At 42.2% G+C, this 72,089-nt stretch overlaps 2 protein-coding genes and 1 pseudogene across 2 annotated transcripts; all 3 read left to right on the top strand.

Moving 5' to 3' along the window:
* The first annotated feature begins 37,657 nt into the window (after positions 1 to 37,657).
* LOC123258154 lies at positions 37,658 to 51,570 on the top strand. Its single transcript, XM_044718031.1, has 3 exons — positions 37,658 to 37,845; positions 50,156 to 50,315; positions 50,404 to 51,570. The coding sequence occupies exons 1-3, from the start codon at positions 37,658 to 37,660 to the stop codon at positions 51,568 to 51,570; spliced, it is 1,515 nt and encodes a 504-aa protein (XP_044573966.1).
* A 122-nt stretch (positions 51,571 to 51,692) lies between these two features.
* On the top strand, positions 51,693 to 53,769 carry LOC123258153. Its single transcript, XM_044718030.1, has 2 exons — positions 51,693 to 52,486; positions 52,674 to 53,769. Exons 1-2 carry the CDS (start codon positions 51,693 to 51,695, stop codon positions 53,767 to 53,769), a joined length of 1,890 nt encoding a protein of 629 aa, XP_044573965.1.
* A 27-nt stretch (positions 53,770 to 53,796) lies between these two features.
* LOC123258152 lies at positions 53,797 to 55,030 on the top strand (annotated as a pseudogene).
* The last annotated feature ends 17,059 nt before the right edge of the window (positions 55,031 to 72,089 follow it).

Here is a 72,089-nt window from a genome sequence, read left to right as displayed (position 1 = left end):
TCCTAACTCTGTCTACAAATTTTTATTGTGTGGCGGTGATGCTGATTAGGAAGTAACCGACCCCCTTGCCTCTTCCCTGAGCTAGGCCGTTCCCGTAGGCAGAGTATGCAACCAGTCGGTATCCACTACACCGTGTTCGTCACAGAATAAAATGGCGCCCAACGTGGGGCTAGCAAAACATCTAGCTAAGCAACAAACAAAACACCAAATATAAATCGCAGCCCCTGCTCTCACGAGCTGTCCTCCAACCTATCCTAACAGTCAGCCTTCCAAACAAGTTTCTTTAGTTTCAGAAAACCCTTCTTTTTGATTCCACTAGGACTGCTGTGTTTTGGGAAATCCTCAGAACCAGACCAGGGAACAAATTAAGGATTAGGAAAGATGTTTCTCTTGAATATCCTTTTGTTTATATATGTATTTAAGGAAGTCGAGACTCTATTGGCTGGAATATTTCAGCATATTCATAAATTCGAGAATTGTAATTGTTGGAAAATTCAGCTATTGGGTCAAGCAGCCGACGGAAAGAAGTTTGGCCGGCAATAATTTATTGAGTTCGTGACGTCACTTTCTTTTATACTTATGTTCGCGTCGCCTGCTCTCGTGCATTCGATCGACCACTTGCATCTGCCGTCATGCACTAGCGTTTGTCTGGCTCTCTCCCGGGCTCTCTCGATCGCTCCGTAGCATCAAGCGTTGAGCCGCGCTCCCGCGTTTGTATTCTAATTCGGTCTTCACCCCCTCGCAGTCACATCTATACATATATCATTTGTATAAACCCAAAAATTTCAAGTAAATTGTATGAAATTGAACTTTGCTTGTTTTTACTAAAACCAAGATTTAGAACATTGAATATAGCTCCCGAAAACGCTCGGTAACTGAACACCAGCAATACCTCATTTTTCAATATTTTGGCTTCAATTTTCACCCTTTATTATTGACAGTAAGTTGCCTAAATGAAATTGAGAATTATATTGGTTGGAATATTCAGCAGTATACTCTTTCATTTATCGCAACGAGCACATCAGGTTGTTTTAGATTCAATAGAAATATGAAGAGACAGACAGAAACCCTTGTAATATATTAAATGAAATCGATACAGCAAAGGATAAGCCCCAGATATCCCATAAAATTCAGGTTTCCGAAATTAAATAGGGAAAATAATAGAAATATTATCAATCAGCTTTCGTTATCTTTCAGTTGTTGTTGAATATCGAAATAGAAATAATGTCCGTATGCAATGATACCAACGCCGAGATAGAATTTGTCGAAACTCCGTGTCAACACCGCTTTCATCGAACGTGCGTAACTGCATGGTTACTGCAAAATGAAACTTGTCCAAATTGTCGACAACCATGCTTATCTTCGCAGCTCAATAATAGCACGCGAGGATCACAAGACACTACCTTAGAAGTTCCGAGGGGTCAAAACGGATCCAATTTAAACTCGCGAACAGGTGCCGTTCCTAGAACTCGTCCGAATACCAGACCTGCCACAAGGTCAACCACAACCGTATCCAATAATCGTCCGAGCACCGCCTCACAAGCTCAGCGTTCACCACGTGCTGGAGGTTCGCAAAGAGCGACTAGCATTTCAGAAGGTAGAATTCAGGAACTCATAACAAATGCTTTAGAAGCATACCAAACCCAACTCTCTTCGACATTATCAGAACAAATAAGTCTGGCAATGCAAAACCTTAACATACCTACTTCTCAAAGACAATCACTTGAGTGGGATTCGGAATTACCGACAGCCGACCCATTGCAAAGTCAGCTTTTCGATAATCATGTGTCAGGTAACCATAACATCTCCGACAATCCTTCCCTGGAGAATCGTAGAGAGAACCACACCATCCGACCCGACCAAATTTCAAGTCTAATTGTTCACTGGAAGCTACAATTTTCCGGCTCACCAAAAGACATTTCCGTAGAAGATTTTATATATCGAGTGAATACGTTAACACGTCGCTCATGTAGGCCCAGCTCTAACCTTCTTTTGGCGATGCCATAGGAGTTCAGAGGAGATGAATTGGCGATTACTCTGTTCTCGGTTAAGGGAACGATATAAAGACCAACGATCAGATCAGGACATTCGAGTGAATGTTTCGACGATTTTCTTGACTCCATCAGACAATAAGAAACAACCTAAGATCTGACCTAGGACACGTATAGAAACCCCAACTATAGCTGCTTTACGCAAGCACTGTCACCGTCATGAAGAGTTCTTCAACAATCTCAGAGCTAAAAATAGTTCACGTTACCCACCGATAAGGCGGAATCCTTGCCCGAAGAATCCTTGCAAGGGAACCAACCACAGATTTTGGCGATTCGAAATGAGAATCGGACGAAATGCTGGAATTGTGACACGTTAGGTCATCGATTCAAAGATTGCCCTAAGCCTCATCGAGTATTTTGCTACGGGTGTGGCGCGATAAATATTTATAAGCCCACTTGCCCAAACTGCTCCCAAAAATCGGAAAACTCCCAGGCGGACAACCGTGCCAATCCGAGACCGGATGCCCGACTGTAGACTCGGACGAGGAGAAGTATCAATCAAATGTAAGCATAACAATTCCTGACCGCCCAAAACAGACACCGGACAATTTCCATGACCGACATATCAAGCCATATCATATTCGGTTAAGAGAATACAATGAAATCAGATGAAGAATATTTACACGCGATAGTTGTAGGACAAACAAAAGTCGCGCAGCAGTATGACTTCGAGAATTCTGGAGATCAAAACATGGCTACAATAGTTGCGTAATATCAGCAATTAGCAAAGTAAGCAATGACATCCGTCCGTTCGCAAATCTAGTCGTGTTCAATCAACCGTACTTAGCATTGCTAGATAGTGGTGCGAATAAGAGTGTAGTCGACGAAGCGTTACCTAAAAATATTGTTTCAGGAAACCATAAATAAAATAAGGCTCACGGCCACGTACGAACCGCAGATGGAACGAAACAACCCACCCTCGGCACTATCACAATTAAGATTAAATATAACAACATTGAGGCCGAAGTTGAGATCTTAGACTTCTGGGAAGTTTTTGGGATCTCTGTTTCTTTAGGAAACCAAGTAAATGAATTGAACTTTGAGGAAGATTCTTCCAAACTTAAGTTATCACCTGTGGATCGATCCAGACTTAAAGGTGTAATAGATTTCTTTCCGTCATCTGACAGAGATAGTCTTGGCAAACAGAGGCAATACCCGTTATCACCAGCGCATGAAAAACTTCTGAGCGCTGAGATCGACAGGATGATTAAATTAGGAGTAATTGAAGAAGCCCCTGCATCATCATGGTCATCTCCGATTGTAATAATATTCAAGCCAGATAAAGTCAGGTTTTGTCTTGATTCTAGAAAGTTGAGTGAGATCATGATAAAAGACTCATACCCGACTCCAAATCTAGAGGGATTGTTAAGCCGTCTTTCCCCAGTTCACTGCATTTCAAAAATTGATTTGAAAGATGCCTTTTGGCAAATCAATATAGACCCTCAGTACCGCCCTAAAACGGCATTCACCGTTCCGAATAGGCCATTATATCAATTTAGACGTATGCCTTTCGGACTGTGCAACGCCCCTCAGACAATGTGTCGTTTGATAGACCAAGTAATACCGTATCAAATGAAATCTCACGTGTTCGTCTATTTGGACGACCTCCTTATCATGTCACCAAGCTTCGACGAGCATTTAAAGCACCTATCAGAGGTGGCAACGCGATTACGCTACGCAGGCCTTACAATCAATATTAAGAAGAGCCAATTTTGCCTTCGAAAAGTAGAATATCTAGGTTATGTAGTGGGTGAAGAACACTGCAAGTGAACCCAGAAAAGGTCAGTGCGGTATCTCAGTTTCCTATCCCCAAAAACCCAACAGCAACTGAGACGTTTTCTTGGTATGTCGTGTGTACCGTCGATTCATATCCCAGTATTCAACAATAACAGCCCCACTTACTGATTTACTTCGCGGAAAGCTTTTGACGAAGTCAAATCTAAGCTGTGTGCTGCACCTTTCCTAATTCATCCTGATTACGACGAGCCATTTATAATTCAATGCGATGCGTCAATGTGCCGAGTTGGAGGAATATTAGCGCAATGCGATGAATAAGCAACGAACGTTCAATCGCATACATGTCCCAAAAATTGAATGGAGTTCAACGTAACTATACGGTTACTGAATTAGAGTGTCTGGCCGTGGTGTTTGCCATCAAGAAGTTTCGCATGTATATAGAAGGGCATAATTTTACAGTTGTTACCGATCATTCAGCCCTGCGATGGCTGATGACTAATACCGACCTCAGCGGGAGACTTGCCCGGTGGGCGATTAAGCTCCAAGGCTTTGTGTTTAAAATCGAACATCGAAAGGGAAGTCAAAACGTCGTACCGGACGCCCTATCACGATCGTTCGAGGAACCAACCGAGATACTGGCGATAGAAGTAGACATATTTCCAGAGATTGACTTGCAGTCAGATGCATTCGAATCGGAGGAATACCGTCAGCTAAGGGACCGTGTCCAAAAATTCAGTGTACCTGGATTTTGAGCAGGCTTTGCTAGCGGAAATCAAGAAGTTGACGATGCGAATTACAAACTTCTAGTTCCACGCGAATTGAGAGCAAGCGTAATTCAGTCTGCCCATGACCAACCAACATCGTCGCATGGTGGGGGGGCTAAATGTCTCGAGCGAATTCGGAGAAACTTCTATTGGCCAAATATGGTAATAGATGTGAGCAATTATATAGCGCAGTGCGATATTTGCAAAACCTGTAAACATCCAACGCAACGTCTTCGACCGCCGATGGGTGTGCAAGCCAAAAGTGAAAGACCATCTCAGCGGATCTATATTGACATCATTGGTCCATTTCCAAGAACCCGGAACGGAAATATAGGCATATTAATACTCCTAGATCATTTTTCAAAATTTACTTGGCTAAGGCCAGTAAAAAAGTTCACATCCAAGGTAGTGATGGATTATTTAGAAGATGAGATTTTTGTATGTTTTGGAACTCCGGAGGTTTTGGTTTGCGATAATGGCACTCAGTTTAAAAGCCAGGGCTTCGCCGCCTTTACATCCAAGCACGGAATCCAACATATTTTACTGGTGCTTACTCTCCGCAATCTAACGCGGTGGAGCGGGTCAACCGGTCGATCAATGCAGCCGTACGATCATATATATTCGGTTAGATCAAAGGTTGTGGGACTTGTATATGGAAAAATTAATTCTGCCTTGAGAAATAATATTCACCAATCAATTGGAGAATCCCCCTACTATGTAATCTTTGGCCAGCACATGCTAACTTATGGAAAAGATTATAAGTTGTTAAGAAATATCCAGATGTTGTCAGAAAATTTCACTACGAAACATAAACGAAGACCAATTCTAATAATGTAAAAAACTTTAGTCGATAGTTAGTAGACGATTAGTCGAATAAAATAAGTCGATAACCTATTGCTGTTACAGCCCTTTAAAGCTGTTAAAGCGAACTATCTGGCAACTCCGTATTCTGACAACCGAATTTCCGCTCAATTTAATTGTTCATTTGCGATCAAATCTCACAAGTGAACAGTTGTCCATATCACAATAATACAGTGAATAATATCACCAAACGTGGGCCTCGGAGTAGCAGCGCAACATTGGCCGTGAATGTGCACAGCCGTTCGCATCTGCACGTGTGTTTGTGGTTGTGGCGAAAAAACTCTAGGTAGTGTTCAAAACCCCACAATCGTTTGCGTAGCGCCCAACAAAAGCCTACGGCAAGCAACGTATCCCGTTTCGACCCAGAGGTCTACGGCAGAGCCACCGCGTCTATCATCGGCCAGAGAAACGTGCGCGAAACCGGCCTAGACTCGAACCACGATAGGTGAGGGCCGGCGACGTGTGCGTGATTGGGGCCGTAGTGGATCAGGAGCGGTTCTGGAACTTGGCCAACCAGAAGCGTGGAGGTGAACATGACCTCACTTACTGACGCTGAACCTCATATTCGTGTAACTCGACCTCGGCCATGTGATGGGCTAGCTCGACGATCGCTGCGGCAATATTACATACATTTTACATTACTTACATTTTATACAATTAGGAGTAATGGCTTAAGTTCAACCACGACATACGTGATCGACAAGCGAAGTGTGTCAGGATATATAAACGCAATATTTGGCATATAAACGTAAAATTATCACTTTTGGGAATTAAGGCCAGAATAAAAGAGAAGAGAGACAGTCGATATATATCTGCTCCAAGACAAAAATGGAAAGGAGTCGGGAGTTTTTTATGTCAAAATCCTTTTGTGATGTACCCTTTTTCAGCTCTTATCTTCTTTTACTATCAGGTCGATAAAACCTGAGGTGTGAGGGTACGAATTAAAGTTCACTCAACAAACTTTAGTCGATAGTTAGTACTCGATGAACATTAGTCGAATACAATAAGTCGATAACAGACCGCTGTTACAGCGCTTTTAATGCTGTTAAGGCGAACTATCTGGCAACTTCATATTCTGACAACCGAATTTCCGCTTAATCCAATTGTTCTTTTGTTATCAAAATTCACGTGTGAACAGTTGTCCATATCCCAATAGTGATTAATATCACCAAACGTGGAAATTGGTATAGTACCTAATACGGTACACGAGTGGGACTTGGAGAAGCAGTGGAACATTGGCCGTGAATGTGCACAGCCGTTCGCCTTTGCACGTGTTTGTGGTTGTTGCGGAAAAACTTCCAGGTGAGCCGATCGATATGTCGCCAAATAGGATAATAATGAAAGTGTTCTAGGTAGTGTTACAAACCCCAGAGCATTGATCAATTGTTGGCAACATGAACATCAAAACCCCATAATTTAATTCGCATTTAACAAAACATACAGCGTTCTCGTCTACAGGCCTGCGGACTTCGAGGGATGGTTGCGTGAGTATTGTGACTTGATCATGTAACAGTGCCTCTAGAGGAAAACATATGAATAGTCAGTCCATATCCAAATGATTGGTTAGACGTTATTCTACCTTAACTCCTACTTTACTACATACATATCTATATATTTCTTTATCTACCCATTTTTACATTACATTCCAATTTGTTAATTAAGCTATATTAAACTCATTTTGTAGGATTAGGACCAATTAGGAGTAAGGGTTTAGGTTAAGCATGTAGTCTGAAGAAGAAGCAATTATGTTTTTGTGATAAGTTTGGATATTTGAAATGAAGTAAATTTATAATTTTATGGGCACCTGAGCTGATCGATTTCAATGTATATGGGTAAGGGCAGCAGCAATTCGTGTTGATTCTTTACAGGTAGGGCGGGCAAAGCAGAAGAACCTCACCACCTTGGTTCTTCAACAGCAAGGTTTCCTGTCTCGACTTCGTATCCTTCCAGATGACTGTATCCCCTTTCCTAACTCTGTCTACAAATTTTTATTGTGTGGCGGTGATGCTGATTAGGAAGTAACCGACCCCCTTGCCTCTTCCCTGAGCTAGGCCGTTCCCGTAGGCAGAGTATGCAACCAGTCGGTATCCACTACACCGTGTTCGTCACAATATTTAATTATTATTATTATTTTTTTTTTTTAATTATATATATATATATATATATATTTATATATTTATTATATATTTATATATAATTTGATTACTATAGTGCGAGCAATAAAAAGTACTACATCTAAGCATATCTTGGATATGCTGCAAGAGGTGAAAAGCTAATTTGGAATGCCATGATGAATCATCAGCAGTCGCGTCATCATCATTATTTACAAATCATTATTTATTTTTCAATTTAATTCAAAGTACACATACGTAAGTTTTTATTTTAAAGATACATCAACTTTATCTTAAAGGAAAGTCTCAAGCTGTAACTTTCTACCCGATTAGGGGGTGGGGTTTATATAGGATATATTAGAGCTGCTTAGGGATCTGGCCGATCAATGATTCTCTTTATCTAATTACTCTTAAAAGACAAGTGCGTTCTTTCTCTTGAATGTATTTGTTTTAATGACTTTTGAAATTTGATTTTTTGTCTGGCATCCAAAATTGTTTATTGATTTTGGACGTGGGTACGTGCCTGAATTTGAGGTTGGTATTCACTTGTATAGTCAAGTAGTCAGTTTCATGTTTCGTGTTTTATGATTTCTTCTAGTCTCCTATTTTCGTTTTAATTGCTAAGCTTACATGTTTCTAAAGGTGTCTCAGATGAGAGTAAGATCGAATGATCTACAAATCTTTATTGGAAACTGGCTTCTAGTAAACGTTCTTATTTAAGTGTGTGAGTGATGTGCATGTAGGAAAATACATAGGCGAGTGGTTATACCCTTGCAGAGGGTATTATAATTATAATATATAATTAAAGGTATAAAGGTATAATTGGTCAAAAGTGTGCAACGCAGTAAAGGAGACATCTCCGACCCTTTAAAGTGTATAGTGTTTATATAGTGGTAAAATACATAGTGGTTTTAAAGTTACAGAGGAACTCTCCACACAGGTTAAATACAAAATATCTTATGTACAAAATTTCATAAGGATTGGTCGACTATATCCTATAGCCGCAATATAATTGAACAATCGGAAATAACTGCAAGAGACAATCAAACTTAAATACTACTCAACAAATTCCTAACCAGTAAGCCGCTTAAAGCATGTTTTTCTGAGCTCCACTTACTTGGGAGGCTGGGCGGTAACGAATTAAAGAGAGATAATGCTCGATCTTTGGGCTCATGTAAATGATCTCTAGGGCACATTAAAGTTAATAAGCCCCAATAATATAGGGCATTCAATATTGTTAAAGGCAATATTATTGACAAACATATATGCTGCCACAGTGCGTCGATCCTCCAGTGTGCAGATATGGAGGAAAAGGCACCGGCTATGGTAAGAGGGTAGAGGGTACACATACCTTAAAGGGACCAGTGCAAATTTTAAAAATTTCTTCTGCAGCCGCCCAACTCTATTGGAGCTTATTTTATAAGCGGAGCTCAAAATAACAGAGGCAGAGACTTAATAATAGCATAATAAAATATAAATATCGGGAAAATTTTAATTTTTTGTCAAAAAGGACGCCAAGATCAATCATCTCCTCTTTTAGTTGCAAGTTGTGGTTGCCGATTGCATAGGCACTACAAATATCAAGCCCCTTCTTACTGTATCGAATAAAATGACATTTTAATAAATTTAGAGGAAGAAGGTTGAGGGTGCACCAAGAGAATTCTCGGCGCAAGTCCCCCTGCAGCAGATGGCTATCTCTAATGCAACTAATAGCTTTATAGACTTTGAGATCATCCGCGGACAACAGGAAGTTAAAATAAAGCAAGCAAGATGAGATTCCGTTAATGAATATGACGAATAGGAGCAGACCCAAAGAGCTACCTTACGGAAGGCCAGACGAGGCAATAAAAGGACTAAAGGTGGCATCTCGAATAGGAACATGGCATGGTCTGCCAATTAAGACCCCAAAGAGCTTAACAAGGAGAAATGAAAGGCTAATCTTAACAATTTAGCAAGTAGGGCTGCGTGGCAAACTTTATCAAAGGCTTTAGAGAATGCCATGACCTGAAATCGCTTATAAAATGTGTCCCATCTATTCTTAAGGTTTTTTCGACCCTCTGTACCCTCGACCCTCGACAAGCTGCTGTACCAAGGCAGCTTGTGCTACCTTCGAACCCTAACGGAGGCATTATTGTCGATAATATTGAAAAGAGCAATCAAAAACATAGTATAACACTCATCAATCTTGCCATCCGAAAAAAGGGAAACCCAATCAAAACTTACAATAGCGTTATTAATAATTGAAAGGTTAGACTCATTAAAGTGATAATATGAAATAGGTGAGGGTGAAGGTAGAAAACTATAAAAATCAATGTGTATCAACAATGGCTTATGGTGCATATCACAAGGACTTAATGGTACATTACAAATTTCTACTTTACTATGTACGACATTATTTAAAAATATTAGATCCAGAATTTTCGAAAAATCATTATAAATATTATTTACTTGGGAGAGGCCCATGCTAAAAATATCGTCCAAGACAACGATTTCATGCGATTGGTGAACATTGCTGGGTAACATGCCTAGGGACTCCGGGTCCCAAGACCAAACAATAGGGCTCAAGTTGAAGTCGCCAGCAACCATCAGAGCGGTAGGGTCCTCCATACTAGCACAGACACTGGGGTTATTTTCCATATGCGCTTGATAAGAACTAAATGCGTTGTTTGGTGGGATATACGATGCAATGATGATGAAAGGGCCCTGAATGCCCTGGATTGAGACGGCTAGCTGATCCAGTATAGGGTCGCCATTAAGGCTAACCACCGTGGCACAACCTCCTCGCGCACAATGGGTGCTGGATGAATCTTCTTTTCTAAATACTTAAAACAAGTTGGGTTCAAAGAACTCGGAGGAACTAAAGTTGCTATTAAGCCATGTTTCCAAGAGAACGATTACTTCAAAATCACAGACTGAAGAATTCAAAAGCACCATGCGGGATTTGGTCCGCATTCCAGATATAATCGCCTTTTAAGCTCTAAGGCGACAATGTGGTGTATGTGAAGGCACTGGCAGGGTCCTGATGCAGGATCCTGGCAGGGTCCATAGCTTCCAAGATAGCCAACTTGGACACACATAAATTTTCCTTATGACCCATGAACGTCCAGTCGCCCTGCGAATCCAGTGACAAGTAAAGATAAAGATATAGAGCTAATATAGTTTTGATCATCCACGCGTAGCGATGCTCTACGCTTAAGACCAAGATGTAAACAAACATTTCCTCCTGATGCCGAAAAGTGAGCACGAGTGGTCAGTCTCACAGTGGACAACCCATCAAAGAAAGATAAGATAAACAGAGAGGGGCTCACAATAAGACGATAACGAACCATTTGTTGTTGCTGGAGGTCCACAAGAGAAGATAATATGCAAACAGCCCACCTTGGAATCAGCTGCTGTTGTTGGAGCAAATAGTGCAGAATATCGAAGGAAGTGAAATAGACATCAACAGTTTCCATAACTGCCAGCGCCGGATGTTGTTGGCGGCTCAGGAGAGGGAAAAAATGATGACCAGTCGAAGAATATGAAGAGGGAAAACTAACGCCTCCAGTGGCGCCGCTTACTGGGGGTTTTTTGACGCTCCAGGGTTTCATCGAGGGAGTCTCGCAGGGAGATCAATAATCTTAGCAGGCTCTTTATGAAGAAAACGAGTGACTTTTACCGACATGGGCCAAAAATCATCATTGAAGACATCGGGGAAATGCTGCTCGGGAACTCCCAATTTAAAACTCAATAACAATTTAAAACAATTATAAATATTATCTACTTGGGAGAGGCCCATGCTAAAAATATCATCCAAAACAACGATTTCATGCGATTGGTGAACATTGCTGGGTAACATGCCAAGGGACTCCGGGTCCCAAGTCCAAACAATAGAGCTCAAGTTGAAATCGCCAGCAACCATCAGAGCCGTAGGGTCCTCCATGCTACCACAGACACTGGCGATATTTTCCATATGCGCTTGATAAGTACTGAATGCGCTGTTTGGCGGGATATACGATGCAATGATGACGACAGGGCCCTGAATGCCCTGGATTGAGACGGCTAGCTGGTCCAGTATAGGGTCGCCAACCTTAAGGCTAACCACCGTGGCCAACATGGATCGGCGGATAGCAATAATCACACCACCTCCTCGCTCACAATGGGTGCTGGATGAATCATGGTCTTTTCTAAATACTTGAAACAGTTTGGGTTCAAAGAACTCGGAGGAACTAAAGTTGCTATTGAGCCATGTTTCAACGAGAACGATTACATCAAAATCACAGACTGAAGAATTCAAAAGCACCATGCGGGATTTGGTCCGCATTCCAGATATATTTTGGAAGAAAACTCTTAGGCTCTTATTAGAGCCCAAGGCAACACGATCCATGCAGTCCACTGACGGAATTGGGCGGGAGTGTGGTATATGTGAAGGCACTGGCAGGGTCCTGATGCTAGAGGCCACATATCCCAAACGCATAGCTTCCAAGATAGCCAACGTGGACACACATAAATTTTCATTAATCTCCAGATTGGACCTATGAATGTCCAGTCGCCCAACGAATCCAGTGGCAGGTACAGCTAAAGATATAGAGCTCATAGAGTTTTGAGTATCCACGCGTAGCAATGCTCTACGCTCCAGACCATGATGTAAACAAACATTTTCTCCAGACGCCGTAAAGTGAGCACGAGTGGTCAGTCTCACAGTGGACAACACATCCAGGAGAGATAAGATAAACAGAGAGGGGCTCACAATAAGACGATAACGAACCATTTGTTAACGAACCAAACAGCCCACCTTGGGATCAGCTGCTGTTGTTGGAGCAAATAGTGCATTGACGGGAGCAGAATAACGTAGGAAGTAACATCAGCAGTATCCATAACTGCCAGCGCCGAATGTTGTTGGCGGCTCAGGAGAGGGAGAATATGATGACCGGTCGAGGAATATGAAGAGGGAAAAATAGCGGCTCCAGTGGCGCCGCTTACTGGGGGTTTTTTGACGCTCCAGGGTTTGATCGAGGGAGTCTCGCAGGGAGGTCAATAACCTTAGCAGGCTCTCTATGAAGAAATCGAGAGACTTTTACCGACATGGGCCAGAAATCAACCTTGAAGACAGCGGGGAAATGTTGCTCGGGAACTCCCAATTTAAAGTTGACGAATTTTAGAGCGTTGATATCAGTATCTTTTTTAACCAATCTAGCACAGTCTATATCACTGGGGTCCAGGTGCAACTTATCAGCGACAAATTTGCACAGTGCCTCCGGTTGGGTAGCCGTTGCAAATTTACCAATGTGCAGGTATTTTAAGGTGGGGAGAACTTGGAGCTGCGCACAACTGGGTGCATGTCCAACAATGCGCCTGTTATTCCTCTTATTTCTTGGGACAGCCACTTTTGACCCAGTGGGGATCTGCGCCAATGAAGACTTTTTATTTTCAGCATTAGTAGAATTAGTAGGCTGCTGCTCTGAAGCAGCCATGGGTCCAGAACTTGGAAGAGCAAGATCCAATTTTGCATTATTGCTCATGTAAAGGGATTCCAGATCCAAAACCTTAGTATTAAGCTCATCAATTTTTGAATGAGAGTCGTTTCCAATGACGCAACTATCACATTGCCACAGTAAGTTTGGAATGTTTATTAGAAGTTTTATAGCCTGAAAGGGGTAAATCAACACAAGCGGTATGATAGGCACGGCGGCAAATCGATGAGCACCGAACGGCCTCACACCCACGAAGCTGCGTAGCAGTAACTTCCCCACTGCACTCCGAACAAACGAGCGGCGACATAAGCAGAAAATAAACGTCCCAACGCAAAGAAAACTAGATTGAGACTGATTCACACTGATTGGGACTTTTCAGACCACCGCTACATTGAGATAGCGGTAAATTTTGAAAACTTCACCAAGCAAGCAGTTCGAAATCCTAGGGAGGCAAACTGGGAGCTCTATAAAAAGATGCTAGATAGATCCTTAGGTAAACCACCTTCAGAGATTATCGATTCAGTCATCAAAATCATCATCCCCTCGAGGGAAGAATGGGATGCCCGGACACCGGGACCGGAGGGCTCCCTTCATATCTACACAGATGGATCAAAAATAAACGGCCAAATGGGAGGAGGTTACTTTTGTGAGCATTTGAGCCTAAAGGAGTCCTTCAGACTCCCTGACCACTACAGTGTTTCCCAGGCTGAAGTAGTAGCCATTAGGGAAGCACTGGAATCCCCAGCACTAAGGGGCAATCGGGGTACAATATGAATCTTCTCAGATAGTCAGGCAGCGCTCAAGGCACTTAACTGGCTCAAGGCCAGTCAATGATTGACGCAGATCTCTTAACGAGATGGCTGAACAGCATGACATCTACCTCATTTGGGTTCCCGGTCACAGGGATCACGAGGGAAACTGCACAGCAGATGAACTAGCTAGGGCAGGGACTACCAACCCTCTCAAACCGGAGAAAGAACTTGTAGGCATTCCCTTGGCTACTTGCAGGCTAAAGTGAAGGGAAATGGAGTAATCCCCAGACCTGTAGAGCCAGACCTGATCTGGCCGACACGCTCTCAGAAAAGATCGGCGAGACTTATTGCTCTCACCAGACCAGACTGCAGCCTAGCGATTGGGGCAATTTCTGGGCACTGGCTGATAGGCGAACACGCGGCCAGGCTTGCAGTCCCCCCCAATGATTATTGCAGGAGCTGCACTGATGAAGAGGAGGAGGAATCGGTCACGCACCTCCTATTCCACTGCCCGGCACTCGGTCGCAGCAGACTCAAACACTTCGGGCCCGCAGAACTCTCGGACCTCAACGATCTCTCAGAGATTTCTCCACGCGGACTGGTTGCCTTCATAAAAAAAGCAGGTTGGGACCACGGGCCGCCACAGGAAATCCAGGCATATATGCACCCTGGCAGACAGGAAACCCTTGCCCTAGCGGTAGCACCAGGAGCCCTAGCGGCTCAAGTGGAAGCGGGGGGTCTTCTATGTCCCCCTAGCATCACCGCCCTAACCTTACCTACCTAACGCTCTAACCTTTATTTCTTTGAACGTTTTTTTGTGTATTTTTTCTTTCATAATATATATGTATAATATTTCTTTTAATTTTTATATTTTTTTGTTTTTATTTTTTTTATATTTTTATTTAAATTTTTATTTCAGTCTGTGGTTTTGTCATTTCAACCCTTTTTTTTTTTGTTTATGTTTATTAATTATTGTTTATGCCTACGCCGACTCGTCTGCTTCGTGCCAGCGTGCCATAGCAATCACTGACGTTACGAAGCTCACCACTGTATACACTAAGTTGGCTCTAACTTCACCTCGAAAAGTTGGCGTGGCTGGTGTTGCTCCCGTTCCCAATGCCTCTTTATCATATAACGCTTTCGGGATTCTCGGCTCTCTGCCTTGGGTTCGAAGCATGGCGAGTATGCCGTGGAGTCGGACACGCCTGAGTTAACTGCCAGCATAACCTCTGGCCAGCGCTCGTCCCATGTCCTCTGATATTCTCCTGCAAACTGTCGATCCGTCCACTTTGAAAACCAATCAATCATAACCAACAGCATGGTGTTACTTACTTGGACCTCGGCAAAGGTCCTACGAAACCAGGCCCGCTTCTTCTATGTACTCTGGACGTTTCTGTGGGTTTTCTCGTAATTTCTTCTTCAGTGCGCTTATCCATATGCATTCAACGTCTTCGCTTGCTGTGGCACTCTTAACTTTTCTATTACCGGCCAGCGGGAAAATACATCTGCAACCACCTTTCCTGTAGCTGATTACATAGACATATTGACCCACCTCGCAATCCTTCCCAGTGGGCTCGGTGTATTATTCAGACATATGATGCCATATGATCCGTGATCACGTCTAACTGGTACCCCTCCAGGTATGGTCTCATCTGTCTCATCTCTCAGTCGTCGTGTAACTTTTCTCTACTCCTATCAGAGTTCATCTCGCGTAAGCGACCACTCGCTCGCCCTCTTTAGTGTCCTGCGTCAGAGCTGCACCCACGCCGTAGACGCTGGCGTGCCCGCGACTTTGGATTATCAAACGCCTCTTGGGGTCTGACCGGGCACTCCCACTTTGTCCCTTTTCGTAAGAGATCGTTTAATGGTTTTGCGACCCCTGCGAAGTCTGGCCACGACGGCATCCCAATGAACTGACCTACCCCACCCCTGAGTTGGGGTTTCAACACAGTAATCGCCACAACTTTTCCGGGATCCATGCCAATTCCCTGACTCGTTATCCGGTGGCCCAGGCTACACAATGCTCTTCCCTGAAGAAATGACACTTTTTGATTTCAACCCGTTTTTTTTTGCTTATGTTTATTAATTGTTGTTTATGCCTGCGCCGACTCGTCTGCTTTGTGCCAGCGAGCAATAGCAATCACTGACGTTACGAAGCTCACCACTGTGTACGCTAAGTTGGCTCTAACTTCACCTCGAAAAGTTCGGCCGCTTTGGACAAATGGGGCAATTTCGCCAATTTTTGGGCTCCATTCTTTCGCACTAGCTTTAACACTTCTTGTAGCTTTGCTACATTCCACGATACCGTGGCTGGTGATGCTCCCGTTCCCAATGCTTCTGTATCATATAACGCTTTCGGCATTCTCTGCTCTCTGCCTTGGGTTACGAAGCATGGCGAGTATGCCGTGGAGTCGGACACGCCCGAGTCCTTTGATATTCTCCTGCAAACTGGGCGATCATTGTGTTGACCGTCCGGTTTGCCCTTTCCGTAGGGTTCGAGAAATTTTTTGAAGCTCCTACTGGTGAACTGGGCACCAATATCTGTCATCATACCTTTGGCACTCCATATCTCGCGTCGATCCTTTCGCGAATTTCCTTCTGCAGCGTCTCAGTTGTGGCTTTCCGCATTGGGACCATTTCTGACCATTTTGAAAACCGATCGATCAATACCAACAGCCTGGTGTTTCCATGCTTGGACCTAGGCAAAGGTCCCACGAAGTCCGCACATACCGTCGCCCATGGCTCCTCTGGGATCTGCGTCAACATTTTCCCTGCGGCCTACATCTGACTTGATTTAGACCGCATGCATGTTTCGCACTTTCTGACATACTTCCTTATGTCCCTTTTCATCCCTGGCCAGAAGTACCTTGTTACTATTTTTGCAAGGTTCTTCTTCTATTTTTGGTTCTCCTTCTCCTATTCTGCCTCATATCCATCGCACACACAGCTTCCATAATGCTACTTCTTCGCTTCCGGCTCTATGTGGAAAATGTCGGTAAACCAGGCCAACGTACTCTGGATATTTCTGTGGGTTTTCCCGTATTTTTCTTTTGAGTGCGCTTATCCATACTCCATGTCTTTACTTGCTGTGGCTCTACACAACTTTTCTATTATCGGCTGGCGGGAAAGTGCATCTGCAACTACATTCAGCATAACTTTTCTGTAGCTGATAACATATCACTGTCCTGCGTCAGGACTGCACCCACGCCGTAGTCGCTGGCGTCGGTTTGCAGTACAAATTTCTTCGAGAATTCCGGGCATGCCAGCACTGGATCCTCTGCTAACCGGTACTTTAAATTCTCAAACTCCTCTTGGTGTCTCGCTGTCCATTCCCACATTGTTCCCTTTCGAAGGATATCGATTAATGGATTTGCGTTCCCTGCGAAGTCTGGGTCGAATCGCCGATACCACGACGCCATCCCTATGAACTGTCGTACCCCCTTCACGTTTTTGCGGGTTCAAATTCCGTAATCGCTGCAACCATTCCGGGATCCGTGCCAATCCGTGTTTATTCTCAAGTTTGCCGCCTTCAGTCTACGGAATACTAACTTTAAATTTGCCATATGCTCCCCCTTTGTGCGTCCGATCACAATGATGCCATCTTGATGCCGAAAATTGCAGATCATCTCCTGATAAGCCTCCAACTAATTTTGAGAGGCAGCACCTCTCGATCTCTGCCTTCCTCTCTACGGCTAAGATCACTGCGCGTTTTCCGCTCTTTGGTAGCACTCTGTGCTCCTTACCCCTGTTGCGCCGCATATCCTGCAGAACAAAATTCTGGGGTTCCTGCACCCACTTGTCTAATGGCCCATGCTCCGCACCTGTTCTTGCCTAGGCCCCGCTGCCCATTGCTGATTCGGCTGTCGCTGACTTGGGCTTGCTGCCCATTGCTGACTCGCCTTCTGTTGCCTTGGGTCTACCATCCAATGTTGGTTCGGCTGTTGCTGCCTCATTTGACGTCGATTCCATCTCTGCATCCATGTATGAATACAATTTATTTGAGTAATTTGGTTTATACATACAATTACAATTGAAGACGCTGGACCGCGGCTCAACGCTTGATGCTGCGGAGCGACCGAGAGATACCGCGAGATAGCGCATGATGCGACCGAGAGAGCGACCGAGAGATACCGTCAACGATAGCGCATGATGGCAGATGCAGGTGGCCGATCGGATGCACGAGAGCGGGCGACGCGAAGGGACATAAAGATAAAGAAAAGATAAACAAATTCAATAAATTATTGCCGGCTAAACTTTCCAGCGGCTCTTCATTTACAGCTATGTACTTATACAGGGTTTAATACTTTTCCTTCCATCTGGACCAGAAACACTGCTGAAAAAAGACGGCACTTTGCCAGGCATCTAGCCGGTTTATGTTGAGTTTTGTCAGGTCTGGCTCACTGAAACTACAAGGAGGCTCTCCGCGCAGACAATGATTAGGAGTCAAGACATCCAGATCAGCAGAATTTTCAAAAAGAGGGACTAATGGCCTCGAATTAATCACTGCAGCAATATTGTACACCAGAGCCCACGACTCTATTAAAATGATACTCCTAATGAGGCCCTCCTTGCAGAAAATGATTAGAATTTAGGACATCCAGATTAGCGGGGTTCTCTCAGAGATGGAGTAATGGCATTACAAAAAATTCCTAAAAGGATAAAGATCAATTGAGATTGCGTTGATTGCGTTAATTGTTTTTGGTACTTTGCATTTTTGAAATATATGTTTACCAACTAAAATTAAATAATGGCATCTAGCAGCTGCCATAACTTTGGAATACTCATCCAAAGTTGAAATCTTTCGATTTTATTTGAACGTGTGCATTTTATTTTTAAATACTACCGACACTGATCAGTTAGTTCACTATAATGTAGTTCAAACATGTCCAGAAATAAAATAGTCTTGTCTCAATTAACCAAAAACCCAACAATTCCAAACTCAACTAATGAAAAGTCTATGTGGCCAGCATATGGATATATTTGAATTTAAAACCGAGCCAATATCCACAAAAAATTTGTACAAACAAAAACACAAACAAACTGGTGAAACACCAGTCTTATTAAAAAATTATAAAAACCCTCATAGTCAAGTAGAAGAAATTCAAGACCAAGTCCAAAAATTAATATACGACGGAATAGTGTTCTTCTATTAGTACCCAAAAAAGAGATTAGTTATTGGCTATCGTCGAATCAATAAAAAGTTCTTAACCGAAAAATTTCCAACTTCCAAGAATTGATGTTGGATCTGTTTCCGTGATTCATGTTATTCCGCCATAGAGTTATGCGGCCCCTACGTCGAACTCGAACTTGCGGGCGTAACGGTAGATCCCGTAGTCGTAGTCATAGAACGTATAAGTCAAAGAACGTCAATGTTAAAAAAAAGTACGTGCTCTAAGGCTAATGTTAAAGACTGTACGTAACAGTACAGTTTTGGATCTGCTGACTCAGTATTCGGTTACAGCTCAGCTCGCTGGTTTGCTTGCTCCGATCAGTCGGTCGTTCGTCCCGCTGATATTGCTAATTTTTTTTTCTGGGCTCGACTTTTAAAGCTCAGTTATTAGGTATAGGACCTAATGTCGGGATTTCATCAAAGAGAGCTTGACGAAAATTCAAGAAATATAACGTCCTTTTCAACAAACAATAGCGCCTACCGCTTCATGCGGTTACTATTTGGTCTAAAAATTGCTCCCAACTCCTTCCAAAGATTTATGACCATACAATTCTCAGGACTTGAGGCATCACAAGCATTCCTTTATATGGATAATTTAATAGTTATTGGTTTTGGGGCACACATGCACTGATAAGGGAATCTTGCCAGGTGACAAAAAATATAACGTAATTGAAAATTATGTAGTTCCACACGATGCAGACAGTGCCAGACGATTTGTTGCATTCTGCATTATTATAGAAGATTTATAGGTAACTTCGCCGACTATTCGCGGCACATAACTAGATTATGCAAAAAGAATGTTCCATTCGAGTTGACTGATGAGTGTCTAAATGCTATCTTACACTTAAAATCCCCGCTCTTGAAGCCGACCTTATACAATATCGGTGCAATTCCCGGATATATATGCAAATCATTTCATTTACAAAGGGAAAAATAATAAGAGCACAACCAAACAAGAATTAATAGAAATTTATTGGGCAATAACCTATTTCACACCGAATATTTATAGAATTTACTTGACAATCAAAACTCTCCATAGACCACTTATATATCTGTTCTCAATGACCAATTCAAGTTCCAATTTACTACTGAATCCATTAGAAAATGTCAAAAGTGCCAAAAGGCGAAAACGACTAATACAAAGACCCCACTGACAGCGTAATTGTGGATACGATCGGTCCGCTACCCGAGTGAAGCCCCAGAACACTTAATGAGTTCATTCGCGCATTCATCTCAATTGACAAAACAGGGATGTATGGCTACAAACTTCGTATACTGTTTTAACACAAAACCATATATGGCATACGATTATTGTCCATAGGAGTTAGTTTTCGGCCAAATACTAATTTATTATTCATAATAATTAGTATGGTCATACAAAACAACAAATAAATAATAAAAACAGAAATATATTATAATATTATATATTATAAACTAACATTATATAAAACATCCTAACTTTTTTTTGTAAGTTTCGAACTAATACTAAACATTTTACTTAAAACTAAATATTATAATTTTTATCAAAAAGATGATATTTGTTTTATTTTTCTCTTTCTCTTTATGCAAAGAAAAATAAAAAAAACACAAAAGATTTTCATTAAAGACATGCTCTTAATACATAACAAGAAAGGAAAGGTAACTCCGGTAGGGGCCGAAGTTGATTTACCCTTGCAGTTAGGTTGTGCCGTTTCCGATCGTTCAGTTATATTGCAGCTATAGGATATAGTCGGCCGATCCTTATAAAATTCGGCGAATTAGATTATTTTGTCCAAAATAGAATCTGTACCCTTCTTACTTAAAAAACAACAAAGTTAAGCCAGTTCCGATCGTTTTATGATAGCTATAGGATAAAGTCAGCCGATCCTTACAATATTTTGTAGATATTTTGGCCAAATATAACATTTGCGGAAAGTCCCAATTCTCTAACTTAAAAATCATCAATGTTATGGCATTTCCAATCAATCAGTTACAAGGCAGCTATAAAATATAGTCGACCGATCCCGGCCGTTCCGCTTTATATACTACCTGCAAAGAAATAAAAGGATTTGTGCAAAGTTTCAACTCGATAGTTGAGAAAACTCGATAGCTAAAACTGAGAGACATGCTTATTTCGACCCAAGAGGTGATCCTTATCAAGAATATATGTACGGAGATGTCTCCTTCACTGCGTTGCACACTTTTGACCAAAATTATAATACCCTCTGCAAGGGTATAAAAAATGTATCATTTTTCAAATAATTTCTTTTAATTTACCTAATTTCTCAAAAGGAGGGAGGTGTAATATGCAAACAACAATTACGTATAATTGTACCACATGTACAATTTATATATTCTACTAGCTGACCCGGCATACTTCGTACTGCCTCATCGATAAATAAAAGACCTAATCTTTTCTATAAAATGATTTTAAAACAAACAAATCGAATCCGTATTTAATAAAAAAAAATTTATTGAATAAAGCAAGAATTTTTTTTTTTTATTGTTTTCGATACATATTGTGATACATATTTCGATACGATATTTCGATACAAAACAGAATTTTCCTGAAATACTGGATGGAAATACTGGAATTAAATTTGATATTCACAGACACACACTGTTAAAATACAATCTGTTAATTAATTTAAAGCTTTCTCATAAACTATAAATTTTATTTTGTTTTGTGGTGCGTAAATAAACAAAGAAGACGGGTTTCCGACGCGGGAATACGCGACGTATAATTGTCCATGCGCGAAACTCCAAGTTGATTCCACAAACTTCTAACGATTGTCCTTGCGATTTATTGACATACTGGATTAATTGTAAGCGTTTAAAATCGAATTGTAAGTCCGTTGGAATCATCGGTATCCGCGGGATCAAGACACCCTCTCCTTTGCATTTTCCTTTTATGATTCAGTCTTTTATCAGTCTTTATTCATCAGTCTTTTCACAGTCAGTCTTGTTCCATTGAATAGTCGATGTTGATTAATGTTACGCAGCATGATTACAACTGATCCTACTTTTAACTGTAAATTGTGATTCATTGGCGTTGTCGGATCAGATCTGTCGAGGCTTCTTCTAATAGAAATAAACCTCTTCAGTGCATGCAGAAAGGCGGCGGTGGACAGATCCCTCTCCAGCACTAAATGGACGGCCTTTGTCGTGAAACAAATGAAAACGCTGATGTAACATTTTATGGGAGCATTGTTGCGAACCTCCGAGTTATGGAAGAAAGGACCGCATAAATAGATGCCTGTTACATCAAAGACTTGATAACCTTCCACTCTCTCTTTCGGAAGATCGCCCATTACATGCACCAACAAACGAGGCTTCGTCTGAAAACATCTCACGCATTTATTTGTCGCCTTGAGCACAGTTTTTCTCCCCCCAATCGGACAATACTTATCATCGCCAATAACGATTGAGGTCCAGCGTGCAGGTTGTGCTCATAAAAGCTCCTGATTATGCTTCGCGATACCGGATGCCTCCTGGAAAAAATTACTTGGTGACGACCATCGTAATCCAGGGATGAATTCTTGAGCCGCCAGTCTTCTCGAATGCAAAAATCTGATATTGACAAAACGGTAGGGTTATTAAATGTAGGACTAAGAGATTTTACTCGAAATATTATAGGTTTAGCCTTTAATATATTCACAATAAAAGATTTCTAAGAATGGTTTATTAATTTGATAACTATTCTGCTCTCTCCGAAAGTCAATGATATGGTTAGTGATGCTATATTATGTTTGACAGATAAGCAACCATATAAATTTGACTTCCCCATTCTTAATTTTTTGACAGAGTTTAAACAGGGTAACATTACTTTGAGCACAATATCTGGAAAAAGTCACGTTCGAAAGCGATTCAGTACTTTAGTCGAACAAATTACTGAAGTGCTTTTAAGTCAGCCACGTAGTGGCCAAAGTATGTAACTTGTACTATTGTCCAAAAATATAATTTTAGTTCAAATTAAATCGACCAGTTTTGGACAATAGTACAAAATAATAATGAGTATTTTTATTGATAGCTCCAATAAAATAGTGAGTAATGGACCCATTGAGTGTTTTTTTTAAACATTAAAGCATTGTGTTGTAAATTGAAAAATGTGATTAAAACTTAAAGATTCATCCGAAGAATGGATGATCTTTCATTTCCCTTTAAATAACGGTACAAATACACAGGCCAATCTCATATTTTTAAAAAGTCATGGAGGTCACACTGGAATCACTTAAACCTTGGCAAAAATCAAAATAATATTAGTATTGTAAAGACCTGATTTACTACAATGACTAATAAAAAGACTCCACTGACAATTACGGAAACCCCAGACGATTATTGCCCATATGAGTTCGTTTTTGGCCAAAAACCAAATTTGCCAAACCATTTTAATACTTAGAAAAACATAGAACCAATATACAACATAGATGATTATGCTAGAGAGAGTAGGTACCGATTAGAAATAGCCTAGAATTAATTAGAAAAAAGAATTAATTTTAGAATTAAGAGCTAGAATTATGTTAGAAGAAAATAAGAAAAAAATTAAATAGATGTATAACCAACAACTAAAGACTCCACTTCCTCTCTTTATCTTAAAGCGGACGGACGTGTTTTTTTTGTGCGCACTACGTTTTTGTAAAACTTGCAATAAGCTATAAACAATCGGTGTTTATTTTCTTTACATTTACATTTATAAAAACAAATTACAATTTCGTAGATCCGTATCGCTTCGCGTGTGCAGTGATATATTTGGAGGTAAAAAATATTAATTTGTTTAATTTACTTTCCAAACATAGCCCTGCTCTGCTTCTTCATCTCCAACGGTGTTGTTGCTATTCTTTTGCTTCTACTCTCGCTCAATAGAGATTCTTATCTCTATTTCTTTAAATCTTGCTAACTTGCAGTAACTGCTCTCTTTAATCTCCCCCTTTCGTTTCCTTGGTACAGTGGTTCAAGGTTCCTCATAAATAAATCAAATAATATTCTTAAATTAATTATCAATTTTTTTTAATAATTTTTAATAAATTAATTATTTAATTTTTAATAATTTTTAATAAATTAATTATTAAATTTTAAATAATTTTTTATAAATTAATTATTTAAATTTTTTTAATAATTTTGGATTTTAAATTGGTCTGTGCATTAAAGTCTTGCAATAAGACAATCTCGTCTTCCCAGCCTACCATCCATTGCTGGCTCTGTGAGAACGTGTTACACGCTAAGTGTGCCGGGTTCACGGCCTCAGTGTCGGATGCAATCTCGCGTAGGTCTGGACTCCACTTTTGCTGTGACGGTTGTCGTGCTGTTCAGGACGAAATGAGGTCGTTCATGAGGCAGACTAAAAGCGGTTTCAAGGAGTTGATTAGTGGTTTTCGAAAAATCAATGACCAACTCTGTGCGCTTGATACACAGTTTAGTAGTCTTCAACTACTAAATGAGTCTCCAAAGCGTAAGAAATCCGCTTTTAGTGATGTGCTCGGGTCGAATAATCTTCAGCCAGCTCAGCCGACAAATATACAGCCGCTTATATCTCTGGCCACCCCAAGGGCCGGACCTGAGAAAAATTCGGCTTTCGAATGTCTCGGGATCAATGAGCATTTGTCCGATATGTCCTCTGTGGCATCGCTTTTAGTGGTCCCAGACCCAATAATTCAAACTCCTGTAACAGTCTCCAAACAGGGTAATAAACCGTCCGTATTAGTTACGGCGGCACCAAAACCCTTGCAGGTGATCCCACCATCCAAACATATTTTTGTTTCCCGGCTTGCCCCTGATACTTCGGAGATTGATATCTCGGCTTACATCAAAGCCAAAGCAAAAGCCGACATAAAGGTGGTGGATATTACAAAATTCAAATATTCTTACACCAGGCACACGTCATCTTTCAAAATACGTGTGCCCTTGCAGATGTTCAAGACGATCTGTTCCGCCAGCTTTTGGCCAGAGAACATTTTCGTCCAAGAACATCAGCCAAGTACGGTGAAAAAAAAGATAACCAAACCTGTGGGTCTAAAACTCCCACATGTTAAGGCCACTGATCAACCTTCCACCTCTTCTTCCTCAATCCCAAAAAACTAATGTCTTCATTAACACTTACCTATCAGAATACTAGAGGGTTTCGTAGTTCTTTTTTTGAATCCCACATTATTGTATTTACAGAAACTTGGTTAAAGCCGGAGATCTTAAGCTCCGAAGTTTTTCGTAGTAGGTACACCACTTTTAGATGTGATAGAACTTTGCGAAGGGTAGGAGGAGTGCTAATCTCTGTTGACTCCAAACTCGCTTCTGAAGAGGTAAAATCACAAGAGTTTGGTGACATTGAATTTCTTTGCATCAAAATCACTTTGTCCGATCAATCTTTGTATGTTACCTGTTCGTACATACCACCTTCGTCCGAACCGCCAACATACTGGCAACATTTGTCCGCTATTCGTTTGGTTTTCGACCGTCTGTCTGATGGTGACCAGCTGATAGCTCTGGGTGACTTTAATATCCCAGAATTTATGTGGTCCAATGTTGATAATTCACCGTCTTTACAGCGTAACTCCCACCATGACTTCCCTGAGGGCATGTTTGACATGTCACTCGGGCAAATTAACCACGTCAGAAATTCTTTAGGTCGGCTGTTGGACTTATGCTTCGTTTCTGATCCTGATGGAATTACTCTTTCCAGAACTTTGCCCCTTTCTAACCCTGAGGATCCATATCATCCCACTCTTGAGGTTTCAATCGAAAATAACTACTTTTTTGACCTTAAGTCTACAGTTAAATCCCAGAAAGTTCGTTTCTTTCGTAAGGCTGACTTTATGAAATTAAATAAGTTAATTTTGGAATTTGATTGGTCTGATTTACTGGCATGCGAGGATATAAACATTGCATTACAAAAATTTTATTACACTTTGAACATATTTTTCGACGTTTGCGTGCCGTGGAAATATCCGTCCGCTTCAACGAATCCGCCTTGGTATACAAGGCACCTTATAAATTAAAAGAATAGTATGAGTAGACTATTAAACAAACATAGATTATCTGGCTGTACAGTTAGTTATTCAAGATACTTAGTAGCTCGGTCTAATTTCACCGTGCATAACGCAGAATGTTAAAGGAGTTATATTCGCCGCTGCAGGATTCAGTTTACTCAGGATCCGAAGCAGTTTTATAACTTCATAAACACTAAGCGTAAACATGTATCTTTTCCCCCACTGCTTACGTTTGAGAACTCTTCTGCGAACACCGATCAGGCGATGGCCGATCTCTTTGCACAGTTTTTTCAAACTACCTATTCACCTAGCAGCAGTTTAGCTCAGCCTTACACTTATAATATCCAATCAGCCAACCTTATATTTTGCCCATCTTTCGATCAAAGTGGTGTGTTATCGGATCTTCTTAAGATTAAGCCCGTGTATTCGCCAGGCCCTGATGGAGTACCAGGCTGTGTTCTGAAGTACTGCGCCGAGGCACTGTGCAAACCGCTTGTTAAACTCTTTAATCTATCGCTGGAAACTTCGATCTTTCCCCTTATGTGGAAGGAATCCTTCATTATTCCGCTGCATAAAAAGGGGAAAAAATCCGACGCTGCTAATTATAGAGGCATCTCTAAATTGTCAGTAATTCCAAAGCTTTTTGAAAAACTTATCACTCCACATTTGCAACACCTATGTAGTTCAATAATAACTCCGTGCCAGCATGGCTTCATGAAGCGCCGCTCCACCACTACCAACTTATTGGAGCTAACATCTTTTATCACGGATGGCTTCCGGAATGGCTTACAAACAGACGTCATATACACTGACTTCAGTAAAGCATTTGACTCTGTTAACCATTCGCTTCTTATAAGTAAACTCAGTCTTTTGGGATTCCCAACTGATCGTCTTATGTGGATTTCGAGCTACTTATCAGGGAGAACCCAACGTGTTTTCTTTAAAGATGTTACCTCGCGTTTAGTCCGCGCCACATCGGGGGTGCCCCAAGGAAGCCATCTTGGACCCCTACTATTTACTTTGTTTATTAACGACTTGCCCCTTGCCTTAACTAATTCACTTGTACTTATGTACGCTGATTACGTTAAGCTATGCCTTCAGTATAAATTCACTAGCGCCCAGTCTAGACTTCAATCCGATTTGGATAAACTTCAAAATTGGTGTTTAGCAAATAACCTAAAGCTTAATGGATCGAAATGTAAACTTATGTCTTTTTACCGATCTAGTCCTCACCAGGCTATGTACTTTCTCTATGGGAACGCCTTAGAACGATTAACTCAGGTTAACGATCTAGGTGTCCTATTAGATTTGAAACTTAAATTTACCGACCATGTATCTACCATGGTTAATAAAGCCATGGGTGTGCTTGGTTTTATTAAAAGATGGTCAAAAGAATTTAATGACCCGTACATAACTAAAACGTTATATACATCACTGGTCCGTCCGATTCTAGAGTATGGATCGTGTGTCTGGAGTCCTCAATATGGAGTACACCAAGATCACATTGAATCTGTACAAAAAAACTTCCTTACTTTTGCTCTTAGGGGACTTAATTGGGATGCAAATCTTTACCTCCCCTCTTATCATAGTAGACTTTTACTAATCAACTTACCATCATTAACAAATCGTAGAACGATGCTGGGTGTCATTTTTTTTTTTTTTTTTTTGCATAAACCCATTTGGTATAATTCAAGCAAATAATAAAGAATAAAAAAATTTTCTCATTTTGATTATATTGAATGTATTAAACATAAGAAAACATATAACGGAGAACAAAGATGTATAAGAAGTATAGGCCACCAGTTGTATACTGAAGTAATTAATAAAATAAGTCTTTATTATACGGATGATAAGGATATTATTAATTGATAATATTAATAATTTAGCATATGGACATAAAATATAGGCTTCTTCCAAACGAAGGCCTCTGACGACGGTCGCTGCGGACGCTCCGAAGGAGGTCGTCAAACTTGCCCTTCTAAACGTTCCGCCGACTAACACGCTTAAATTTTAACTTTCCTAGTAGAAGGACCAGAAACTTTCGTCCTCTACTCCTCAGCCATTGTAGTTCGACATATGCCCAACACGATCCGTTCAGGGTATTATGTTCGGACTACAATGGTCTCTACCACATCTTGTCACTTTGCTCTACTAACAATCTTAAATCGCTTATATTAACCGCCTTTCTATGCAACACCCTTCCTCGTAATATCTTTCTCCTATTCCTCGCTTATCTGTCTCGGATCTATTCCCGCGATTCGAGCCGTACGTTACGCGGCAGCGTCCCTCGGTCGGTTGGACGGGAGGTGGGCTGTACGTATGCAGTGGGAACCGCGCACAAAAAAAAAATATATATAGCAACAGGAGACAAAGTTTTATTGGAAATAAGCTATAAGATATTGGACATAAGCTAAACTTGAAATATACTATAAGGTGGAAAGTATACAAAACCAGAAAGGAAATCTAACTTCGAGCGGAGCCGAAGGTGCCCTTGCCGTTAAGGTTGTATCATTTCCGATCGTTCAGGTCTATGGCGGGTCTATTTAGCAGAAAAGATTATATTGATTATATTAAGGATTATATTATGAATCCTTAGAAAGTCCCATCATTCTAGCTTAAAAAACACCAAAGTTATACCAATTCCGATCGTTCAGGTATATGGCAGCTATATAGTTGGACGATCCTTATGAAATTCGGCTTATTGGATTATTTTGGCCAAAATAGAATCTGTACGAAGTCCCATCTTTCTAACTTAAAAAACACCAAAGTTATGCCGATTCCGATCGTTCTATGAAAGCCTCAACCCTCTAACTAAAAAACACCAAAGTTAGGGCATTTCCGATCGATCAGTTATAGGATAGGCAGCTATAGGAAAGGCAGCTGCAAGGAAAAGAACTATGTGTCCAAAGATTAAACTCGATAGCTCTAAAACTGAGAGACTAGCTTGCGTAGAAATAGAAAGATGCTCATATCGACTCAGGAGGTGATCCTGATAAAGAATATAAGTTAACTAAGTCAACCGGGCGACGGCAACGACCGATCGTCCGAAAGCTCGCTCCGGCCAAATTGCTGACCCAGCGTCTGGCCGGAAGCTCGTGCATAGCCGGCAAGCACTGCCCATTGGAGTGACCGCTATGAGTCTTACTTTTGTTAGTTCTTAAGTTCAGTTCTGCTTTTGCATTTATGAAATAAAGAGTCATCGCTCCTGCATTGAAACTCCGACGATGCGTCATAGAACACTTATCATTACAAATCTGACTGAGTCTCTAGGCCAGCAGATAAAGAGGGACAGTCATCCCTCCAACATAATCTTCCTAATTGATATTCTACGGCCAGCCGGCTAGAAGTCATCAAAGGGCCTGTTGCCCCAACCATCACCTTTCCATATCTTGTTAACTGGAGTGGAATTTATCGACGGCGGTTCATCACTTAACCACATCTTATTAATTGGCGTCCAACATCTTAAAGTACCCACTGTAACAAATTGAGGAAACATGTAAGTGAGCACCTCCAACTATATGCTTTCCTATATCTGCATTAGTTTAGCTTCAAACTAAATGAAATAAATCGCTGCCGGAATAATTTCTGCAGCTCCACTTTAATATTTTTGTGTTAACTTTATATTAAATAAAAATTAATTAACTCATTATTTGATTGACAATTTAATGGTGAATCATATGTGCGATAATAGTATTTGTTTTATGCTGTCTGGGTATTGTTTTCATTTTACTGCCAAAAATAAGTATATATTAAATACCTCTAAAGCACTAGGCCGCCGCTAACGAATTAGTCGTGAATTTATTTAAAATTATTTTTCACTTAATATCGGCGTTTAATTCAGCCGTTTGGATATTCATAAATTGAATTTATTTATATAATTCGCTGTGTCTCTTTGCTTAAACCCTAAATTCTTAGTATTTGCCTCGCAATACATTTTTTTTTATTACCCCCACTCGGCCACTGCTGGAAATCCGATCCCGCTGCATATGCATTTGTGTGGCAAATTCTTGCTATTCATTTCTTTGTTTCTCATAGCGGAGGCTCAGTCCCCGCATACCCTTGACCCTGTCGCTGCTTGGCAGGGCACCGGCTTGATTTGACGAGCTCATTTATTTGTTACTAGAGCGGCGGCTCCGACCCCGCACACCCCTTGCCATGCCAACTGCCTTCATGGGCAGAATAGCTTGAGCAAGCATTCCTCTACCAGTGCGATTTAACTTGGCCACATATGAGCTCTCCATTCCAGCGGTACAGAGAGAACAAACCATACGCCAGTGACTCAGAATCTGAAAGCGAAGGGCCCCGCGTACTATCCCCACAGTAGGAATTATGGACCCAGAGCAACTTAAAGTTGTAATTCAGGCCGCGGCGGAAAGGGTCATCAAGGAGCAGGAATTGCGCCAAGCCATAGAGCAGTTTGCCGCCCAGGTGGCAGCGGTGCAAGTCGCACCCACACAAACGACTACAAAAATCAAGGTTTATGAGCCCATTGACATCAAAGACCATGTTCAATGCAATGAGCCTTTAGATGCCGTTAAATGCCTGCCCTAATTTACGGGGGCACAAGAAACATACGTCTCTTGGCGGCAAGCGGCGGTAGCTGCATATTACATTTTTAGGAATTATGTTAATAGCTCACGCCATTATCAGGCGGTAGTCATAATTAGGAGTAAGATTAGGTGCCCTTTTGATGCAGTGCTATCCTCGTTCGGCACAATATTGAATTTTGATGCGATTATAGACTTTGTTCACTAAACAACACAAAGCTCAGGTGCACTCCGCTCCGAGCGGTGACAGGTGTCGCAAAAACACGCCAGAGCACATGGATGTTGACCCTTCAATGTCTAGGTTGCTCAAGCCATCTCAAGCGCCGGCCTACCAAAATAGGAAGCCGCCAAAAGGCAGAGGGTAAACCACATTACTCAGGGCCCAAACGAAACCGAGGATTACCCCGCCGCAGCTTCAAGCTCGGCACAAGAAGTCAGTGATGATGTTATCCTTGAATATGATTCGGACGCAATTAATTTTTTAGGGGAAAATCCCTGCTACCTGTCATCAGACGAAGAGTACCGGGGGTAAACATGAGACTTTTAATAGATACTGGCGCGGCAAAAAATTTCATCCGTCCATACGAGGGATTGAAAGGTGTCCGCCCAGTAGAATCGCCATTCACGATACATTCGATCCATGGCGTCACCACTATCACTAAAAAGTGTTATGTTTCCCTATTTAAATTAAAGGCCACGTTCTTCATATTACCAGATTTGTACTCCTTTGATGCCATAATTGGTCTTGACCTAACAGGCAGGGGCCCCAACGAGGCCCAGCCTTACAACACGTCGGTGGTAGCTACCATCAGGACGGTAAGCATTTGGTTTGAAGAGTGCTGCCAGCATCTTCGAAAGAACCATCGACGACATACTGCGAGAGCAGATTGGCAAATTTTGCTATGCCTACGTTGATGATGTTATCGTTTTTTCAGAGGACGAGAACGCCCACATACGGCATATGGATTGGGTTCTTAAGAGCCTGCTCGACGCCAACATGACTTCTCTTGCAAGGAGTCAGTGCTGGAGGAGCTCGCGGACGTAATAGTTCCTAAAGGCGTAAACACCATCCATTGCGATTTGCACACGCTAGCAATGGTACAGGACAAATTGGTTCGGCGATTCCCTTCCACCAAATTTTGGCACTGCAAAAACCGAGTAACGGATATTTTTGCAATTGACGAGAGGCGGGAGATTCTCACTGTCGAGCACAACAGAGCTCACTGGTCTGCCCAAGAAAACGTGAAGCAGGTACTCTTCGAGTACTACTTCCCGAAAATCGAGTACTACTTCCTTAAATTATCATTATAAGGAGTAAAATAACAGGCCCGGGGTGAAATATACCGCCGCAGCTTCAGACGCGGCTCAAGAAATTGACGTCGACGCCATTAAGGAATATGATCAATTTTTTAGGGGAAAGTCCCTGATACCCGTCATCAGGCGAAGAATAGCGGAGCTTGAAATGAAGCTTTTAATAGACACGGGCGCGTCAAAAAAATTTCATCCGTCCGTACGAAGGGTTGAATGGCGTCTGCCCAGTAGATTCGCCATTTTCAGTACATTCTATCCATGGCGTTACCACTATCACAAAAAAGTGCTTCGTATCCCTATTCAACTTGACGGCCACGTTCTTCATCTTACCAGATTTGTCCTCCTTTGATTGACCTGTTAAAACAGGCAGGGGCTTTGCCTAGCTTCCGGACACCTCAAATGGAGTTCCGAAATAGAAAAGCTAGAATTCTAAGCATGGCCCAACGTAAATTTAACATAAGTCGAGATCCCCTACAATAACCCAATATGGGTAGTAGGCAAAAGGGGCACCAACGAGTCTGGCAACCGTAAGATGCGGCTGGTATTAGACTTTCGAAGTTAAATGAGATGAAGTACAAATACTTCACCACGCTCGATTTGAAGTCTGGCTACCATCAAATTACACTGGCGGAACGTGATCGTGAAAAACTTCCTTTTCCGTTAACGGGGGAAAATACGAGTTCCGCCGACTGCCATTCGGGTTGAGGAATGCTGCCAGCATCTTCCAAAGAACCATCGACGACATACTGCGAGAGCAGATTGGCAAATTTTGCTATGTCTATGTCGATGATGTTATCGTCTTCTTAGAGGACGAAAACGCCCACATACGGCACGTAGACTGGGTTCTAAAGAGCCTGCACGACGCCATCATGAGAGTGTCAACGCAGAAATCGATCTTCTTAAAAAAAAGCGTTAACTTTTTTGGGTTTATAGTCACCAGCGAAGGGACTAGAACAGACTCAGAAAAGGTCCGGTCCATCAAGGAATTCCCGGAGCCTAAAAACGATGTAAGGTCATTCATGGGCTTGGCTAGCTTGGCCATTTGATCTAACGACAGATGCCTCAGCATACGGCATTGGCGCAGTGATTTCCCAAAAAGGACGACCCATTACTATGATCTCTAGAACCTTATGATCTAAAGGACAGGGCTACCTACGCTACCAACGAAAGGGAGCTGTTAGCCATAGTTTGGGCACTAGAAAAGCTTCGTCACTACCTATATGTGGTCAAAGACATAAATAGCTACACTGACCACCAACCGCTGACCTACGCGGTGTCGGATTCTAATCCAAACACGAAAATTAAAAGGTGGAAAGAACGCATCGACGAGTGTGGTGCCAAGGTTCATTACATTCCTGGCAAAGACAACCTCGTTGCAGATGCCCTCTCGAGGCAACAACTCAAAGTTGTAGAAGAGGAAGAGGCGTTTTCAAGCGCGGCCACAATCCACAGTGAGCTGTCGCTAACCCACACTATCCCATCAACGGACAAGCCTCTAAATTGCTTCCAAAACCAGATAACTCTGGAAGAAGCCCGCTGTTCGTCGAAACGCAGCATCGTTCTCTTTGGAAATAAGAGACGGCATAACATTGACTTCTCTTGCGAGGAGTCATTGCTGGAGGAGCTCGCGGACGTAATATTTCCTAAAGGCGTAAACGGAATCCATTGCGATTTGCACACGCTAGCAATGGTACAGGCCAAATTGGTTCGGCAGTTCCCTGCCACCAAATTTTGGCACTGCCAAAACCGAGTAACGGATATTTTTGCAATTGACGAAAGATGGGAAATTCTCACTGTCGAGCACAACAGAGCTCACAGGTCTGCCCAAGAAAACGTGAAGCAAGTACTCTCCGAGTACTACTTCCCGAAAATGGCTAAACTAGCAAGCGAAATAGTCGCTAATTGTAGGACATGCGCTAAGGCGAAGTATGACAGACACCCCAAAAAGCATGAGCTTGGCGAGACGCCACTCCCATCTCATGTAGGAGAAATGCTACACATAGACATTTTCTCCACGGACAAAAAACAATTCCTTACGTGCATTGACAAATTCTCGAAATTTCCCATGGTCCAACCAATTCCCTCTAGAACCATAGAGGACTTGAAACCAGCATTACTACTGCTGATGAATGTCTTCCCTAAAACCAAGGTCATATATTGTGACAACGAACCATCGTTAAAATCGCACACCATTTTGACCATGCTGAAAAACCATTTCGGCGTTAACGTTTTAAACGCACCGCTCCTCCACAGTACCTCAAACGGACAAGTGGAGCGCTTCCACAGCACTCTGGTGGAGCTCGCCAGATGCCTTAAAATTCATAAAGGCATCAGTGACACCGTCGAGCTAATCTAACTGGCCACAGCCAGGTACAATAAATCTATCCATTCGGTCATCGACAAGAGGCCGGCCGACGTGATACAAACACAATCGGAAGAACCACTGTATGAGATTCAGGATAAGATTAGGATTGCCCAAGATAAGCTCAGGAACAGGGAAAATGCTTCCCGAAAAAACAAGGTGTTCGAAGTTGGCGAAAAAGTCATAGTAAAATCCAACAGGCGACTCTCTCCATTGTGTGAAGAGAAAGTTGTAGAAGCGGACATGGGGACCACAGTCCTCATTAAGGGGAGAGTGGTCGACAAGGACAACCTTAGGTAGACGAGGCATGGTCATGTTGACTTGATTCGTCTGATAATTTTTTACCACCTTTTTTCACGTTTTTTATTTCTAGCCACTTGGCTTAAGTTTTCTTATTTTTTATTTGTCATTATCATTGTTTTTACTTAGGCTATTCTACGCTTTATTTTATATGCTTGGTGGTGGGCTTCTTAAACTTTGCAAAACACTCCAGCTCACTAATGCAAACAATAGACAGGTCGATATTAACAGTAAAGTACAGGAACAGATAAATAACATTACCAGCACAGTCAATCAAATTCTGAGGTCGGCTAAAGGATCTCAAATTCATTTGGGACACCTATACGAGATGTTATTATCTCGGAATAGGATGATTACAATGGAGCTGCAGAATTTATTGCTTGCAATAGCGCTCGCCAAAATCAATATAGTTAGCCCTAGCATACTAGATAATGCAGACCTGGAAAGTATATGGATAGAGGAGCCCACAGATACCCCCATCAAAGATATATTGTCCGTTACGTCCGTTAAAGTTTTACAATCCACTAACATTATTCATTTCATTATTAAGTTTCCTAAAATTAAGTCAGCTTGCGTCAAAATTACAATTTTTCCCGTGTCACATCACGACACAATGCATAGACTGGAGGACAAGGTCATAGCGGACTGCGATAGAGAGATATCCACACGGTGAAAAACTGCTCCATGTCATCGGGAGTAACATTTTGCCAACTGGCGCTGAGAAGATCTTGCGTCCAGGAACTCCACACGGGTGGGATTGCGCACTGCGACATCTAGCATAGCGATCTGCATCCCATCACATATGTGGACGAGGGAGTCCTCATCATAAACGATCGCCCGGCTCGTATGAGTGTGGACAATGGCACTTACATCTACCTGCAAGGAACACACCTTATCACCTTCATCGAGAGTGCCACGGTTAATGAAACCCTATGTATCAATCATGATATGGCCCAGAAGAGGGCACCAGGAGTAGCCAGCTCGCCTTCCCTGAACATTTCTCTGGAGCACAATATTCTCAGCCTCCCATACCTTCACCGCTTGAATGAACGTAACCTGGAGCATATCAAGAGATTTGGGGAAGATGTCAACAACTACAGCTCGCACCAGATAGCGCTAGTAACAAGAGCAGTTTGCTGCGCGTTGATTTGTATCGGCCTCACTTATTGGCGAGTCACCCAGGCCAAGAGATCTACGGCCCAACTAAAGGAAGTGATTGCCCAAATAGGGTCGGCCGATGGCGGCCTTAATCTGGAGGGGGAGTAGTTAACTAAGTACACCGGGCGACGGCAACGACCGATCGTCCGAAAGCTCGCTCCGGCTAAATTGCTGACCCAGCGTCTGGCCGGACGCTCGTGCATAGCCGGCAAGCACTGCCAATTAAAGTGGCCGCCGGTTAGTTCTTAAGTTCAGTTCTGTTTTTGCATTTATGAAATAAAGAGCCATCGCTCCTACATTGAAACTCCGACGATCCGTCGTAAAACACTTATTATTACAAATCTGACTGAGTCTCTAGTCCAGCAGATAAAGAGGGACAGTCATCCCTCCAACATAATCTTCCTAATTGATATTCTACGGCCAGCCGGCTAGAAGTCATCAAAGGGCCTGTTGCCCCAACCATCACCTTTCCATATCTTGTTAACTGGAGTGGAATTTGTCGACGGCGGTTCATCACTTAACCACATCATATTAATTTGTATATACTTTATAGGGTTTGAGATGTCTTCTTCAGTGCGTTGCACACTTTTGACCAAACTCATAATACCCTCTGCATGGTATAAAAAATGGTAGAACAATCATTTCAAATAATAATAAAAAAAAAAAACAGTACAACGACGATAGGCGATAGGCTAAAAATTTTGTATTCATAATTAATAGTATTTTCATACTAAAAAAAATAAATAAATTAATAATAAAAACAAAAATATACGTAAATAATTAAATAATAGCTTGAAAAAAATATATTTTTATTTGAGTTCCGTTTTTGATACAGTGTGATTCTTTAAAACTGCTTAGAATTTTAGCATTTCAGAACAAACTCACTCTGGGTTACGAATTTAAATACAAAAGGCTTCAGCTTCGGTTTACAAAATTTACTGATATACACTTAAAGAAATTTTGTTGATATGTTACTTCCCCATCCTTCAGAATTTAGCCTGTCAATAGGTGGTTAGTTTGGGGTATAACTGTAGGTCATATTCTTTATTTTCTGAACTTTTAGTTTCTTCTTCGGGACTTATAACCTTTTGTTTTTTAGAATATTATCCTTCTTTGTATGTTCTTAAATTTATAAATCAAATGCATGATTATAATAATATTTATTATTGCTAATAGTATTAACAAAGTTGTTTGGGTTGTAAAATATTGTTTTAAATGATTTTGGAATATTTCTTTGGCTACGATATAGGATAAAGGTTCGAGTTTAGTTTTGTTGTTGTTTACATAAATAGTTGGGGTGTAATTAGGCGGAAGGATATCGCTTCACGATGCGGTCGATGGGTACGTAGATCCAGCCGACGACTACGAGGAGTACGAAGGAAGGTACCTGAGGGCTAGGGAGGGCTGGAGATACAAACAAGCACTCAAAGCAATGAGTCAATGCCTGGTAATGGAGATGCACTTCTCCGGTTACAACAACAACAACAACAGATGCTAGAACGAATGGCTGATTCTGAAGCAGCAAGTACATCTATTTCACAAGACAACGCAATGTACAAGGTCACAGGGTAGCAACGCATAATGAACTACCGAAAATTCAAATCAAAAGTTTCAGCTACCTTTCAAAATACCAAACCCGAAATTTACAGACACGTTCCAGGGAGCGCAATCCCGCTTCATGGCTGTAGAAAGACGACTACAGCGCAATCAGGATTTATGAGAAAAGTACATCAAGTTTATGCAGGAATACATCAGTCTTGGCCATATGCACGAAATCAGAACACCAAGCTTAGGTTCAGGCAATTTCTTCTATTTGCCACATCATCCTACAGTTGGGCAAAAACTAAGGGTCGTATTCGACGGGTCATTTAAGGACGCCAACGGAGTTGTACTAAATGACGTATTATACATTGGGCGCAACGCAATCTCTTTTCCGTATGCCTACGCTTAAGAATGTATAGATACGTATTCTCCGCAGATATCGTCAAAATGTTTCGCCAAATTTGGGTAAGCCCCGATCATCAAAACTATCAACGTAGTGTTTGGCGAGAGCATCCATCTGCGCCTCTTAAGCACTATCAATTAGGCTCTGTAACTTATGGAACCGCTTGTGCACCATACATGGCTGTACGAGTGTTAGAACAACTGGCATATGATCACAAGGAGCAATATCCTACTGCATCGAAAATCCTTTTGGAGGACTTCTACGTAGACGATGTATTTACTGGATCGAGCAACGAGAATGAGCTAATAGCTATTAGGAATGAGTTATTAGAACTCATGTCACACGCCAAATTGAAACTCGACAAGTGGGTGTCCAATTCATCAAGTATCTGCAGACACGAATCCAGCACTGAACGAGAAGAAGAAGCAAAAAAGGTACTTGGAATTTACTGGAATTCAATCGACGATCAGCTGATGTACAAGACTTGGCAAATCCAAGTCTTGTCAAAATCAGATGTTGCGCGTATTTTTGACCCTCTTCGCTTATTATCGCCGATTGTGGTTCAATTTAAAATCATGTTTTAACAGTTGTGGCTATTGGACCTGGGCTGGGACACGAAGCTTCCACCAAGCAGATCTCGACACGCTAAAAAATCTGAGAGTGTCACGATTTGTTCCCAACAGGGAGGACTCGATTGAACTAAACGCCTTTTCCGACGCATCAACCAAGGCATATGCTGCTGGTGTTTACTGTAGGTTTCGACATGAAGACGGAACATATTGGGTTTCATTGGTGGCTGCCAAAACTAGGGTAGCATCACTGAAACAACGGCTGGAGCTGTGTGGATCACTCAAGGATCGGAATGACGGCTACTCAGCTCATGAAATTTTCCTCTGGTGGATCGTACCAACTTGGCTACACGATGAAAATGATTACACAGTCAAAATGTAAAACTCAGAACTCTCTTTGAATATTTCAGAAAGCCATGCACAAGACGAATTGAAGACCACAGCCATGCTCACTCTGAAGGAGATGGACAATTCATTATCAGAATTGGACGAACGAGTCCACACCGCCTCATCCTGGCAAAGGCTGGTATACCGTGGGCTATGTTTTACGTTTTATTCAAAGACTGAAAGAACCACAAAAACGAGTCGAATCCACGATACTGTCTTTCAAAGAAATCAAGGCAGCACAAATAGTAGGCCTGCGGAACGCACAGGCGTGCTTTGGAGATGACAGAAGGCTTATACAAAAGGATCAACCACTGCGAAACAGGTCGCAGTTATTCAAGCTAACCCCGTACATTGGACAGGATGGTCTGCAACGAGCTGGAGGCCCTTTGAGGCAATCCCAATTACCAGAAAAAGTCAAAAACCCGATATTACTTCCTAAGGCACACCACATTACGAAGCTAATCCTGGAACACGAGCGCTGGGTAAACTTACATCCAGGCACATCTGCACTGTTTGTAATAGTTCGCCAACGATATTGGATAGTTGGAGCTCACAACCTGATAAGAAAGGTCACCCACAACTGTATCAGATGCTTTCGTCAAAGACACCTTACTACGCATGTCCGACTTGCCAAGTATCAGAATCACACAATCACTTCCCTTTGTCAATTCTGGATGTGATTGCGCTGGACCAATTACTGGAGGAAAGTGGGAGTCTTTCGTAAGATCAGTCAAGGTTCACCTGCGCCGCGACATTGGCAACACTATTCTAACGTTTGAACAGATGCACACCCTATTAGCACAAATAAGTGCAATGGTAAACTCAAGACCACTGTACTCGTGCTGTCAAATTGAAAACTGCTTCAGGAGACGCCCTATAACCAAGATCGCAGTTTTACCAAGTTCAGAAACGATGTTTCAGGGCGGGCCGGGATGTAGAGGAACGGAATGCATTTGGGCAACTTAGTATTTATTCATGCTGCTGAGATTTAGGCAACATGAATCTGAAGCATAACGTAAGAAATTCTATATACAAATAACCATGGCAACGCTGATCGTCGCGTCGTCATTTTCTTATATACTTGATATACTTTTCCTTTCTCACACATAGATTCATGTATGTATAAATAAGGCATCAATGCGCTGCGTCGCATTTAGATTTATTTAGTTATTTCTTAACCGTCAATCAATACACACCAGAAATCATATACAGTCCACTAATAAGTTGTTTTGGAAGTTGTCTAACCATCAGAGACAATTTCATTTTCATTTCTGACCACAGTAACGTTTGATCCTTCGAGCCGGATTGACTGGAGGAATAATTCACCACTACACGGAGTATTGCCTTAAATGGAGGAATACAAGTTGCTGGTTGTAGGCCTCCGCAGACTGAAGGGTACGATCACGAGGATCGTGTCCTTAGCTGAGCGTTTACCTGCAACACAAACGAAGGATGGAATCGTTGTCTTGTTGGATCGACTGGATTTGGCATGGAGCGACCCAATCTGGTTGGATCTGCGGATTTTCTGGCGCTAAGTTGTGAACAACGAAGAGCAACGGCAAAAGAGAAATCGGTATGTTTCAACTGTGTGAAGCCTGAAGTGTGGCAGTGTGTGAATACAAATTCTACTGTAGGATATGCCATGCTCGGCATCATACTTTATTGCATGTACAAACGGCTGCAAACGCGCAAGGCTTTGCAGCAACCACGATCAGTTCGCAGGATACGGCACAGACCGTGTCAACAGGAAGGGAGGACCAGCGTAATCAGGACGCTCCTCACACTACATCGGTGACCGTAAGTCACATCGCACGAGCGTACGGCTCACAAGCGGCTGCAGACGCACAAGGCTCTGTAGCAATACCAAACAATTATGGGCGTCGCCAAAGCACGCTGCCGACTGCATTGGTATATGTCCAAAACGCAAATGGGATATATACAAGCTGCTGGCTACTATTCGACAGTGGATCTGAATTGTCATACATTTCGGAACGTTGCATCAACGCACTTGGGCTAGCACGTTCATCATCACGAATACTAGTGTCAGGAATTTATGCCATCAAGGCTGTGGCAACCAGAGGGGTCACTCAGCTGCATCTCAAATCTAGAGTTTCGGACAACACACAAGAGGTTACCGCACACGTTCTACGTAAGATCACATCTTCGCTGCAAAGACACAATGTCGATCCATCATCACTCAATGTGTTCAATGGATTCCTGATGGCGGATACTAACTTCGCATCAGTGGCCCCGATAGACATTTTATTGGGGAGCGACTACTTTTGGGCCACCCTAACCGGCCAAAAGATGCACGACAACATGGGCAATCTTATTGCCATATCTTCAATATTTTGATGGGTCATCACATCGGTTAGAGTCAGTCTCCAACAACTAAAACTCTGTTCTCCACTCAGTGCAGTGCAACATTGACACTACACTACAACGATTTTGGGAAGCAGAAGAAGAAAGCTGCTACGCACACAAGGATCCAGACGAAGACAAGGTGGAATAACATTTCCTCGAAACTCACAAAAGGGATGAAGCTGGAAGGTATATAGTCGAGCAACCTTGTAAAATAGCAAACCCGAATTTTCAGACACGTTCCAGGGAGCACAATCCCGCTTCATGGCTGTAGAAAGCAGACTACAGCGCAATCAGGATTTACGAGAAAGGTACATCAAGTTTATGCAGGAATTCATCAGTCTTGGCCATATGCACGAAATCAGAAGACCCAGCTTCGATTCAGGCAATTTCTTCTATTTGCCACATCATCCTACAGTTGGGCAAAAGGGAAAACGACTTAGGGTCGTATTCGACGGGTCATTTAAGGACGCCAACGGAGTTGTACTAAATGACGTATTACACATTGGGCGCAACGCAATCTCTTTTCCGTATGCCTACGCTTTAGAATGTATAGATACGTACCGATCTAAATGAATTATATACCAATCGAAAGGTATTGTTTCAATTAGATAATTTTTGTTGAAACATATTCCAAAAGTTATTTGGTTTGGGAGAAATTAGGGTGAATGTAAAAAAATTTTTAATCACTGAAATATAGAATATTTTTATATATTCGCATTCTAGAGCTAAATACGCGTCGATTGGTACCTTAATCGACCCGACATTTCATTCAGAAGTTATTCGAAAAAGCTGTAAAAATCTAATAATTTAATACTTCTGAAAGAAATGTCGGACGGGTCGGTTGAGGTTCCAATCTTGAGGTACCAAAGAAAAACAAGAAAGGAAAGCTAACTTCGGGCGAAGCCGAAGTTAATATGCCCTTTCAGTTGTGCCATTTCCGATCGTTCAGTTATATGGCGGCTGTTGGATATAGTTGGCCGATCCCTATGAAATTTGGCCAAAAAGATTTTTTTTCCCAAAATGGAATCTGCACCAAGTCCCATCTTTCTAACTTAAAAACAGCAAAGTTATGCAAATTCCGATCGTTCAGGTTTATGGCAGCTATAGGATATAGTCGGCTGATCCTTATGAAATTTGGCAAATCAGATTATTCTGTCCATAATAGAATCCCATCTTTCTAACTTAAAAAACACCAAAGTTATGCCAATTCCGATCGTTCTATGACAGCTATAGGATATAGTCGGCCCATCCTTAAGAAATTTTGCACATAAAATATTTTGGTCAAATATAACATGAGTCCCAACCCTCTAACTTAAAAAACACCAAATTTATGGCATTTCCGATCAATCAGTTATATGGCAGCTATAGGAGAAGAGGAGCGTAGAAACCGACAGACAGACGGACAGACAGACAGACGGACATGCTTATATCGACTCAAGGCAGAAATCAAGGCAGGATAACATTGACAGAATTAAGCAGAAACAAGAATTAGATTTACAAAATCACAACAAAGACCGAAATACAATTCAAAATTATCAGCCAGGACAAAAAATTTTTATCAAACGAATTGTAAGATTAGGAACTAAACTCTCACCAAGATATACTATAGAAATAGTCAAAGAAGATAAGGGCACAACAATACTAACCGAATCTGGGAAAATAGTTCACAAAAGTAATATAAAAACACAATAACCCCTTTTTACAGACTACTGATGCTGCATTTGAGACCAGCAAATGGGTTTATGGAGATAACAAACTTCACCGACGCACAGACAATAACTATCTTTAAGGGTATAGGGAAATTGCAAGTTTCCACAACTACAATAGTCCATGTAATAGACCTAAAGCAGATAGAATCAGGTAAGATTGATAAATGAAGAAATTATAAATATAATAAATTCAATACTCCTAAATTAAGAAGAATTTGAAATAATAAGTCAAAATTTTAAAAATTATAACCTACCACCACTAACAATAGAAGAATCATTGAAGTTTTCTGACGTATCCATATAGCAAAATAAAACTGTACTGCTCTACTTTGTTAAAATCTCTATACTCGAATCAACAGATTACCGTACAACATAACATAATACCGTAATCCATATGAAAAACAACGAATATTTCAAATATGTAATAAGAATAAAATTGTTAATTTATCTACAACTAATTGTATTCCTAAATTAGCTGCGGGTATTAGGGATCCCTCAACGACGACGCAGACTGCTGGGATTTTCGGAAGGCTGAACAATTGACTTATTTGGTTCGCAAAGATGAGACATTCGTTATCATAGACTCTTTTTAGACTAGCGATAGCTTTGTCGTAATTACTCTCGGTGACTTGGAAAGTCTTCATAGTTCCTAAGGCTTTACCATAGAGGCAAGAAATTAAATGATTAAATTTCATAATAACAGGAATGTTCACATCTTTGTGTACCAAGGTATCGTAAAGACTTGTAAAATTTGGTAATGCTAAACTGGGAAGTCTAGCTCGAGTTGGGGCTGCGGAAATTCGAGTAGCTGGGCGGGAGTCCTCAGCTGTACTGAAGGCATTACATAAGGACATAATCCTTGCCTTGGTTGTGATTGTTAATTTCTCCAACTCCGCTCAAAATTCATCCATTTCGTCTAACTGCTCTATCTGGTCTTGTAATTCATTTGCTTTAGAAATTGTCTCATCTAAAACCTGAAGCCTGCATTCTTTAAATCATGAAGGGTCGTGGAATTAATATTGGGTTTATTACTCTCCATTGTATAAATATTTATTTTCTAAAAAGAAGCGACTTCAAAGCAATTTAAATATATAAAAATTATTTAAAATTTAATAAAAAAATACAATTTTAATATGTAAATAAAATTAAAAATTTTTTAATTTTAATTTATGAACAAAATAAACGAGAACAATAATAATTAATTAATTTTATAAATTACTTTAGTTTACAATTTGTATTTTCAAGTAATTCTGTGATTTAATTTTTTTTTTATTTTTTATAATAAAAAATAAATTATTAAATTTCAACCAACGAAAACAATAACACAGGCCGACAATTTCCAACTTTTTTTTTCCTCCACGCATAATTTTACCTGCTCCATAACCTTTAGGCTCCCCTGAACCAAAGCCCAGAACAAGCATAGGTTCTATCACCCACAGTTTCCGCGGTACACCTAAGAGAAGAAATTGATTAAATTTTACCATATATTGAATTATGTAGGCCGTGTAATGGCGATGACCATCATTGTTTCCAGTAGATATCTTTTTTGAAATGTATGTGTACCAACTAAAATTAAAAAATGGTATCTAGCAGTTACCATATCTTTGGAATACTCATCCAAAGTTGAAATCTCAGATTTTCTACATTAATTTTTGGTCTTCTATGATTTTTCCTTAAACATCTTTGTATGGAAGATTTTTATTTTCTTATTTAAATCAGTAGATCATACCATCTTTTAATTTTGGATAGAAGACCAAAAATTAATGTAGAAAATTTGTGTGGGGCAAATTCATTTGTCTCCTGGTTTGCCCTCAATCCAAAAAACTGGGCTCGGTTGGGTTGTTTGTGGAGGCGGAGGTCCTGACAATGGCAAGGTTCTCATGGCTGCTGAGCGGTCGGGACTGATCTGCCCAAAGGGGCCTTTAGATGAGCAGCTCCATAAACTTCTTCGACAGTTCTGGGAAGTGGAAACCTGCACAAGGGGGAAAAGATACATGTACAAAAAAAAACTAAAAGTGGCTGTTTACTAAAATTTTCGCAACGACGAAAAGAAAATACAAGCTCTCGACTCAACGTTATAATTCGTTACATTCAACCAAAAAGAACTTAAGCCTAGCTTATCTATTGTGACGAAGCGGGGCGAATTCGCAAGAGAGCGCAACTGAACTTTTATTTCGCTCCCGCTCCGCCCTATGCTAACTTAGACTAGACTTCAATTTTTTCTCTCGACTTCAGTATTACTAATGCTACTAATCTAATTATTCTACAACATGTTTACTCTTAATATCATAAAAATGTTTCGGATCCTGAGTAAACTGAATCCGGCAGTGGCGAATATAACTCTTATAACATTCTGCGTTTTGCACGGTGAAATTGGACCGAGCTACTACTACGGACTAACAACGGCGAAAAATCCACTATTAGTCGGTCTCATGAACTGCCGTTTTAAGGTCAAAAGTAGAAACCTGCGTGATGTGTGTGTGAAAAGTAGAAACCACACTTACCGTGTACAATGTTTGTACAGAACCAGCCGTGAATGGTAGGCTGGGATAATGAGATTGTCTTACTAAATGACTTAATCGAACAGAGATGCTTAAAATCGATAATACATTGTTTATTATTATTATTTTATTTTTATTTAAGGTACATGAAACACTGTTTATTAAATTTATTAATTTACCTCCAAATATTCCTGCATAATAACAATATGAATCGGAAGCCTAAAGGCAATGGGAGGCAACAAAGAGATCCCGCAAATGAAAATGCTACGGGAAGCGGAGAAAGGAGTAACGGCGAGTACAGAGGAACGAAGGATTAACGGCAGGAAGCGAGACTTGCAAGGATTAACGGGCGCCTCCGGCGCTTTAAAAGGAGGCCACTAGATCGAATCTAGGCCGAGTCTTTTAGGTAAGCTGGAAGAGTTGAGTGAAACCCCCGTGGATAAGTCTAACATTCAAGCGGGAAAGTTTCCTTTCAGGAATTAGGAGTATTGGCTGAAGGACCACCGTGAGGGTCTGTGATCCGCGGCTTACCCTGTGGGTGGCTGTACCCGGCGGTTGTACGCAAGTCATCAAGCAAGGATAAGTCAAGGAGCAAGTGGGGAAAAGATCTAGGATCCGCGGCGAAACTGAAGCCCAAGAGTAAATCGAGTAGGGTTGGTTTTTTCCCGGACACAACAGGTATCCTGGACGGGTCGGTCTGGCGTTCGCCTTATCGATTCCTAACCGTTACGACCAGGTGTGACCCTATAAAGCGAGGGGTAGCCAGCTCAGGAATTCAAGCCTAACAGTAAAAACCAAACAGGAACACCCCGGCCAAGTCAAGAGACTTCTGATCCAGGCGGTGGGGCGTATGTACACCGAATCACCTGGAGTGAAGGATACGCGACGACAAACAACTGGAACACGTGAGCCCAATGGAGAGAACCGTGAGCCGAACCGTCGCCAGGCACCGAGACCACACGTTCTGCTGGGCGAAAGCTTTGGGGGGGGCGTGCATATTGGCTCCAACCCGGAACGGTGATCGCGGAACGATGGGAGGACGGGCTGTCGATCGGCTGAGCCGAACAGCCGGTGAGAATCACCCTTTTGTATCATTGTCAAAATAAAGAGGATATTTATAAAACGAAGCACCCTGTGTTATTTCTGGGCTCGGGCAATCACGTTGAATCTATAAATTCGGTGGAACGATCCCCAAAACTCTGTGAGCTAGCCGTGGCATTTGTTGCGAGCGCCAACCAACAAAAACAGGTAGTTACACCTGGCAAACAAACTACGTGATTGCTTTCGAGTCTAGAAGTAACGCAGCTTCAAGATAGGGAGAAAAAACTGGATATACGCGCTTCGCAAGGAGGAGTTGATTGAAGTGTGTAGGGACCTCGGTCTCCCAGCAGAGGGAATGTAGAAAACGTAGGAGCGTAGAGGTAGAAAACATGAGGACACTAGTTGCAAAGTGAGTCGACGATATTTGTATCGTCCTTTGGGATGACGTGGTGTTGGACTTGTGGAAAAGTCCACGCCGAGACAAAGAGCATTAAGTGAGTCAGAGAAGCTCATTTAAAGTCTGTCGGTACCAGATATGAAAAGTGTGAGGAACATGGAGCCACAAGTGCAGAAGCCGGTCCCTGTTCAGGTGGACTATGCAAAAGTGGCCAACCAAGTCCGGGAGTGGTCATTCCATTCGACGGAACAGGAGATCCACTAGAATTGCAACTAGAAACTGAATGTAGGAAAAAAAAACAAGTGAAAATTTGATTTTTGGAACACCTTTTTGCAAAAAAATTAAAATTTTGGTAAAAAATTTTGAACATTTTTTTCTTTAAATATGTAGTTGTTATCAACGACGAACTTCGTTCAAGTTCTAGATCACTGTGGACGGAGGCCCACGAGGTGACGACCTGCATGCCTTGGCGTGCGCGAGGAAACTCTATATATAGCCGAAGAATTAAAAATTTTCTGTAGGCAACCGATCTAAATGAATTATATACCAATCGAAAGATATTGTTTCAATTAGATAATTTTTGTCGAAACATATTCCAAAAGTTATTTGGTTTGGGAGAAATTAGGGTGAAAGTAAAAAAAATTTTAATCACTAAAATATAGAATATTTTTATATATTCGCATTCTAGAGCTAAATACGCGTCGATTGGTACCTTAATCGACCCGTCATTTCATTCAGAAGTTATTCGAAAAAGCTGTAAAAGAAATGTCGGACGGGTCGGTTGAGGTTCCAATCTTGAGGTACCAAAGAAAAACAAGAAAGGAATGCTAACTTCGGGCGAAGCCGAAGTTGATATGCCCTTTCAGTTGTGCTATTTGCGATCGTTCAGTTATATGGCGGCTATTGGATATAGTTGGCCGATCCCTATGAAATTTGGCCAAAAAGATTTTTTTTCCCAAAATGGAATCTGAACCATGTCCCATCTTTCTAACTTAAAAACAGCAAAGTTATGCAAGTTCCGATCGTTCAGGTTTATGGCAGCTATAGGATATAGTCGGCTGATCCTTATGAAATTTGGCAAATGAGATTATTCTGTCCATAAAAGAATCCCATCTTTCTAACTTAAAAAACACCAAAGTTATGCCAATTCCGATCGTTCTATGACAGCTATAGGATATAGTCGGCCCATCCTTAAGAAATTTTGCACATAGAATATTTTGGTCAAATATAACATGAGTCCCAACCCTCTAACTTAAAAAACACCAAAGTTATGGCATTTCCGATCAATCAGTTATATGGCAGCTATAGGAGAAGAGGAGCGTAGAAACCGACAGACAGACGGACAGACAGACAGACGGACATACTTATATCGACTCAAGGCAGAAATCAAGGCAGGATAACATTGACAGAATTAAGCAGAAACAAGAATTAGATTTACAAAATCACAACAAAGACCGAAAGACAATTCAAAATTATCAGCCAGGACAAAAAATTTTTATCAAACGAAATGTAAGATTAGGAACTAAACTCTCACCAAGATATGCTATAGAAATAGTCAAAGAAGATAAGGACACAACAATACTAACCGAATCTGGGAAAATAGTTCACAAAAGTAATATAAAAACACAATAACCCCTTTTTACAGACTACTGATGCTGCATTTGAGACCAGCAAATGGGTTTATGGAGATAACAAACTTCACCGACGCACAGACAATAACTATCTTTAAGGGTATAGGGAAATTGCAAGTTTCCACAACTACAATAGTCCATGTAATAGACCTAAAGCAGATAGAATCAGGTAAGATTGATAAATGAAGAAATTATAAATATAATAAATTCAATACTCCTAAATTAAGAAGAATTTGAAATAATAAGTCAAAATTTTAAAAATTATAACCTACCACCACTAACAATAGAAGAATCACTAAAGTTTTCTGACGTATCCATATAGCAAAATAAAACTGTACTGCTCTACTTTGTTAAAATCTCTATACTCGAATCAACAGATTATGAAAATATTATAATAAAGCCGGTCATAATACCGTAATCCATATGAAAAACAACGAATATTTCAAATATGTAATAAGAATAAAATTGTCAATTTATCTACAACTAATTGTATTCCTAAATTAGCTGCGGGTATTAGGGCACACTGTAAATTCAGCAACGCGGATCACACAGAAGAAGTAGAAGACGTCGGCAATGGCATTATTATACTCAACGATTTTAATGGCAACATAGCTTGGAACAATAACAAAACATGTCTTAAAGGCACTTATTTAATCATAGCTTGCAAATAACTGTCAACCGATTCGAGCGGTCTCAAAATAAGTGTTTGTCACTGAGACTTTGAGCAAAAAGTCTGAGAGCAACCGATTGAGTTGCTCGTATACAAATTTTGATCGTATACAATTTTTTATATTTAACAAAATGGACAACAAAGTTGTCCAAAGTTTAGTTGTTAAGCTTATTAACTCAAAATAAATAAATTTAAAAGGAAACTATTTATTTTTTAATTAAAATAATCAATATATTAGTTTGAAATTGGAAAATTCACTTTTAAAATTTTAATAAGTTTTTTCGTAAAATTTCATGTACCATGTACCACTGTGCAAAGAAACGAAAACAAATTATTGAAAAGACTTTTTGCGCTGACTTTTTCAGTCAATCGGTCTTTTACTGAATCTCTCAGTGCGAGTGAAACTCAAATCTCTCATTGAGCGATGTTCGGTAGATGAGAGTTTCATGATTTGCTCATTGTAATTCGTTCAACAGAAAACCGAAACAAAACAAAACAAAGCCTGCTGCTCAGAGAGGAACCGAAACGGCATGCTTTGTTTCGGTTGCTCTCGCAAACAGAGCGTAAGCAAAAAAACGGTTAACAGTTATTTGCAAGCTATGTATTTAATTCATTTATCCAACGACACAATTCTGATCAACAGGCAACCATTTAGTAACCTTGAAAACACTATAACCAAGATCGGAACCCCAATTATACAGATGACACCAACAGAGGAACAACGCCTCAAGATTTTGTCTCTAAAAGCTTTAGAGGCATTACATAGAGACAACATAGGCTGAGTACAAAATCTCCTCGAGCAAGCCAACCTAAACAAAATTAGCCTGGTTACTCTCTTTTCTTTGGTGACGATCATCAGCGTCGGACTCTACATCTTATGCAGACGGAAAGAGAATGTTACGCTTCAAGTCAACGATGGTCCATTACAACCCGAAATAATTAAAAATGACAGTCTGGTACTCCATCCAGCAAGGAGATTTCTACCTCAAATAAAGTTCAACGATATCCCATTGTTGAGGAACGGAATGCATTTGGGCAACTTTGTATCTATTCATGCTGCTGAGATTTAGGCAACATGAATCTCATTTCATACATACAAATTGTTGCCGAGGGCTGCTAGAAAAGTTCTCCTATATATTATTCCTATTATTCCTATATATTATTCCTATATATCCTATATATTACTACTCCATTTAACGCGTTAAGAGAAAGGAAATAAATAAAAAAAAAAAAATAAGCCGAAACCTTTGTACGTTAAATTCCATTAATTCCTATCGCGTTTGCAGGGGGTTAGTATCCTCTGAACTTATCCAAGGCTCCCATATTATGTCCTCTGGACGAGAGACAAAACCAAAAGGTTTTGCACCCGTCAAAATTATAAGAAGGAGTACATCCTCATCTCTAGTTCCTCCTTCGCATCCGTTAGCAAGATCTGCGAATACCAGATCCAAGAGCGAGTCCCTGACGCCAACGCTACCAAAACCGCAGAGCATCTCACGAACCCCAATAGGAACCCGATCCGTCACTCGGAAGACAGTTTCTGCAACCACGATGGCTTTTGCGACGTTCATTTCCGTGTGCGATAAACCAAGCCATTTCGAGGCCAAGATCAATGAACCATCGACTTCTGAGTCCACTTAATACGCCCTTGAGGTCCGCCGTGACCACGTAAAGAAACTTTGGGAGACGATTGAGAGCGAGTACGACAAATGTTCCCAAGTTCTCCAGCAGGAAGCCTCCAGCAGTGGTGAGTGGCAGGCAATAGAAGCCAAGTATGACTACTGCTATTCCGTTTATGAACGCTGTGTAGCCCAGCTAACAGAGGTTATCGAAAGAATGTTAACTCTTACAACTCTTACAAGGGCATCAAGTACTGCCCAACTGTCCATCTCTAGCGGATGCCGACTTCCGCCCTGTGACACTGAAGTTTTCAGGGGGAATTACTTACGGTGGCCAACGTTCCGCGACCTTTTCACTGCTATCTATGTCAACAATCCGAGGTTGACGCCGGTGGAAAAGTTATTCCATTTAATTACCAAAACAGAGGGAGAAGCGAAGGCTATAGTAGCAAAATCTCCACTCACGCATGACGGTTTTGAATCGGCTTGGACCGCGCTTTGTGACCGTTTTGAAAACAAGCGTCTTCTTGTCAACAGCCAATTAAAAATCCTGTTCAATCTTCCCGTAGTGGTTGTTGAGTCCGGTGCAGCTTTAAAGGAGCTGCAAAGTACCATCCAAGGCTGTTTCACGGCGTTAGAACACTCCAAAATTTCAATCGATAATTGGGATTGTCTTCTCGTATTTCTCTGCTCCTCCAAGCTTCCGAAATTGACCCTTTCTTTATGGCAACAATCCTTGTCCAATAAGTGCGAGATACCCGCATGGCATGAAATGAACTCGTTTCTCAGCGAACGATATCGCACCCTGGAAGCCATAGAGGATGTTAAACCCAGCTCCAGCATTAAGATGGTTAACTCCCAACCGCCTTCAAAAAACACAGGCTCAAAAAGGATCAACTCCTTTGAGACCAACGTGACGCAAGGACCCAAAAACTGTGACCTTTGCGCAAAAGAGAATCACCCAGTGCGGGTATGTCCTCGGTTTCTCCAAATGCCCGTCAGTGAACGATCCGCATATATAAGGAGGAAGAAATTGTGCTTAAACTGTTTCGCTGGGGGACACCAACTTAAAGAGTGTACCAGTAAGCACAATTGTTTCACGTGTAAAGGGCGCCACAATACGCTCCTGCACAGAGCTGACCTTCCTCAGTTGACTACAATTCAATCCAATAATAATCCTACTACTTCAACTATACAGTGACCGTTTTGAAAACAAGCGTCTTCTTGTCAACAGCCAATTAAAAATCCTGTTCAATCACTACGCCTACCAATGTGCAAAGTTATCTAGCGGCAGCCACACAAGGTGTGCTGTTAAGTACGGCAATGATAAATGTCTGTCACTTAGGAGTGACATGTACTGCAAGGGCCTTACTTGACTCCGGGTCTGAGGCTACTTTTATCTCGGAGCGTCTCTTTAGGATTTTGAAGCTTCCGTACCAATCCGTACAAGCTAGAGTTTCCGGCTTAAATCAAGCAGTAGCTGCCCAATCAACTAAGATGTGCCATTTTCAAATTGGGTCGCCAATAAAACCTAGACTACACATCGAGGCAGAATCATTTGTCGTGCCACTTCTATCCGGAAAGTTGCCTTCAAACTCCATACCAAAGGAGCAGTTAAAGGACCTTCCCAGTTTTACATGGGCTGATCCTTCGTTTTTCGAGAGCTCACAAATTGATTTGCTGATTGGGGCGGATATTCTTCCGTCTATTCTTCTGAGTGGCTCGAGGACAAAGATTTGTGGCACTCTGTTAGGTCAGGAAACAGTATTTGGCTGGATCCTGAGTGGGCCAGTCTCCAAGGCCGTGCCAAAATCTATTTCGAACTTTTCCACAAAGGTCTCGATAAGCTCTGAAGCTAAACTCGAGAAACTTCTCACAAAGTTTTGGGAGGTGGAGGATCTTCCAGGGAAGCCGGTAAAAGAGTCCGATTCTTTCTGTGAGAAGTACTTTGTGCAAACAACAAGGAGAGATGACACTGGGAGATATGTCGTCACCCTACCATTCCGAAGTTGTGATCGGATTGATCTAGGGCATTCAAGATCCATAGCACTGGCTCAATTCCTAAAGAACGAAAGCCGTTTGAGAAAAAATCCAACTCTTAAAAAGAATATGAAGCAGTAATCAGGGATTACTTAGACCAGCGGAATATGTCTCCAATCGTTCCAGACTCCAGTGGGAAGAATTTCTACTTGCCTCATCACGCCGTTTTTAAGCCAGATAGCACTACTACCAAGGTTCGTGTAGTATTCAATGCATCCTGCCCTACTTCCAATGGAAAGAGCCTGAATGATATCCTTCATCCAGGGCCTGTGTTACCCTACCATTCCGAAGTTGTGATCGGATTGATCTAGGGCATTCAAGATCCATAGCACTGGCTCAATTCCTAAAGAACGAAAGCCGTTTGAGAAAAAATCCAACTCTTAAAGAAGAATATGAAGCAGTAATCAGGGATTACTTAGACCAGCGGCATATGTCTCCAATCGTTCCAGACTCCAGTGGGAAGAATTTCTACTTGCCTCATCACGCCTTTTTTAAGCCAGATAGCACTACTACCAAGGTTCGTGTAGTATTCAATGCTTCCTGCCCTACTTTTAATGGAAAGAGCCTGAATGATATCCTTCATCCAGGGCCTGTTTTACAGTCCGATTTGACTTTGCAGGTCTTACGCTGGCGGTTCTTTCGCTTCGTTTTCAATGCCGACATTACGAAAATGTACCGGCAAATTCTCGTTGCTCCAGAGCACACTCCATTCCAAAGAATCCTGTTTCGTGATGCAAATGACCAAATCTGTGACTATGAACTCAAAACAGTCACATTTGGAGTAAATTGTGCTCCGTTCCTTGCAATAAGAGTATTGCAGCAGTTGGCGAAAGATGTGAGAACGACTTTTCCATTGGCAAGTGAAATTATTTCTACTTCTATGTACGTAGATGACGTACTGGCTGGGGCGCACACAAAGCAATCTGCTAGTGTAGCTATTGAACAGCTACGTGCGGCGCTCAGGAGCGCAGGATTTCCGTTGCGCAAGTGGACGTCCAACTCCAAGTGCATTCTCAAGGACATTCCTAAAGATCACTTGCTAAGAGAGGGTTTCTTAGAGCTAGATGATCAGAGCACTGCCAAAACTCTCGGGATTCGTTGGCAGGCAAATAAAGATGAATTTTTCTTCGCCCCATCCGATATTACTCCAAAGGCAGTCCTCAGTAAACGGGAGGTACTGTCACAAATTGCAAGACTTTTTGACCCGGCAGGATGGCTGGCACCTTTCGTGATCCGAGCAAAAATCTTTATGCAGGAGATTTGGCTCCAGCAGCTGGGTTGGGACGATCCACTCCCTGCTGAGCTCATGGGAAAATGGAACGAATTTCTTATGAGCTATCCTACTATAAACCAACCATAAACCATAATAGTGCTAGCATGGTTAAGCAGACCGCCATGTACCTGGACATGTTTTGTGGCAAACAGAATTGCCAAGATTACACAGTCCGTAGATGCTGGGAAGTGGTCTCACGTGCGGTCTGAATTCAATCCAGCTGACTTGGCTAGTAGAGGCGTGGCTCCACAGGATCTCGTCTCAAGTAACTTGTGGTGGAATGGCCCACAATGGCTACAGCTTCCTAAGGAGCAATGGCCTACTCCAATAGAATCCGTACCTGAGACAGAACTTGAGCAGCGTCCTATCAAATGCAACTTGGCTAAGTTGCCACCATCGGAGGATTACATAGATCGTTTTTCAGACCTAAGTCGTGCCCTCCGGGTGACCGTTTATGTCCTGCGGTTCCTAAGGCGTTGCAAGGTACCATCTACGGTCTTGCCAACTGAAATCAGTACCGCCGAAATCCGAGAGGCACAGGAGTGTCTTCATGTTCTGACCCAACGGCAAGGGTATCCAAAAGAATACAGTTGCTTGTTAAAAAAGCAACAGATCCCATCATCCAGCCCTCTCAAGAACCTGAATCCCTTGTTAGACCACAGAGGGGTACTACGAGCATCGGGCAGGCTTGTTGCGTCTGGCACGCTTTCCTACGATGAGAGACATCCGATTATAATACCATATTCCAGTCCATGGGCCCGTCTACTGGTTCGATTTACTCACCGCATATCCTTGCATGGTGAGAGTCAGCTCCTAATGCGACTCATTCGATCCAAGTATTGGATTCCAAAGCTTAAAACTTTGCTAAAAGCTACTATTAGTGCATGCAAGGTGTGCTTGATCTACCGAAAGCGGTTGCAGACCCAACTCATGGGGGAGCTGCCCGCGGAACGGGCCACTTTCTCACGTCCGTTTACACACACTGGCGTAGATTTTGCCGGTCCCTTTGAAATTAAAAATTATACGGGCCGTGCGTGCCTTATCACAAAGGGCACGTGTGTGTATTTGTCTGCTTCAGCACAAAGGCAATCCACCTTGAAGCTACGTCAGACTTGACGAGTGAGAAATTCCTGGCGGCTTTTGCGCTTTTCTGGTAGAAGAGGCTGCCCACAGAAATTATATTCAGACAACGGTAAGACATTTGGGTGCCTCAGCCATTATCACGCGGGATTTCCTACAAGCAACGAGAGAGATGGTCACTGCACACTACAGCCACCAAAACCTATCCTGGTACTTCAATCCGCCAAGTGCGCCATATATGGGAGGACTGTGGGAAGCAGGAGTGTAGAGCTTTAAGGCGCATTTCTACAAGTCTGCTTCCTCAGTCAAATATACGTTTGAAGAACTTTCGACATTATTAATAAAAATCGAGGCGTGTCTCAATTCACGGCCCATTTCTCCAAAGTCAGAGAATCCTACTGACTTATTAGCCTTGACTCCCGGGCATTTTTTGATCGGTGGCCCACTGCTAGCTCTGGTCGAACCAGAAATTAAAGCTAACGCAGTATCCATCATCAACCGTTGGCAACGTTTAAAGGGCCTTCATCAACAATTTTGTATCCGATGGAAGGAAGAATACCTAAAGGAGCTCCACAAACGGAATAAGTGGCAGTCACCAACTACGAATCCCCAGGTCGATGACATGGTTGTCATAAAAGAAGACAACCTGCCCACGAACGAATGGCGCCTCGGCCGAATTCAGAAGGTTTGCCCAGGTGCAGACGACAAGGTCCGAGTGGTGGATGTTCTTACGACAAGAGGCGTAATACGTCGGCCGATCGCGAAATTAATACTTCTTCCACTCCTAAAGTAACTCCTACGCTATGCTTCTTCAATGATCGTTTGTCCATGTTCACGTCTAGTCATATGTTTTTGGATACCACTAATTCTACTTCTCTTTCCTTATCATACAGAGAAAATGGCACCGCGTCCGAAGGCCCAGAAGCCAAACTATCCGCCGCAAGGAACCGCTTCCTATCGGTGCCGAGTGTGCAGAGGAGTTCATGCACTGCGGAAGTGCCAGCAATTCCTCAAGATGACGGCCGAGAAACGCCTGCGAGCAGTACTTATCAATAAGTACTGCAGTAATTGCTTAGCCCATGAGCATTCCGGGCGCTCTTGCCGCAGTGCGGGAAAGTGTCGACTTTGCCAAAGAGACCACCACACGCTTCTGCATCTGCACAATGAAGGGGGCCGTCGAAGACGCTCACTTCAACGTTCCCGCTCCTCCCGTAGGCGGTCACCATCCAGATCCCCTCACCGCCGTCCGCTGGGGCGGTCGGATTCAGACCTAGGGGTTGAGCCGTTGAGCTCCGCCAGGCCTAGTTCTCCTGCTGCGCTTCAGGAGGATCAGCGTGGCGCCTATACCACCACGCTGTCTACCCTCCTGCAACATAAGGCCACGAGTGTCTTGCCTACGACTGAGGTGGTTATCAACACCGGAGTCAAGAAGTTCGAATTGAAGGCCTTAATCGACCCTTGCTGTCCTACCAGTCGGATCAGTGCATCCTTGGCAAGGTCCTTGGGCCTCTCCGTCACAAGCGTCGGGACCGATGGTGTGTGCCAGGCTCCAGTCGATCAGGGGGCCGTTGGACGAGGAAGTCATCTTCCACGTTGATTCCCAGCTACAGCAGAGATCGCCTGCACGGGAAATCGATCCGACGGCATACGAAGCCTTCGCAAACCTCGCCCTGGCGGATGAACGCTGGTTTAGGCCGAGTACCATATTCTTGGTATTAGGGGCCGAAGTGTATCCTCACATCATCCGTTCGGGATTCATTGCTGGTCAACGAGGATCCCCTGTCGCCCAAAATTCCGCCTTTGGATGGATTTTGTCGGGCCCGTGCGGCCATTGACAAAAGGCCCAAATTTGCAATTGCGTTGCAAGGGGGCCGGGATGTTCATGCTGAATTCATAATTCACAATATATAATCACATATGTACATATTCATAGTATATACTAACATATCATACATATGTATATCGATAACCACCGACTGTGCCATCACTTGAGAATTTTACCATCTCTGGAAGGAGCTTAAGTTTTTGGAGTTATCTCTTGCCGCTAAAATTCGTTTTTATAATAAAGAAAGGAAAGTGAATTAAACCTAACCCGAGTGTCTTTGAAATCATCCTCAAATCCTTTTTTTTACCTACCGTTCGCCTCATTCCTGGCACTACAGTGTCCTTAGCTAAGCGTTTACCTGCAACACAAACGAAGGATGGAATCGATGTCTTGTTGGATCGACTGGATTTGGCATGGAGCGAATTCGAAAAGATTGGCGACAAGATATCGCTTCACGATGCGGTCGATGGGTATGTAGATCCAGCCAACGACTACGAGGAGTACGAAGGAAGGTACCTGAGGGCAAGGGAGTTACTTGTCTCAGGAAAGCGTTCACTGGAGCCACAATCAAGCACTCAAAGCAATGAGTCAATGCCTGTTACTACCAGCGTTATCAGGACGCTCCTCATACTACATCGGTGACAGTGAGTCACATCGCACGAGCATACGGCTCACAATCGGCTGCAGACGCACAAGGCTCTGTAGCCAAACAATTATTCCAAACAATTATGGGCGTCGCCAAAGCACGCTGCCGACTGCATTGGTATATGTCCAAAACGCAAATGGGATATATACAAGCTGCCGGCTACTATTCGACAGTGGATCTGAATTGTCATACATTTCGGTACGTTGCCATGACTTTTTGAAAATATGAGATTAAAAACTTCAGTTTAATTAAAGAAAATATTGTTTAACCACCTATAATAAATTCAATAAAATTATTTCGAGTTTTCCCTTAAATCCAAAATTAAACATGGTGTGATCTACAGATTTCAATAAGAAAATAAGAATCTTCCATAGGAAAATGCTTGGGGAAAAATCATAAAAGACAAAAAATTAATGTAGAAAATCGGAGATTTCAACTTTGGATGCGTATTCCAAAGATATGGTAACTGCTAGATACCATTTTTTAATTTTAGTTGGTACACATACATTTCAAAAATGATATGTACTAGAAACAATGATGGTCATCGCCATTACACGGCCTACATAATTCAGTATATGGTAAAATTTGATCAATTTCTTCTTTTAGGTGTACCGCGGAAACGGTGGGTGATAGAACCTATGTATGTTTGTTCTGGACTTTGGTTCAGGGGAGCCTAAAGGTTATGGAGCAGGTAAAATTATGCGTGGAGGAAAAAAAAAGTTGGAAATTGTCGGCCAGTGTTATCAGCCCAAATAACTTAACCAAAGTTATGAAAACCAGTACAATATTAACAGATGTCCAAACATTCGCCGAATTAAAGCAATTTTCCTTAAAGCTCAAGAATTATTACATCCAGGAGTAGAAAAACAAACCAGCCTTTTTAAAGAAAAATATTATTTTCGCAATTATCAGAGATTTATTCAAAATATTATAAATGAGTGTGAAATTTGTAACCTTGTTAAAACTAAAACCTAAGGTTAGCAATCCTTATTTTCAATTTACAATAATTACAATAACATTTAGATAAGGAATTGACATTGAATTAGGAATGCAATTTAAATGATTAGGCATTGCAATGCACATTGGTCAGATATGAAAATGAAATTGTCTCTGATGGTTAGACAACTTCCAAAACAACTTATTAGTGGACTGTATATGATTTCTGGTGTGTATTGATTGACGGTTAAGAAATAACTAAATAAATCTAAATGCGACGCAGCGCATTGATGCCTTAGGTATACATACATGAATCTATGTGTGAGAAAGGGAAAGCATCAAGTATATAAGAAAATGACGACGCGACGATCAGCGTTGCCATGGTTATTTGTATATAGAATTTCTTACGTTATGCTTCAGATTCATGTTGCCTAAATCTCAGCAGCATGAATAAATACAAAGTTGCCCAAATGCATTCCGTTCCTCTACATCCCGGCCCGCCCTGAAACATCGTTTCTGAACTTGGTAAAACTGCGATCTTGGTTATAGGGCGTCTCCTGAAGCAGTTTTCAATTTGACAGCACGAGTACAGTGGTCTTGAGTTTACCATTGCACTTATTTGTGCTAATAGGGTGTGCATCTGTTCAAACGTTAGAATAGTGTTGCCAATGACGCGGCGCAGGTGAACCTTGACTGATCTTACGAAAGACTCCCACTTTCCTCCCCAGTGAGGTGCTTACGGTGGAATGAAGACCCATTTAATGCCTTCATCTGCCAATGTCTGCGAGACTCGATCCTTATGCTGTGAAGATGCCAGGAGTTGTTGCATCTCGTCCAATGCTCGCCTTGCTCCGACAAAGTTTCTGCCATTATCACTGTAGATTTGTGCACATTTTCCTCGGAGCGACATAAATCTTCTCAGAGCTGCCAGAAATGTCTCCGTGCTGAGATCAGTGGCTAGTTCCAGGTGTAGTGCCGAGGTGACGAGGCACACGAAGAGGCATATGTATCCCTTTGACTTCTTAGCGTTGCGACCCTTTCGATCCTTGAGAGTAATTGGTCCAGCGCAATCACATCCAGAATTGACAAAGGGAAGTGATTGTGTGATTCTGATACTTGGCAAGTCGGACATGAGTTGATGCGTAGTATGGTGTCTTTGACGAAAGCATCTGATACAGTTGTGGGTGACCTTTCTTATCAGGTTGTGTGCTCCAACTATCCAATATCGTTGGCGAACTATTACAAACAGTGCAGATGTGCCTGGATGTAAGTTTACCCAGCGCTCGTGTTCCAGGATTAGCTTCGTAATGTGGTGTGCCTTAGGAAGTAATATCGGGTTTTTGACTTTTTCTGTTAATTGGGATTGCCTCAAACGGCCTCCAACTCGTTGCAGACCATCCTGTCCAATGTACGGGGTTAGCTTGAATAACTGCGACCTGTTTCGCAGTGGTTGATCCTTTTGTATAAGCCTTCTGTCATCTCCAAAGCACGCCTGTACGTTCCGCATGCATACTATTTGTGCTGCCTTGATTTTTTCGAAAGACAGTATCGTGGATTCGACTCGTTTTCGTGGTTCATTCAGTCTTTGAATAAAACGTAAAACATAGCCCACGGTATGTACCAGCCTTTGCCAGGATGAGGCGCGGTGGACTCGTTCGTCCAATTCTGATAATGAATTGTCCATCTCCTTCAGAGTGAGCATGGCTGTTGTCTTCAATTCGTCTTGTGCATGGCTTTCTGAAATATTCAAAGACAGTTCTTAGTTTTGCATTTTGACTGTGTACTCATCTTCATCGTGTAGCCAAGTTGGTCCGTTCCACCAGAGGTGAAATTCCATGAGCTGAGTAGCCGTCATTCCCCTCGATGCACAATCGTGTCGTGGCAACGTTTCAAGAATTTCCGATGATCGATTTGCGACGATTGTTTTCATCTTCGATGGCGGGTATGATAACCAGGCTAATACAATTGTTGAATCACACCATGCGTTAACTTGTATATCCTCGTGTCGTAAACCATCCTTGAGTGATCGTACCAGGCGACTTAGCAGCAATGCTCCACACAGCTCTAGCCGTTGTTTCAGTGATGCTACCCTAGTTTTGGCAGCCACTAATGAAACCCAATATGTTCCGTCTTCATGTCGAAACCTACAGCAAACAGCAGCAGCATATGCCTTCGTTGATGCGTCGGAAAGGGCGTGTAGTTCAATCGAGTCCTCCCTGTTGGGAACAAATCGTGATACTCTCAGCTTTTTTAGCGTGTCGAGATCTGCTCTGCACTTAAGCCAATGTTTGGTGGGAGCTTCGTGTCCCAGCCCAGGTCCAATAGCCATAACTGTTGAAATATGATTTTAAATTGAACCACAATCGGCGATAATAAGCCAAGAGGGTCAAAGATACTCGCAACATCTGATAGGATTTCCCTTTTTGTACAATTCGGATTTGATGTCAAGCCTGTCTTGTACATCAGCTGGTCGTCGATTGAATTCCAGTAAATTCCAAATACCTTTTTTGCTTCTTCTTCTCGTTCGGTGCTGGATTCGTGTCTGCAGATACTTGATGAATTGGACACCCACTTGTCGAGTTTCAATTTGGCGTGTGACATGAGTTCTAATAACTCATTCCTAATAGCTATTAGCTCATTCTCGTTGTTCGATCCAGTAAATACATCGTCTACGTAGAAGTCCTCCAAAAGGATTTTCGATGCAGTAGGATATTGCTCCTTGTGATCATAAGCCAGTGGTTCTAACACTCGTACAGCCATGTATGGTGCACAAGCGGTTCCATAAGTTACAGTGTCTAATTGATAGTGCTTAAGAGGCGCTGATGGATGCTCTCGCCAAACAATACGTTAATAGTTTTGATGATCGGGGCTTACCCAAATTTGGCAAAAAATTTTGACGATATCTGCGGAGAATACGTATCTATACATTCTGAAGCGTAGGCGTACGGAAAAGAGATTGCGTTAAATTCTAGGCCCAATGTGTTATACGTCATTTAGTGCAACTCCGTTGGCGTCCTTAAATGACCCGTCGAATACGACCCTAAGTCGTATTCCCTTTTGCCCAACTGTAGGATGATGCGGCAAATAGAAGAAATTGCCTGAACCGAAGCTGGGTCTTCTGATTTCGTGCATATGGCCAAGACTGATGAATTCCTGCATAAACTTGATGTACCTTTCTCGTAAATCCTGATTGCGCTGTAGTCTGCTTTCTACAGCCATGAAGCGGGATTGTGCTCCCTGGAACGTGTCTGAAAATTCGGGTTTGCTATTTTACAAGGTTGCTCGACTATATACCTTCCTCGTTGCTCGACTATATACCTGCTCGACAAGACACCTTGTCTTCGTCTGGATCCTTGTGTGCGTAGCAGCTTTCTTCTTCTGCTTCCCAAAATCGTTGTAGTGTAGTGTCAATGTTGCACTGCACTGAGTGGAGAACAGAGTTTTAGTTGTTGGAGACTGACTCTAACCGATGTGATGACCCATCAAAATATTGAAGATATGGGAATAAGATTGCCCATGTTGTCGTGCATCTTTTGGCCGGTTAGGGTGGCCCAAAAGTAGTCGCTCCCCAATAAAATGTCTATCGGGGCCACTGATGCGAAGTTGGTATCCGCCATCAGGAATCAATTGAACACATTGAGTGATGATGGATCGACATTGTGTCTCTGCGAAGATGTGATCTTACTTAGAACGTGTGCGGTAACCTCTTGTGTGTTGTCCGAAACTCTAGATTGCAGATGCAGCTGAGTGACCCCTCTGGTTGCCACAGCCTTGATGGCATAAATTCCTGACACTAGTATTCGTGATGATGAACGTGCTAGCCCAAGTGCGTTGATGCAACGTTCCGAAATGTATGACAATTCAGATCCACTGTCGAATAGTAGCCAGCAGCTTGTATATATCCCATTTGCGTTTTGGACATATACCAATGCAGTCGGCAGCGTGCTACAGAGCCTTGTGCGTCTGCAGCCGATTGTGAGCCGTATGCTCGTGCGATGTGACTCACTGTCACCGATGTAGTATGAGGAGCGTCCTGATTACGCTGGTCCTCCCTTCCTGTTGACACGGTCTGTGCCGTATCCTGCGAACTGATCGTGGTTGCAGCAAAGCCTTGCGCGTTTGCAGCCGGTTGTACATGCAATAAAGTATGATGCCGAGCATGGCATATTCTACAGTTGAGTTTGGATTCACACTTCCTGGTAAAGTGTCCAGGCTTCAAACAGTTAAAACATACCGATTTCTCTTTTGCCGTTGCTCTTCGTTGTTCACAACTGAGCGCCAGAAAATCCGCAGATCCAACCAGATTGGGTCCGTTCATGTTGCTCTTGACGTCATTGCTTCTCTCGACAGTCATCATAATATGCAGTTGTTTTCTCGCCTTTTCAACTTTCTTGATCTTGCCATCCCCTATGCTTTGTCGTTGACTGAGTTCAAACTCCTTCCAGCGTGTATCCAGGAACTTGAACAAATCCTTGGTTGTTGGCGATTTTAGATCGCGGCTGTCCTCGATCCATTTGCGACGTGTTTCTGCATCCATTTTTTGCAAAATTAGGAAAAATGATCCAGCAATCACGTGTGTTTTCCCCAATTGCGTCCAATGCACGAACTATTTCGTTTGCTCCATCCGTCACTTTCCTTAGCACTGATACATAAATCTCTCTGACAATCAAGCTTTGTGAACTGTTCCAATAATGAAAACACAATATGGCGCGGTCTGTCGTACCTCTCGTTTAAACGCGACACTGCTGTAAATGTGCAATTAGATTCGCTGCTTCATCGGTCAATAGTGATTTCAAATAGTGAAATGTCTGTGCATCTGATAGTTGTCGCTTCTTATGGATAGTGCTTTTATAGATATCCCAAAATGCCGGCCATTCCTTGTAGTCTACCGAAAAAAGTTTGATTTGAATTTTCGGTAGTTCATTATGCGTTGCTACCGCGTTCATTGCGTCTTCTTGTGAAATAGGTGTACTTGCTGCTTCAGAAACAGTCATTCGTTCTAGCATCTGTTTTTGTTGTTGTTGTAACCGGAGAAGTGCATCTCCATTACCAGGCATTGACTCATTGCTTTGAGTGCTTGTTTGTGGCTCCAGTGAGCGCTTTCCTGAGACAAGTAACTCCCTAGCCCTCAGGTACCTTCCTTCGTACTCCTCGTAGTCGTCGGCTGGATCTACGTACCCATCGACCGCATCGTGAAGCGATATGAAAATGAAAATGTCTCTGATGGTTAGAAAACTTCCAAAACAACTTATTAGTGGACTGTATATGATTTCTGGTGTGTATTGATTGACGGTTAAGAAATAACTGAATAAATCTAAATGGGACGCATCGCTTTGATGCCTTAGGTATACATACATAAATCTATGTGTGAGAAAGGGAACGCATCAAGTATATAAGAAAATGACGACGCGACGATCAGCGTTGCCATGGTTATTTGTATATAGAATTTCTTACGATATGCTTAAGATTCATGTTGCCTAAATCTAGCAGCTTGAATAATTACAAAGTTGCCCAAATGCATTCCGTTCCTTAACAGGCACGGAAAACATCCTCCTAAAACATGACCCGCTTAAACATATTAATTCAGAAAAATTGATAAATATCAAAACATCTACTTGGTAACAAGTTAATTGTCTAATAGTATTATATAATAATGTGTCTCTTACCAACATTATTATAACATGGAATTTGCCAAAAACTTTGTTAAGTCAGAATTGTATAAATAAAGATCTAATAGCAGAAGGAAACAATATAATAAAATCATTCAACTGTTTTATACAAATAGAAGATGTAATAATAACAAATACTATGCTTAATTACGCCCAAACTATTTATGTAAACAACAACAAAACTAAACTCGAACCTTTATCCTATATCGTAGCCAAAGAAATATTAAAAAATCTTTTAAAACAATATTTTACAACCCAAACAACTTTATTAATACTACTAGCAATAATAAATATTATTATAATCATATATTTGATTTATAAATTTAAGAACATACAAAGAAGGATAATATTCTAAAAAACAAAAGGTTATAAGTCCCGAAGAAGAAACTAAAAGTTGAGAAAATAAACCTACAGTATGACCTACAGTTATACCCCAAACTAACCACCTAATGACTTGAGGTGGAGAACTATCGATAGTCGGCGCGATCGATAGCCGGCGATTGTTTTTCTTAAACCCTCGATAGTGTCGATAGTGCCATCGATAGTCACCGATACTATCGTCCGGCATTAACTTTTTTTTTTTAAGGCATTTGGCAAGTTTTTGGTCGTCGGAATTTTTGAAATATTTCCAAACATGTGAAATCTTACTCCTTTTTGAGTTACCCTGCTTATTGGGAACAAAATCCTGTGCTGGTGCAATTGCAGTCTTGCTTTTATGGACTTGGCGCAATAGGCTGTGGTGCCAGGATTGAGGCGAACGGTAGGTAAAAAAAAGGATTTGAGGATGATTTCAAAGACACTCGGGTTAGGTTTAATTCACTTTCCTTTCTTTATTATAAAAACGAATTTTAGCGGCAAGAGATAACTCCCAAAACTTAAGTTCATTCCAGAGATGGTAAAATTCTCAAGTGATGGCACAGTCGGTGGTTATCGATATACATATGTATGATATGTTAGTATATACTATGAATATGTACATATGTGATTATATATTGTGAATTATGAATTCAGCATGAACAGACACGATCCTCGTGATCGTACCCTTCAGTCTGTGGCGGCCTACAACCAGCAACTTGTATTCCTCCATTTAAGGCAATATTCCGCGTAGTGGTCCTGGCACACACCATCGGTCCCGACGCTTGTGACGGAGAGGCCCAAGGACCTTGCCAAGGATGCACTGATCCGACTGGTAGGACAGCAAGGGTCGATCAAGGCCTTCAATTCGAACTTCTTGACTCCGGTGTTGATAACCACCTCAGCCGTAGGCAAGACACTCGTGGCCTTATGTTGCAGGAGGGTAGACAGCGTGGTGGTATAGGCGCCACGCTGATCCTTCTGAAGCGCAGCAGGAGAACTAGGCCTGGCGGAGCTCAACGGCTCAACCCCTAGGTCTGAATCCGACCTCCCCAGCGGACGGCGGTGAGGGGATCTGGATGGTGACCGCCTACGGGAGGAGCGGGAACGTTGAAGTGAGCGTCTTCGACGGCCCCCTTCATTGTGCAGATGCAGAAGCGTGTGGTGGTCCCTTTGGCAAAGTCGACACTTTCCCGCACTGCGGCCAGAGCGCCCGGAATGCTCATGGGCAAAGCAATTACTGCAGTACTTATTGATAAGTACTGCTCGCAGGCGTTTCTCGGCCGTCAGCTTGAGGAATTGCTGGCACTTCCGCAGTGCATGAACTCCTCTGCACACTCGGCACCGATAGGAAGCGGTTCCTTGCGGCGGATAGTTTGGCTTCTGGGCCTTCGGATGCGGTGCCATTTTCTCTGTATGATAAGGAAAGAGAAGTAGAATTAGTGGTATCCAAAAACATATGACTAGACGTGAACATGGACAAACGAACATTGAAGAAGCATAGCGTAGGAGTTACTTTAGGAGTGGAAGAAGTATTAATTTCGCGATCGGCCGACGTATTACGCCTCTTGACGTAAGAACATACACCACTCGGACCTTGTCGTCTGCACCTGGGCAAACCTTCTGAATTCGGCCGAGGCGCCATTCGTTCGTGGGCAGGTTGTCTTCTTTTATGACAACCATGTCATCGACCTGGAGATTCGTAGTTGGTGACTGCCACTTATTCCGTTTGTGCAGCTCCTTTAGGTATTCTTTCTTTCATCGGACACAAAATTGTTGATGAAGGCCCTTAAACGTTGCCAACGGTTGATGATGGATACTGCGTTAGCTTTAATTTCTGGTTCGGCCAGAGCTAGTAGTGGGCCACCGATCAAAAAATGCCCGGCTAATAAGTCAGTAGGATCCTCTGACATTGGAGAAATGGGCCGTGAATTGAGACACGCCTCGATTTTTATTAATAATGTCGAAAGTTCTTCAAACGTATATTTGACTGAGGAAGCAGACTTGTAGAAATGCGCATTAAAGCTCTTCACTCCTGCTTGGCGGATTGAAGTACCAGGATAGGTTTTGGTGGCTGTAGTGTGCAGTGACCATCTCTCTCGTTGCTTGTAGGAAATCCCGCGTGATAATGGCTGAGGCACCCACAAATGTCTTACCGTTGTCTGAATATAATTTCTGTGGACAGCCTCTTCTACCAGCCAAGCGCGCAAAAGCCGCCAGGAATTTCTCACTCGTCAAGTCTGACGTAGCTTCAAGGTGGATTGCCTTTGTGCTGAAGCAGACAAATACACACACGTAGCCCTTTGTGATAAGGCACGCACGGCCCGTATAATTTTTAATTTCAAAGGGACCGGCAAAATCTACGCCAGTGTGTGTAAACGGACGTGAGAAAGTGGCCCGTTCCGCGGGCAGCTCCCCCATGAGTTGGGTCTGCAACCGCTTTCGGTAGATCAAGCACACCTTGCACTAATAGTAGCTTTTAGCAAAGTTTTAAGCTTTGGAATCCAATACTTGGATCGAATGAGTCGCATTAGGAGCTGACTTTCACCATGCAAGGATATGCGGTGAGTAAATCGAACCAGTAGACGGGCCCATGGACTGGAATATGGTATTATAATCGGATGTCTCTCATCGTAGGAAAGCGTGTCAGACGCAACAAGCCTGCCCGATGCTCGCAGTACCCCTCTGTGGTCTAAGAAGGGATTCAGGTTCTTGAGAGGGCTGGATGATGGGATCTGTTGCTTTTTTAACAAGCAACTGTATTCTTTTGGATACCCTTGCCGTTGGGTCAGAACATGAAGACACTCCTGTGCCTCTCGGATTTCGGCGGTACTGATTTCAGTTGGCAAGACCGTAGATGGTACCTTGCAACGCCTTAGGAACCGCAGGACATAAACGGTCACCCGGAGGGCACGACTTAGGTCTGAAAAACGATCTATGTAATCCTCCGACGGTGGCAACTTAGCCAAGTTGCATTTGATAGGACGCTGCTCAAGTTCTGTCTCAGGTACGGATTCTATTGGAGTAGGCCATTGCTCCTTAGGAAGCTGTAGCCATTGTGGGCCATTCCACCACAAGTTACTTGAGGCGAGATCCTGTGGAGCCACGCCTCTACTAGCCAAGTCAGCTGGATTGAATTCAGACCGCACGTGAGACCACTTCCCAGCATCTGCGGACTGTGTAATCTTGGCAATTCTGTTTGCCACAAAACATGTCCAGGTACATGGCGGTTTGCTTAACCATGCTAGCACTATCGTAGCAGTAGAATGTGTCGAAGTCATCAGGAGGGAGTTGTGGAACAACCGATTGGAATAACTCAGCCAGAAGAACTGCACCGCATAATTCAAGGCGTGGTATGGACATGGTCTTTACTGGAGCCACGCGAGTTTTAGCGGTCAAAAGAGAAATAGAAACCTCCTGAGCGTGTTCAATTCGGACATAGATCGCGGCTCCATATGCTTGCTGCGATGCATCGCAGAAGCCGTGATATTGAACTTTGGATTGTGGACCAAATTTCACCCATCTTGGAATTCGGATTTGGTTTATAGTAGGATAGCTCATAAGAAATTCGTTCCATTTTCCCATGAGCTCAGCAGGGAGTGGATCGTCCCAACCCAGCTGTTGGAGCCAAATCTCCTGCATAAAGATTTTTGCTCGGATCACGAAAGGTGCCAGCCATCCTGCCGGGTCAAAAAGTCTTGCAATTTGTGACAGTACCTCCCGTTTACTGAGGACTGCCTTTGGAGTAATATCGGATGGGGCGAAGAAAAATTCATCTTTATTTGCCTGCCAACGAATCCCGAGAGTTTTGGCAGTGCTCTGATCATCTAGCTCTAAGAAACCCTCTCTTAGCAAGTGATCTTTAGGAATGTCCTTGAGAATGCACTTGGAGTTGGACGTCCACTTGCGCAACGGAAATCCTGCGCTCCTGAGCGCCGCACGTAGCTGTTCAATAGCTACACCAGCAGATTGCTTTGTGTGCGCCCCAGCCAGTACGTCATCTACGTACATAGAAGTAGAAATAATTTCACTTGCCAATGGAAAAGTCGTTCTCACATCTTTCGCCAACTGCTGCAATACTCTTATTGCAAGGAACGGAGCACAATTTACTCCAAATGTGACTGTTTTGAGTTCATAGTCACAGATTTGGTCATTTGCATCACGAAACAGGATTCTTTGGAATGGAGTGTGCTCTGGAGCAACGAGAATTTGCCGGTACATTTTCGTAATGTCGGCATTGAAAACGAAGCGAAAGAACCGCCAGCGTAAGACCTGCAAAGTCAAATCGGACTGTAAAACAGGCCCTGGTTGAAGGATATCATTCAGGCTCTTTCCATTGGAAGTAGGGCAGGAAGCATTGAATACTACACGAACCTTGGTAGTAGTGCTATCTGGCTTAAAAACGGCGTGATGAGGCAAGTAGAAATTCTTCCCACTGGAGTCTGGAACAAATGGAGACATATGCCGCTGGTCTAAGTAATCCCTGATTACTGCTTCATATTCTTCTTTAAGAGTTGGATTTTTTCTCAAACGGCTTTCGTTCTTTAGGAATTGAGCCAGTGCTATGGATCTTGAATGCCCTAGATCAATCCGATCACAACTTCGGAATGGTAGGGTAACACAGGCCCTGGTTGAAGGATATCATTCAGGCTCTTTCCATTGGAAGTAGGGCAGGAAGCATTGAATACTACACGAACCTTGGTAGTAGTGCTATCTGGCTTAAAAACGGCGTGATGAGGCAAGTAGAAATTCTTCCCACTGGAGTCTGGAACGATTGGAGACATATGCCGCTGGTCTAAGTAATCCCTGTTTACTGCTTCATATTCTTTTTAAGAGTTGGATTTTTTCTCAAACGGCTTCGTTCTTTAGGAATTGAGCCAGTGCTATGGATCTTGAATGCCCTAGATAAATCCGATCACAACTTCGGAATGGTAGGGTGACGACATATCTCCCAGTGTCATCTCTCCTTGTTGTTTGCACTAAGTTCTTCTCACAGAAAGAATCGGACTCTTTTACCGGCTTCCCTGGAAGATCCTCCACCTCCCAAAACTTTGTGAGAAGTTTCTCGAGTTTAGCTTCAGAGCTTATCGAGACCTTTGTGGAAAAGTTCGAAATAGATTTTGGCACGGCCTTGGAGACTGGCCCACTCAGGATCCAGCCAAATACTGTTTCCTGACCTAACAGAGTGCCACAAATCTTTGTCCTCGAGCCACTCAGAAGAATAGACGGAAGAATATCCGCCCCAATCAGCAAATCAATTTGTGAGCTCTCGAAAAACGAAGGATCAGCCCATGTAAAACTGGGAAGGTCCTTTAACTGCTCCTTTGGTATGGAGTTTGAAGGCAACTTTCCGGATAGAAGTGGCACGACAAATGCTTCTGCCTCGATGTGTAGTCTAGGTTTTATTGGCGACCCAATTTGAAAATGGCACATCTTAGTTGATTGGGCAGCTACTGCTTGATTTAAGCCGGAAACTCTAGCTTGTACGGATTGGTACGGAAGCTTCAAAATCCTAAAGAGACGCTCCGAGATAAAAGTAGCCTCAGACCCGGAGTCAAGTAAGGCCCTTGCAGTACATGTCACTCCTAAGTGACAGACATTTATCATTGCCGTACTTAACAGCACACCTTGTGTGGCTGCCGCTAGATAACTTTGCACATTGGTAGGCGTAGTGGACTGTATAGTTGAAGTAGTAGGATTATTATTGGATTGAATTGTAGTCAACTGAGGAAGGTCAGCTCTGTGCAGGAGCGTATTGTGGCGCCCTTTACACGTGAAACAATTGTGCTTACTGGTACACTCTTTAAGTTGGTGTCCCCCAGCGAAACAGTTTAAGCACAATTTCTTCCTCCTTATATATGCGGATCGTTCACTGACGGGCATTTGGAGAAACCGAGGACATACCCGCACTGGGTGATTCTCTTTTGCGCAAAGGTCACAGTTTTTGGGTCCTTGCGTCACGTTGGTCTCAAAGGAGTTGATCCTTTTTGAGCCTGTGTTTTTTGAAGGCGGTTGGGAGTTAACCATCTTAATGCTGGAGCTGGGTTTAACATCCTCTATGGCTTCCAGGGTGCGATATCGTTCGCTGAGAAACGAGTTCATTTCATGCCATGCGGGTATCTCGCACTTATTGGACAAGGATTGTTCCCACAAAGAAAGGGTCAATTTCGGAAGCTTGGAGGAGCAGAGAAATACGAGAAGACAATCCCAATTATCGATTGAAATTTTGGAGTGTTCTAACGCCGTGAGACAGCCTTGGATGGTACTTTGCAGCTCCTTTAAAGCTGCACCGGACCCAACAACCACTACGGGAAGATTGAACAGGATTTTTAATTGGCTGTTGACAAGAAGACGCTTGTTTTCAAAACGGTCACAAAGCGCGGTCCAAGCCGATTCAAAACCGTCATGCGTGAGTGGAGATTTTGCTACTATAGCCTTCGCTTCTCCCTCTGTTTTGGTATTTAAATGGAATAACTTTTCCACCGGCGTCAACCTCGGATTGTTGACATAGATAGCAGTGAAAAGGTCGCGGAACGTTGGCCACCGTAAGTAATTCCCCCTGAAAACTTCAGTGTCACAGGGCGGAAGTCGGCATCCGCTAGAGATGGACAGTTGGGCAGTACTTGATGCCCTTGTAAGAGTTGTAAGAGTTGTAAGAGTTAACATTCTTTCGATAACCTCTGTTAGCTGGGCTACACAGCGTTCATAAACGGAATAGCAGTAGTCATACTTGGCTTCTATTGCCTGCCACTCACCACTGCTGGAGGCTTCCTGATGGAGAACTTGGGAACATTTGTCGTACTCGCTCTCAATCGTCTCCCAAAGTTTCTTTACGTGGTCACGGCGGACCTCAAGGGCGTATTGAGTGGACTCAGAAGTCGATGGTTCATTGATCTTGGCCTCGAAATGGCTTGGTTTATCGCACACGGAAATGAACGTCGCAAAAGCCATCGTGGTTGCAGAAACTGTCTTCCGAGTGACGGATCGGGTTCCTATTGGGGTTCGTGAGATGCTCTGCGGTTTTGGTAGCGTTGGCGTCAGGGACTCGCTCTTGGATCTGGTATTCGCAGATCTTGCTAACGGATGCGAAGGAGGAACTGGAGATGAGGATGTACTCCTTCTTATAATTTTGACGGGTGCAAAACCTTTTGGTTTTGTCTCTCGCCCAGAGGACATAATATGGGAGCCTTGGATAAGTTCAGAGGATACTAACCCCCTGCAAACGCGATAGGAATTAATGGAATTTAACGTACAAAGGTTTCGGCTTATTTTTTTTTTTTTATTTATTTCCTTTCTCTTAACGCGTTAAATGGAGTAGTAATATATAGGATATATAGGAATAATATATAGGAATAATAGGAATAATATATAGGAGAACTTTTCTAGCAGCCCTCGGCAACAATTTGTATGTATGTATATATGCAGAAAATGAGGTGATAGAAGATGATGATATTTTTATATATATTTTTTTTGAAGATGATAGTAGGAATGAATAAATGTGGGTAAATATGTTTCGGTTGTTATATGTCTCAACCAAAAATAATTTAGCCACCTGAATAGCCGTTTTGTGTCGGTGATATCCGGCTCGAAGGACCAATGTAGTGCCAGGAATGAGGCGAACGGTAGGTAAAAAAAAGGATTTGAGGATGATTTCAAAGACACTCGGGTTAGGTTTAATTCACTTTCCTTTCTTTATTATAAAAACGAATTTTAGCGGCAAGAGATAACTCCAAAAACTTAAGCTCCTTCCAGAGATGGTAAAATTCTCAAGTGATGGCACAGTCGGTGGTTATCGATATACATATGTATGATATGTTAGTATATACTATGAATATGTACATATGTGATTATATATTGTGAATTATGAATTCAGCATGAACAGACACGATCCTCGTGA

This window comes from Drosophila ananassae, assembly GCF_017639315.1.
Source record: "Drosophila ananassae strain 14024-0371.13 chromosome Y unlocalized genomic scaffold, ASM1763931v2 tig00000087, whole genome shotgun sequence".
Lineage (NCBI taxonomy): Eukaryota > Metazoa > Arthropoda > Insecta > Diptera > Drosophilidae > Drosophila > Drosophila ananassae.
Note: the sequence above shows the minus strand (reverse complement) of the source record. Positions and strands in the feature narration are given on the sequence as shown.

Coding starts and splice junctions, on each gene's coding strand:
- LOC123258154 (XM_044718031.1), top strand. CDS start 37,658: ATGGCTGTACGAGTGTTAGAACAACTGGCATATGATCACAAGGAGCAA. Junction 37,846..50,155: donor GCCAAATTGAAACTCGACAA/GTGGGTGTCCAA, acceptor CCTCATCTCTAG/TTCCTCCTTCGCATCCGTTA. Junction 50,316..50,403: donor ACCACGATGGCTTTTGCGAC/GTTCATTTCCGT, acceptor TACGCCCTTGAG/GTCCGCCGTGACCACGTAAA.
- LOC123258153 (XM_044718030.1), top strand. CDS start 51,693: ATGATAAATGTCTGTCACTTAGGAGTGACATGTACTGCAAGGGCCTTA. Junction 52,487..52,673: donor CTTAAAAAGAATATGAAGCA/GTAATCAGGGAT, acceptor TCCTTCATCCAG/GGCCTGTGTTACCCTACCAT.